Source organism: Cynocephalus volans, chromosome 12 (assembly GCF_027409185.1).
Source record: "Cynocephalus volans isolate mCynVol1 chromosome 12, mCynVol1.pri, whole genome shotgun sequence".
Lineage (NCBI taxonomy): Eukaryota > Metazoa > Chordata > Mammalia > Dermoptera > Cynocephalidae > Cynocephalus > Cynocephalus volans.
In genome coordinates, this window is record NC_084471.1 from 64848942 (window position 1) to 64921030 (window position 72089).

A 72089-nucleotide genomic window follows, 5' to 3' on the forward strand; every position below is an offset into this window, starting at 1 on the left:
TTAGAGATAAAGAAAAATAACTAAATTTTTATGAAAACATAGACATAATACGGAAAGTAGTTACAGAGAATTGGCACATACCACCCCTCCTCCTGAATTAGAAAGTTGTACCTAAATAAATGACAAATGTGGTTTGCCTTTTATAAAACCATGAATAAACAGAATATCTTAGAAAAAAATGTTAAAACTTTTACTTTAATCTTACATAGAGGAATTTAATTAAGTGCAAGCATCTGGTTAAATGAAGACAGAAATGTCATGAAAATTAAAAAATAACTAGAGAACTCCTTTTCTATTCTAATTATCTAATTATCTATTTATTTGGTGTACTTTACCTCATCTATCTATCTGTTGAAAAAGAAGTAAAGATTTCCAAAATTGTCTGATTGTGTGATTTTTACTTAGATTTTATGGTCAATACAATCTTAATGATTATAACTTTTCCTTTACCAATTACCACCTGTTATTATAGTCCCAATGGATTCAGTGGTCTTGAATGATTTGTTCTCTGTTAAGAACATTTTAAAAAATACCTACAACTTGAGGAATATTCTATAGGAATATGAATTAATGCTGTTCCAATTTACACTAATATTCAGAAATTTTCACTCAGTGATCATTTAATTTTGTTTGCTGAAATCAACTTCAATGATGATTATTCACCAATGAAAATGAATATCTTTATGTTTTTATCACCCCAAAACAAGTATATGACAGCAATGGTCATATGGTTAAAAAAGGGTATGAAACAGAAATATTTTGCATGAGCATCACCTAATGCAATTTTCTCTATCATTAAAAGAAAAGTCGTTTTTGAAAAAGAACAGTAAGGAAATTAAATATGAGTATGCATAGTTTATTGAAAGTAGAAACATGACCTTCAACATATATCTGATACATTTCTTACCAAACTTCACATTTGCAATCAAAGCTTTATTGTTCTACAATACTTTAAAATAATACTTCACCTTATAGTATAATAATATTACTTTTGGAAAGATTCATAATAATTTTCATATATTTACATTTATTAACTCTTAGAGTCAACTTCTTCAGATAACTTTTTGGTTATCAAGAGGATCTCGCTTTCCTTACTGTCTTATTTTCCAGTCTCTTTCTCTCATTCTCTCTCAATTACCTATCATATCGATCATATATACAGTTTACATTCATCTAGTTAACATTTGCATGCTGTTTTTCCACATGCCTGATTTTCACTTTTGCATTTCTCCTAACTCGTTATAATCTTACAAAAGCAAACATACATTGTTTCATATCTTACAAATTGTTGCAATAACGAATACAATTATTATTTCATTTTTGTTTGGCGGTAATATTATATTAGAATCTTCTTGAAAATAAAAAGTAAGCCTTAATATGAAAGAAAAATGATAATAAACAGTGAGTGCTTAGGGACAGTCATCTATAAGAAAAAGTATTTTGGTCATGAACTTAGAAAATATTTAGAGCTCTTTATATTAACCTACATCTCAGACAAAACTGAAAATCAAGAAACCAATATCAAATCCACTTGCCCCTGTATCTGGTCAGACTCATAACTACCATCCTAAGACAATCAATTTGTTTAATGACAAATTGGAGTTGAGGGACTCATTAACTGTAGGAACTGGGCTTGAACACATTTTTTAAAGTTCTCAAATGCCTCCAAAAGTCATTCTCTTGGATATGGGCAAGGGGAATGGAATCTTCTGTGAAAGAGACAACAGAAAGATAAAAACAGTATTGTAGGTTTACTAACAAAATAAAACTATGAAAATAATTCATATATAATAATTTTCAGGAATTAATAAAGAATCCATATCACATCATTCTGGACAGTTTTGTCATCTTCCTCATTATATAAGTAGGAAGAACAATTTTGTATCAATTGAAAGACTCTGAAAATAAATATAAATTTTATCAGGTTAACAATTTGCCTTTACAGTCTTAGATTTCCTTTTGAAAATATGATTGACAGAAACAAGGAAATTCTCAATCAAATAATCAATTTTCTAGGAAATATTACCAAGAAAACATATAATGTGTACATCAGCTCTTCCGTTGTACTTTGCTATTTTTTCCTAGGAAAACTAGTGCAAAAATCAATGCAGCCCCAAGTCAAACAAAAGAGAAAATTTCTGACTGCACATTTTATCTTCAATTTCTATTTAATGTTTCCATACAATTTAATTCCATTTTATTGATGAAGTAAATGAGACATTTTAATAATGCTTTAAATTTCATAGCATGTTTTAACTTGTGACTCTAAAGAAGAAATTTTAGATTTTAATTAGGTTACATATTTTGTGTATTTTATAGTTGAATGTGATTTTTAGTAAGCTTCTCAATTTATAGTAACCTCTATTTAATAGATGAATTCATAACCTATCTTGTCCTCATATTAGAAACAATCGTGACTATTGATTTCCCAAATATTTAGTTACACAGATGAGAGAACAAACACTTTCTATGTAACTTAAAATAGTTAAGACTTGGTTTTTAGGCTAATTAGAAAAAGAGGTGTTGATGATATATAAATATGTCTGACTGAAGGAGTGAAATGATGTGTTTAGAAAGAATTAATGTTGAAAAGGATAGAAAGTCTTTCATTCAGTTTTGCGTTTGGGGTACATTTTTTTACATTATAGCATTCATTTATTTAAAGAAAAGATTATCCTACCAACCATGGTTTTGAAGGCTTGTTTCACTTGCTGATTCCTTAGTGTGTATATGAAAGGGTTCAAGAGAGGAGCCACTGAAGTAATGAGCACAGCTACTCCTTTGTTTAAAGTCACCCTTTCCCTTGCAGAAGGCTTAATGTACATGAAGATGCAGCTACCGTAAGAGAGGGAGACAACTATCATATGGGAGGAACAAGTGGAAAAGGCTTTTTTCCTTTGATTCACAGAAGGAATTCTCAGAATTGTCCGGATGATATTTGTGTAGGAGAGAATAACTAATGTCAAGGTGACCATGAGTGTCACCACAGCTAAATAGAATGCCAGGAGTTCTAGAAAGCGAGTATTTGTGCAAACAAGCTGCAGAATTGGAGAAGAGTCACAGATAAAGTGATCAATTATATTGGAGGCACAGAAATCCAACTGCAGCAGAAGGATTACTGGTGGAAAGACAATCAGAAATCCTGCAAGCCAAGAGCAAAAGACAAGAAAGATACAGAGTCTGCTGCTCATGATGGTTGTGTAATGAAGAGGTTTGCAGATGGCCACATAGCGGTCATAGGACATGGCAGCCAGAAGGTAAAATTCTGTCACCCCAAAAAAGATGTAAAAAAACAGCTGAGCCACACAGTCATTATAGGAAATTGTTCTGTCTCCAGTCACGATGGTGACAAGGAATCTGGGGATGCAGGCAGATGTGAATGATATCTCTAGAAATGAGAAGTTCCGAAGGAAGAAGTACATGGGAGTCTGTAGATGGGCATCTGAAAGGGTGAGGGTGATAACAATCAGGTTCCCAGTGACACTTAGGATGTAGGTTACAAGAAGAAATATGAAAAGTACAACCTGCCACTGTGGGTCACTTGTCAATCCAAGAAGGATAAACTCTGTTACTGCTGTGGAATTTCTCATTATTTTCTTTCTTGATGTAGATATTTTGCATTTTAGCTGTGAAATAGGTAAAGAAAGAGAAAAAGCTATGACATCAGTAAAAAAACTTTGTAAATTTTTTTGTGCATCTGGCTTATTTTACTTAGCATAAGTCACTCCAGGTTCAATCTTGATGTTATAGACTGCAGTATGGAAGCCTCTTTTTATTTTGCATGCCTGGATAATACTACATTGTAGGTAAAAAGCTCTCTATCTGTCTAGTGTACTTTAAATAGTTTGTGGGAACAATTCCTTGAAGTTGTTAAGACAAACGAACAGATACGATGTTAATGGGTGGGAGGGCAGATTCGGTAAAGGGACACAAAAATCAACCACATTACATATTGAGAAAGTAAAATAAAATAAAATATTTTTTAAAAAGTTTGTGGGAAAAAAGAATTAAAAGACAATACAAATCTTTCCATGAACTTTTTGAAGTACCCTATTGTCTATCTATCTTCTATTTCTCTATTTACCTACCTATGTAATACATATGCATTCCAATGTCTTCAAATAGTAGTGTAAAATGAATAAATCCGGAGATCTAGTGTACAGCCCAAGTACTGCAGTTAATAATAATACATTGTACACTGAAATTTTTCAGTGAGAGTAGATTTTAGGTGCTCTTATCACAAAAGAAAGAAAGATATGGGAGATGAATAGAATAGTTGGCTTGATCGTAGGAATCATTTCACTATGTATATGTATATCAAAACATTATGTGTACACCTTAAATATATACAATTAAAAATATATATACATACAATGAAAAAAACAGTAAAAAAGAAACACTGCTTAAAAATCTTTTTGCCTTTTGCTTTTAGAGAAAAACAATTTTGTAGTATAGAGACAAAATAATTTAAAAAACTATTTATACCTCATATATTAATTATTCCTGTGTTTCCTTCATTATATTCTCATATTTCAGTATAAGTCTCTGTCTTCTGAACGTTTCAATAGATTCCCTGAAAACAAGAAAAAAGAGATTAAAACCTCTCAGATTAAAACATGTTCAATAAAATTCTTGAGAACTCACACCCAGAATACCCCAGTACTTTTTGGAGACTTTTTTTTTGTCGCTTTCCTCTTCATAATTTTTTTTCTTTTTGAATAAGCACTTTTTTTTTCTCCTCGCCCCATTCAAACTTTTATAGTCTTTGAAGACAACTAAGTTGTTTAGAGTAATGTGTCCCCAATAACAACACAGAGAGATGTTTAATGGATGGGAGGGTAGTCTCAGTTTACTTTCAGTATTTGTACTGCAAGACATTCTAGTTTATATTACTAATCTGTTATATTAGTCTCTTCTAAAATTGTAAATGTACTATTCTTGAGTATATTTTTATTTACCACCTACTTTTTATGGGTCTACTCTGTGAAATATAAAGCAGTACTTAAAAACTGCTAATTTCATTTTTGTAAATGGCAAGTGCTCTTACTTGTTTACTTTCGAAATGATATAGCACTTGACAACATTGCTTATTCTTCTCTTGGGGAATGAAGAATGAAAACAGTTCAACATTCAAAGTGAGCTTCGAGTAGTCAGAGATTATTTTCTTTTCATTTCCTGTTTTTTATACAGAAATTGCTTATTTATTTGTTCATGCTTAAATTTAATATTTGCAACAAAGCTTTTAGATATCCTGTCGTCTAAGATCATTTAAAATACTTATATAAGCACTCAGGCTGCCAAAGTTTGCAATGTCTCATTTGTTTTCCATATTCATCATAGGTGTCAGAGATATCAAACTGAATGACATTTTCTCAAGATTAGTCAACTAATTTAGCATGTGAATGAATTTGCCCAAATTTTTACTTGTAAAATTTCTGGTAAATATGTATTTTTACTTTCCATTATCTGCTCTGTTTGTGGTTATAAGATATGCAGCTTTGTGTCTTTTTGCCTTTGTAGCATGGGGGCTAATTTTTTCAATATATACAATTCACATTGTGTAAAACTAAAACATAAAGTATATCTGTTCAATATTAAAGCACATTAAATAAAGTGATTTGAATCTTGTACAAAATTATTCCATGGTTTTTGGTATTTCTTATGTTAGAAATAATTGCTACCAGATATCTAGAAAAGAACACCAAATTATATAGTCTTATCAATCACTAACAATTTATGCTATAATGAATAAAACCGTTGCATGAAAACATTGGCCTATAGTATTTAAACATTTTTATTTTATTTATATATTTCATATAAATTGTGTGGCTTAATTTTCTTCATATATAATGCATATAATTGAAATTGCTTGTATAAAACATAAATCTAAACTATCAGCAAAAAGTAATTTCTGAATTAACATACTTTTATAGTAAATATGACTGGTTTAGTCAATGTCACTTCCAATGGCTTATGAATTTGCTTAAACATAAATACTTTGAGATTTTTTAAGAGCCTTTGCAATCTGTTTTTTCTCTGTCATCTTATATTTGTAACCAAATATTCAAGATAGTGATAATAAAGGGCAATTCCAAGAGCAAATCTACAGTAATTACAAGAAGAGCATATATCAACTGATTTCAATAAATCCACCCAAATTTCTTTAAGGATAAGAGGTCCCAAGATATCCTACCTATTGCCACTTAAAGAAGTATTATCTTGGTTTTTGAAATGAAACAAGTTATAGTTGAAATGAAAGCTGATGTAATGTCTTTCCAAGTTTGGTGGTCAAGATAATATGACTTTCTGTGCAGAAGCAATGTTATTCAGGCTAGCCATAATTTTATCTGTTCCATTTATAATGGACTCAGGGGGATTAGCTGAATGAATCTACAATAGGCACCATGGAGATTGGTGTTCTCAAGAAACCGAGTGCAAAACAGTTGTCCAAATTAGTATACAATTTAGAATAAAATATTTAGATGATAGTGGCCTGAAATCAGAGCAGATGATAGAAAAAATTACATTTTCATAATAATCTATAACTTCAGTAGTAGATAACCAAGTCAGGCTTACTTTATAAACCAATTATTATTATTATTGAATAATAATTACCTCAGTTGCTGTGCATTTATTTATTTCCTATGTTTTTATTATTAACTTACTATAACAATGGTAAATCTCTGTGACATTATTTTTATGGCTACTCAATATGCTTCTGGAAGTTGTAGAATAACTGTGCTCCTGGATATTATACTATGAATTGTTTTTATTATTCTGAGACAAAATATTTTAATAGTGGCATTTTCTACTGCAATCATCAAAGCCACTTCCTCTTTTCCTCAGGTTAAAAAAAAGAAAAAGGTACTTCAAAGATGCCTGTATTTAACTTTGGGCATCTTAAAAAACATAATTTGATGATTAATAAACAGCTTATACATAATGAATGAATTCCATCATATCTATGTCATGAATGTATTGATTCAAAACTCAACTTTTTATTAAGACATTTATGGTATTTCAGCTTCTTTTGTTACATGTTACCCTCAATTCATCAGTTTATTAACCACATGCAATTCCAGTGGAATTGCTCCAACACAATAAAGGTGGCATAGGAAAGTCAGAATTACTGATAAATGCACTAATCTCAGTAAACTCAGCTTCAATATAAAATTATATTTCTTCTTGCCTGGACTTTTGCAATGAGAATTCATGCCAATATTATTTTCCATATTTATGTAAAAATAAACTACAAGAATTTGTAAAAAATAAGATGGATTTTACCTTCTGAGTTTGTACATGCTTACAAACTCCCAGGTAATGCCCAACTGTGATAGAAGTATTAGGTCTGGAGACAATCTAGGAATGGTGAGTGCACACATAAGGAGAAATTGAAAACTAACTCCTGCAGGTAAGTTAGTTATAGATATTCTAAATACTCATGGCTAGCTTCATGAGACAGAGGAAGGATCCTTTTGTTGGCAAGGGAGGCTGGTAGTGCTTTCAAATGCACGTACTCAAAATCATTTGAATTCACAGAGGTGTTTTCATTGTAATTCTCAATCCTACTCTTTTCTAGTCACCACCCTAACATTCACATAAAGCATGTGGAGAGGCTGTGAATTAAATCAACTTAATAAATAAGGAAACTGTAGTATCTAATATTGGATATGTCATCTCTGCAGTTATGAGGTAATTGAAACACTAAAGTTACATTATCTTTCTTTAAGCTTTCTAATGCATTTGGAAGCAGGCAGCTCAATACAAAAAATTGAGCCTCCATGATTGCTGCTCCTTAGGAATCTAGTGCTCTTGCTATAAACTTTAGGGTCATCTGAACCTACTATGAGCTACACCTGCAATATAGATGCCTCACTGTAACTGATTTAGAAGTTTACATTAAATTAAAACTGACATTGTTTAAGATAATAGTAATATTTATATTTCATTATGCACTTGGAAGGTAGCAGGCATGTTTGTAAGCACTTTTTAAGCTAAGTCATAATAAATATTCACAACTAATTTCTGAGAAAATTACTATTGCTCTCTCTAATTTTCATATAGGGAAACTGACTCATTAAGAATTTAGCCAGTACCATGCTGTTTTGGTTATTACAGCTTTATAGTATAGTTTGAAGCCAGGGAGTGTTATGCCTCTTGCTTTATTTTTTCTGCTCAGGATTACTTTGGCTATTCAGGGTCTTTTGTTGTTCCATAAGAATGTCAGGATTGCTTTTTCTATTACTGTGAAGAATGTCATTGGTATTTTGGTGGGGATTGCATTGAATCTGTAGACTGCTTTGGGTAGCAGGATATTTTCACAATGTTAATTCTCCCCATTCATGGAATGTCTTACCCACAATATATATAATCAATTATCTTTCAACATCAGCAGAAAAGAGTTTAGCTAATTTGGCCAAGGTCTTGTCAATGAACTCTGCTTCCTGAGATTATACAGAGTGAAAGAGGGAGTAGATAAATTACTATGCAGATGTGAAGAATCCCACCTCAAAAAACCACTGATATCTGATATGAGGAGTGAGGCAGAACTTCCCTAAGTTAATAATATTGCTGAGTATCACCGTGAAATTTCACTGTTGTCTATATGAAAACATTTCAAGGTAAGAAAACATCAAAAGTGTGATCCCTATGGGAATCTGATCATAGTGGTTCATCTGGTAGCTCAGTGGATAAAAGATAGGGTTTTGCCTTAGATATGTCCCACGTGGAGATGCTGCAAGGTACATTGAAAAAAACAGAGGTTCAGTTTGTTGAATAAGAAGTCAAAGAGGTGGTTATCATTGTGGTATAATATTTACGGCAATTTTCATTCATGATTCTGAAAAAGGAGTCCTAAAAAACCCAGACATAAACATTTGTTCAAACAAAACATGAGAGATGAATATTTAAAGGCAAATGTACTGATGATATAAATTTAAGCATAAGGCATTTTGAGAATTCTATTCATTTGTTGATTAACAAATATTTTGCTGAATGATTACTCTGCAATAAGTCCTTTGTTAGGATATAGTGAGGAAAAGGTTCCCTTTGCTTAAAAAGTACTCATAGTCCATTACTAAGGATAATCCAATACACTGTGAAAATTATTATTATACTGATAGGCACACTGCATTATTTCAAGATGCTAATGTGTCTTATGTGGCTGATGCTACAATGAAGTTTCCATTATGTAGACAGAGCAAAAAAAGTGGACTTGGGCTTGGGAACTTTAGCACAGGAGACCTGACATCAGAAGAAGATGCAGGACATTGGTTATTCAAGGAGACTAAGGTTTACTGTGACTTAAATCAGACTGAGAGAATGACGAAGTAATATCTATAAGTGAGATAATGAATTATCAACCATGTATTTTACAGTTATGGCTAAGGTTGATGGTGTGGGTTAAGTCAGTGTTCAATTCCAAGATGAAGAAGTCATGCCTATAAGATACTAACAAAAATGGAGCACACTGAATGTGTACCAAAGTTATCACACAGGTTTATTATATTACATCTGACATTAGCAATAGAAGAGTTAGGGGATTCCGAGTTTCTTTGGCTAAAGTGACTTTCTATGTTGTCCGAGAGATTTAAGTTTAATTGCAAGGGAATAATTGTCTCCTGAATGTTTAATTTTCTGGAGTATGTTAACATGGAGAGAAATCTTCATAAGCCAAGCTTGGCATTTTGAATGTGCTCATTTAGTACTTTCCTGAAGAAATAAATGATCTAAATAGCACTTAATTCTAAAATTCTAAGATTCCTTGTATATTTTTATTTTGCAAAGTTTCTCCTCTCCTGTAGGAGTTGGTACAATGCCTTACTTGCTGTAGCACAGCTCTGATTTGAAGCACTGTTCTGACATGTATTTGCCATATGTAATTATTTATTTGTATGACTCTCTGTGCCTCATTCTTTAACAGAAGGAGAAAACTGTACCCACTTAAAGGGGCTGTTAAAATCTTAGACACATAGAAATAACATTTAACATAGTTTATTTTTTTAAGTTTACTTACTTAATTTTTTTTTTTTTTTTACATTCTATGATGTTTTTGTGGAGCAGCTGGAGGGAAGGCAGAGGGAAAAGGGGAAGGAAATAGGGTGGGAGAAGGAGGAAGGAGAAGAGGCAGGGTTGAGGACTGTGGCACCCCTCTCATTCCTGCAGGGGAGACCAGGGGGCTTCCAGTGGTGGCTTGGTCATTGCTGGGCTGAGTGCAGGTGTCAGGGGGATGTGACTGAAAGCCTTGCCCCCAACTACCCCTACTAGGATGAGCCCGGGGTACTTCCTATGGTGGCTTGGTGTTGTTGCTGGGCTGGATGGGGATATCGAGGGGCATGACTGAGGCCCCCAGCCCTATCTGCTCCCTGGCTTGGTAGTCCAGGGGACTTGCAGTCCTTCTAGGTTTTGTAGGTGTTCTTTGGTGATGAGAGAACTTTGCTAGTTAATATCAAACTTTGTCCCTGGTCTGTGGGTATTTTCTTTTTTCTTTAAGTTCCATGTTGGATTATTTGCTGTTTCTACCACTTAAATTCTGCACTGCAACTAATTGGTTGTCCTTTGCTTACTTTGAAAATGGCGGAACTTCCTGTGAGAACCTCTACTTGAGCTCTGTGGTTGAGCTAAACTGCTGCTTTGCTGCTGATTCCTTGAGGAAGGCTTTCTGTGCAGCTCAGGGTTTAATGGTTGACTGTATAGGTACTTCTGAGTCTTGTGAGATCCGGTACACCTGGGTTGTGTAGAAACTCTGGACTGGGCCTGAGTCTTTTCAGCAAACTGCACCCCCTTCAGTTCTATATTCCTGACCAGTCTCCACTGAGTGGTCCTGCACTGATTGGGGGGCAGATCAGCTGTCCTTGCTGTGGCCTAGTGTTCTCCCAGTGAGCCCATCTTCCCCATTGCTGGTGCTCCAAACACTTCCCATGGGACGGGCTGTACGCCAGTCCTTTGAGATGACTCACTGGCCTCTGAGAGGCTCCTTTATTTCAGTGGCTCCTTGCTCCTAGTGGGTCCATGGGAACCCACATTAGTAGTCTTGCTGGCCTGGGGGCGCCAAGACCCTATTCTCCACTGCAGCCTCCAAACAACTTCATCCGAAGGGCACATCTGCAACTTTTTTGCCAGCTCCAGCTCTGTGCACTCACCAGCTCCAGACTGGAAGTGGCTGGGACTTGAAATGGTTTGAACAGTTCCTTCTTTCTCTCACTGTGGCTTCTCCTTCCTTTCATGCACTCTGTAGGTCTCTCCTCCTCTTCCCCTCTAGTGACCCCAACTTGGCTGTCATTGCTTTTTAATAGTTGTAAATTGGTTGATTTGTGGGAGTTAGTGATGCTGGAGACTTTCTATTCTGCACTCTTGACTGGAAGCCCACATTTAACATAGTATAAAACATAATATTCATATGAAGAAAGTGAATATTGATTTTATAGCATTATTTTGTTTTGTATAATAAATCGAAACAATAAAATTATCTCTTTTATGCAAAGCATAAAAAGGAAGCAATTGTTATTTGTTTCTTTCTATTTATTTCCTCATGATCCACCACACACTTCTTCCCTCACTTTTACAACTCTGTGATATTTGCAATCACAATTCGCTTTGCCCAGAATATTCATTTAATTATATTTGTTTTATTTACCAGGAGTCCTTCTTAGACAATGTAGATGTTGTGAGCAACCCTATCTTTTACACTGATGTAGCATTTGGTATACGTTTCTACAAAAAATTATTCCATCTATAAATGTCTACCTATTTAACCACTTATTTAACTATTTAACCATTGCCTGAAATCCCACAGGGATGACTAGCACTTGCTTGCAATCTAGATGCTTTAAAAAATGTTTTAAAAATAATGTCTGACAGATTTTCGCAACTATATAAGAATCAGAAAGAACTTATGTCTGGAAGATTCTTATTCTTTGTAGGAAACTGTTAATATCTACGTATAGACATTGAGTTAGGAAAAAACTAGTGATTATGTATAATCACTTATTTTATTATTTACAAGATATTATTTTAGAATATTTGATATGTACTACTTGTTACGGCTTTCCTATTTTTTTGTGCGTAGACTTAAACTGAGAAATAAACCGCAGTGTTTCCTTGATGTAAAATGAGAAATACATGAAACAGTTTAGCATTTCCTAGAAATTGAGGTGTGGTTGTAGATATAACTTCTTTCAACCAGGCCTGGGAGAACTGAAGATATGGAGTGATACACATGTCAAACTAAGTATGAGTAATTCACGATTTATGACACAGTTTGCAGCCAGAGAAAGCTACTGAAAAGAGTTTTGTTACTGCTTGGAAACTGTCATAATCTTATTCCCACTAATCTTTTCAATCAGAAAATTATGTGATTCTTATAATGTAGAAGGTAATCATGAAAGACAATAATATTAAAAGCTAAGACGACAGCCAAAAGAGACAAAATTTATCATATGCTTGTGATTTTATGCTAAAATGAACCTGCCTGTAGCAATTATTGAGAAATTGATCATAATTCTGCTAGGAGAAAAGGCAGGAAAAACTGACATCCTATCTTTTTCATTGATAACTTTACCTGGTCTATAGACTGTTTAGATTCAAATTGTTGCATTTATCAAATTCAATTTTAATTATATGGGTATTTTAAAATTACCACTAGTATTTCAGAAAATTTGGGGCCAGAATCATCCTTTTTCATCACTATATCTCTAATGCCTGTCATAAAATAATTAAGTGTAAGGTGAATGAGTTAATTATACTTTAGAAAGTTATTTAATAATTCTAGCATTTAACTTGAACTTCTATTAATAAATTATTAAAAATGAAGTCTGGGATTGTAATTCTCAGTGTCTGTTGTTCTTTTAAGAAGTAGACTTAAGTCCCATATCTGAAAGCTATTATCTCTATAACACTGAACTCTCAACCTGAATTTCACTCTGATCAGTCACTTATATATTAGAAATAATAATAGTCACTTTCTAAATGTTTTGTAAAATAAATATTGCATATGACTTACCTAATACAAAGTATAATGTATAGAACGTTATTATAGCAGATGTTATTTCTCTTCCCTACTTGCAAAAACCCTAAATTCATTTTTTTAATTTAATTGATTATGCATATTTATGGGGCACACAGCTAGACCCTCAGATTAAACCTCAGATGCCCAGAGAGTTGACTTCTGACTGGTATAACCTAATTTGATGCACTTATCTTGATATTTTACATTTTCTACTCTCTGATTTTTCTTTTTTAAATTTGTAGTTATTTAATTATCTAAAGAAAAACACGTAACGAAAGATAATAATAATTGTAGGTACCTTATGAAGTTGTTGGCAGAATTACATGGCCGGCCATGTGGCGCTGGGAGCACCGAGGCCCTGGGTTCGGATCCTATGTGAGGATGGCCACTGACTGAGTGTGGTGTGGACCACACAGTGCCGAGGGTTGCGATCCCCTTACCAGTAAAAAAAAAAAAAAAAAAAAGATTTACATGATCCAATACATAGCAAAAAATTAGAATAGGTCTATAATATAATAATTGCTGAGAAAACTTTATTTCATCTCTGCTCTCTTCTTCTTACTACATTTTCTCATTATTATAATTATTTTAATAGTATAAAGAATTTGAATATATGAGTTTCTAATATCTGCAAATATTTGATAGAATATTTATATTTGATTCCCAATCCCCTGGTGAATATGGTTATTTCACAGAAATAATAACTAGAATCGAATTTTCTAATATTCATCTCTATTACCTGGTAAAAATGAAAACTTCCAAAGTCCAAATCTCTTGACACTCTTCATCAAACCAAAAGCCCTCTGTCTCTTCCTAAGTAAACATCTGCTATTCAAAATGATAATCATTAACTTACATTTTTTTACTTAATCCAAATACACTTAGAAAATATTTGAATTTTCAGAAAATTCTAAAGAAATACTCAGTTTTATCAAATTTAATGAGTGCAATGTTGGGGGAATTAGGTGGAAATGGATTTTATAAATATATATGTTTGTATATATAATTGTATCTAAGAAAAGAGATACTGAGTGGGTATGCATAATAGAAAGCATCTAAAAGAACTTCATCATTTAAAAATCATTAATACTTTTATTTACCAAAGAAATACATAACAAAGGCTTGCTTCACTTGCTGGTTCCTCAGGGTGTATATAAATGGATTCATCATGGGAGCAACAGAAGTATTGAGAATAGCTACTGCTTTGCTCAATGATGCTCTTTCTTTTGCAGAGGGATTAGCATACACGAATATGCAGCTTCCATAAGAGATGGAAATGACGATCATATGAGAGGAGCATGTAGAAAATGCCTTTTTTCTCTGACTGGCAGATGGGAGTTTCAAAATGGTCCTAATGATGAACAGGTAGGACAGAACGATTAATGCCAAAGCGAAAAGCAAAATCACTACAGCAGAGTAAAAACCAATCACTTCTAGGAGCCACGTGTCTGAGCAGGATAATTGCAATAAGGGGAAATAGTCACAAGCAAAGTGATCGATGACATTGGAGGCACAGTAATATAACTGGAGAAATAGAAACACTGGTGGGAAGATATTTAAGAATCCTCCCAGCCAAGCACACAGGACAAGCAATATGCAGACTCTCTTGCTCATGATGGTTGTATAATGCTGGGGTTTGTAGATGGCAACACAGTGGTCATAGGACATGGCAGTGAGGAGGTAAAAGTTATACCCATGAAGATGAAGAAAAACAACTTAGCTGCACAATTGTTGTATGAAATAGTTTTTTCTCTGGTGATAACTCTGCTCAGAAATCTAGGGATACAGACACTCGTAAAGGTTATTTCTAATGCAGAGAAGTTCCTGAGGAAGAAATACATAGGGGTCTGTAGATGGGAGTCCACCAAGGTGAGAATGATGATGGTCAAATTTCCAGTGACACTTAATATATATGTGATAATTAAGAGAAAAATAACAGTTTGGAGCTCTGGCTCATCTGACAGCCCCAGAAGAATGAATTCTGTGGATACTGTGTGATTTTTCATTGCAGATCCTTTTCCCCTTTCTTTAGATCAGAAACTGTATATTTCCTCTGCAGAACCTAAAATTATTAAAACATAATTGAGGATGGGGTATAACACTTAAAATTTTTCCATAACACGAATAATCTGTGAAATTAAGAAACATATGTTCCCCTTTAATAAGCCTTTCCAACTTACATTCTGTCTTTCATCGAGTAACAAATATCTGAAGTTAAATAAGAACCTCTCATCATTGGAAATACGCTATTGCAGATCATGGATAAACAATTCTGGTACTAACATTTAAACATATTATAAAGAATATGAAAACATTTTAATTGTGTTTTTTTTTTCTTTTCTTGAATATATTTAAAATCAATCTGGACCGTAGCGTAATGTAAATACAGTCTGAAAACTTACAGAGGTTATTTAGTCCTACCTTCAGGTGTCATGTTTTAAAAAGGCAGTCTCACATAGTTTAAGACACTTCCCCAAGGTTAAACAACTACTCACTACAGTAATCATCTCACTTTAGAAAATTATGCTTATGTATGTGAATGTCGTACGGACATTCTTTCCTAAATGATTTAAGTGTTTGGTTGATACTATTACCATTGCTGCCTCATTTCCCCCCTCCTTTTTTAGCATAAAGTTCTGAAGACCAAGAAAGGGAAACTTCAGTTGCCACAACATATCCTCACCTGAAACATTTTGATTAGGACAACGCAAAATTCAGGTTTTGGTTTTTTTCCCCACAGTATTGCTATAGCAAATCAGCAAGTAGGTAGTCAAAATAACATTTACTTAGAAGCAGATATTCTTTCAGATAGGGAATGCCTTTTTAAATACTATTTCTATCACAAAATAACATTTAAACTTAGGAAAAAATAAACAACCCATGACTTATTGCTGTTTCACTGCTTTGAGATTACATTAATAGTCTTCTCAGAAGGAAACAAGTATTTAATTTTCAATATTTCCAAACCCACAATCACATGTATAAATAATATTTTAAATGTTTAAATAAAATGGAATAACTTATATTATATTAAAGAGTAACAATTTTTTTACTTCCTGGCTTTTCTTGATAATTTACGCTGAAATTCTACTGTCTGGCTTTTTAAAATAGTCATACAATTTCAGAGCTGGAAAATTGACTTAGCAATTTATTTGATTTCCTTTGTACCCTCAAAACAAGTGTGGTACTATTTTATGTCTCTCAGAAAGTGTAGTTTTCCTTGGTTTTAGACCAGTAATATTAGTTCCACAATATCCTTAATTATTGATACTGTAAAATTATTGAGATGTTCTATTATATTGTAATCAATTTCTGCTTTTCCTCTCTCACACAAGATACATGTACAAATACAGTTAGATCTGGGTTGATTAATAAAGTACTCTTCCATAAATGCTGGTGAGGTTGTGGAGAAAAAGGAGCTCTCATACATTGTTGGTGGGACTGCAAAATGCTGCAGCCTCTATGGAAAATGGTATGGAGGTTCCTCAAACAATTGCAGATAGATCTACCATACGACCCAGCTATCCCACTGTTGGGAATATACCCAGAGGAATGGAAATCATCAAGTTGAAGGTATACCTGTTCTCCAATGTTCATCGCGGCACTCTTTACAATAGCCAAGAGCTGGAACCAGCCCAAATGTCCATCATTGGATGAGTGGATATGGAAAATGTAGTATATCTACACAATGGAATACTACTCTGCTATAAAAAAGAATGAAATCCTGCCATTTGCAACAACATGGATGGACCTAGAGGGAATTATATTAAGTGAAACGAGTCAGGCACAGAAAGAGAAATATCACATTTTCTCAATTATTTGTGGGAGCTAAAAATAAATAAATAAATACACAAATAACCTGGGGGTGGGGGGGAGGGAAGAAGACACAGCAATCACAATTTCTTGAAGTTGTTATGACAAGTGAACAGATATGAGGTCTCAGTAATGGGCCACAATAACCAACCACATTGTATATTGATAAAATCAAATAAAATTTAAAATTAAAAAATAAAATAAAATAAAATAATAAACTTAAAAATAAAAAAGTACTCTTCCATTTTCCTTTTGCCTTATGATAAGAAAACAATTTTTAGAACATTTTTCTTTTCATATACACAGATTTTTGAAAGAGTATTTTGCAACCCTATGATTATACAGTCATAAAATCTAAGAAATACTTTTCTTAGTCTTCACTTAGTTGTATTTTCCTGCAAATGCTGGTGTGAACAATAGAGTATGAGGAATGTCCATTATAGGTAGGGAACTGGAGTTATTTTATCTGTGTCTTTCTTGTTGGCTCAGGGAAATTCATCAAGTAAACAAAGGGTGCCAAGGAGAGGCATTTTTAAAAGATACAGATTTATCATTGATGTTGGTCTTTCTGTAAATATTGATTGATGTTAGTGAGGCAAATATATAAACATGTTTAATATTGGGTGTGTAAAACTTTGATTTAGAATCTGAAACTTCTGTGATTTTATAAGGAGTCCATATTTTTTTCTCCCAGAAATTCTGGACCTATCTTCAGGAGAGTTAACATATATATATCCCTTGAGTTTTGGCAACCCGGCACAGAGATCTTCTTTACTCTACCACAATAAGATGGTAGAAAACAATGCTTTCAATATGTAGCATGATTCAATTGTCTTCTGAAATGGACAAGATTAAGTGTTTTATCCTTGTACTGATTCTTTAAATTTAGGGAAATCCATCCATGGTAATATTTGCTAATAGTGGCATTTATTGCCTTTTGACTGCTTCCCTCCACTGTATCACCAACTTTCATTAAATCTTTGTTGATAGTTGTATATATGACATCTTCTCACTGACAGAATATTTATAAATCCCCAAAATAAATATTTGGAAATCTGGGATTGGATATTTTTGACTTCTTTATTTCTAAATTTAATGCATTGAGAGATGCAAATTTTATGACTAGAAAAATATAATATTCATATACTATATATACATATATATGTGATATAAATTTTATACTTAATTTCTTTTTTGTTGCAGTTATAAATATGGATAAAGCATGTGAGTATTTAATTCTAGAAGTGCTGGTGACTGATAGGATTGAAAGATGCATGTATTTGAAAGTGGAACAAAAGGAAGAGAATAGGAAAAGATGAGGAAACCATTAGTTAACCCACAGGACAATATGCACACATTGAGATGTGTTGAATTTTTAATGGATAATACATGCAAGACCTAAAATATTGATTTTTGCAGAATATTTACAAGGGGACTTCAAGAAGTTCATGGAACAATAAAATTAAAAGATAATACAAATCTTCCCATGAACTTTTTGAAGACCACTCATACTTCTATTATTCATAATTATTTAATACTTTATGCTTACTTAATATATCTTGAGTAATAAAATAGTTATGAAATCTACTGTTTTACAAAAATAGAACACCCTAAATCTAATTGTTATTCAACCATCTTTTAGAAATATAAGAAATTTCTACACATTCTTTTCTTTATTGAAATATAATAGATAATACATATTTGTGGGGTACAGAGCTGATCATCAATCAATATGTGTGTACAATAGCCTGAAGAAAGTTATGTTAAGTGAAATAAGCTGAGCACAGAAGGAGAAGTACTGTGTGTCCTCACTCAAGTGGGAGCTAAGAAAGAAAGAAAGAAAAAGAAAGACAGAAAGAAGGAAAAAAGAACGAAAGTTGAACTTTCAGAAGGTGAGAAAAATATGCTTTTTTGCTGTTTTTCTCAGGTTTTGTAAGGTGTTGGGGCATAAAGAAGGAAAAGTTATTCCATAATTTAAAGTTAAGTAATAAATATTATAATGAACATATTGTTCTCATAATTTAAAAAATGATATTAGATAGGTTAACTAATTTAACCCTCATTTAAAAAACAAATAATTGCAGTCAATTTTTTAGATTTTATTCTTCATCTTGACCCTTACATTTATTTATCATCTCTTCAACATTGTAATAAGAAATATCACAAAGTAATAAGCTTTTATTTATGTGAAATTCCAGTTAGTGGATTATATCTAATCATTTTCTTTAATATTGTGTTTTTATGTTTCCTGAATATTTTGATAATAAAAAATTCAGAAAATAATGAGCCACATAATTATACAAACTAATAATATATATTATATCAGTTGTTTAATATAAAATAAATGTTATTTATTTTCATAAAATAACTAAACATGTATTTAATATATAAAAACAATAATACATTAATATAATCAATGTTTTATTTTATTTTATCCAGCTTTATTGAGATATATTGACAAATAAAAATTATATATATTTAAGGTGTACAGTGTGATGTTTTCATATTATTATTTATGGATCAAATAATAATACTGTCACCAACACAGAACTATATCCTAGCTGGGATGCAAGATTGCTTGAAAATCAGTTTTCTGCAGTAAAGGAGCCCTCAGTAAGGGAGCATTCTCCCAGATGTGGTCCTACATCATAGGGAGCGATACCCGTATTCACTTAACTCTTATAGATAGGTTTTGTGGAAACAGTAAATACGATGTTATATTTATACCACAAAAGCCTAATTAATAAGCAGCAAGAAATCCTATCATTATTCAGGGACGGCAAATGTGCAGTAGTGTGTCACTTGATTGCCTTTTTGTCCTATTGATTTCCTGTAGCTGCTATTTAGATTTAGAGGTTTAATTCAGGTTTAGGTTTAGGCATTTTTTTCTTTCTTTTGCAAGACTATTCCAGAATGGGAATTTTATACTTTCAACAGATAGCTGTTTAATTGATTATAAAAAATTCTTAGCAGCCATTGGTGATCAATGGCTAAATCCATTAGCTCATATTGCACTACAAAATGGTTGCATTCTGTATTTATCATTTACCATTTGCTTATTCATTGTTACAGTTTGTCCAGAAAAGCCCAGATAAATGCTGACTTCTTTCCCTTTTCAATATTCTGAGTTGGTTCTCTAGTATGTACTTGTTGGTATTGTTTTTGAACGCATGGATTTATAATTTCTTACTTGTTTTAGGCCACATCAGTGTTTGACATCATATTTTAAGGAAAATTTAAATTGACATTCCTACCCGTTCAGAATATTTTAGCCAGGGAGAAAGCCTTCAGGTTGGCTCTGATTCTTTTGGACGTTATTACACATTTACTCTTGGCTTCATTTTTTACCTAGTAGAAGTTTTCCAGGCTCATGCTACACTTTCCTTCATTAGACCTGGAAACAAAAATACTGCAATGATTCGTTAAGGGATATATGTTATAAAAAGATGAAAATTGTGCCATCAAAAATTCAAAATGTGGGGAGGACAGTGAAGCAAAAGTGTATAGTTTTTGTTTTTGTTTTCAATAAAAATTAAGTTGCAGATAGCTTAAAATAAGCATAAGATGCTTTTTGTAAACCTCATGGTAACCATAAAGTATAGTAAATACACAAAAAATAAAGAGCAAGAAATCGAAACAGTACTAGAGACAATTACTTAACAAAAGAAAAAAGCAAGAGAGGAAGAAAGGGCCAAAGGATGTACAAAACAACTAGAAAGCAACTACCAACATGGCAGTAGGAAGTTCTCACCTATAAATAATTAACCTAAATGTATGTGATTTAAATTCTCCAAACAAAAGACATAGATGACCAAATGGATTTGCAAAAAATAAAAAAATTAAAAATAAATAAATAAATAAATAGATAGATAGATAGATAGATACCCCTAACTATATGCTGCCTGTGCTAAACTTACTTCACCCGTAAGGAAATACAAAAATTCATAGAAAGAGACAAATAAAGTCATTATATAATTAGGAAGCAGACAATATAGCAAGAGTAGATAACAACTGTAGGTACATATGCCCATGGTATGAAGCACCTAAATATATAAAGCAAATATTAATACATTTGAAATGAGAAATACACTGAAATACAATAATAGTAGGGAGCTTCACAATCCCACCTTAAGCGATGGTCAGATCATTCAGACAGAAAATCAGTAAGGAAATAACAAACTTAAACTACACTCTAGACCAAATAAACCTAAAAGATATGCACAGAACATTCCATCCAATAGCTGTAGAGTACCCACTCTCAACTACACATGGAGTACTCTCCAGGATAAATTATACGTTAAGTCACAAAACAAGCCCAAACAAGTTTAAGAACAAGAAAAACATTGAACAAGAAAATCATACTTAGTATCTTTACTGATCACAGCTAGAAATCAGTAACAGGAGGATCTTTGGAAAATATACAAATACATGAAAAGTAAACAACCATTGCTTCTGAACAACCAATGGGTCAATGAAAATGTTAAATGCAAAATTAAAAAATTTCTTGAGGAAAACAAAAATGGAAACACAACATAGAATAACCTGTGGGATATACCAAAAGCAGTCCTTCGAGGGAATTTTGTAGCAATCAGCATGCAGTTGTATCAAAAAAGAAGAAAGAACTCAAAGAAACAACTTAACATTGAGCATCAAGGAACTAGAAAAAAAAGAACAAACTAAGCCCAAAGTTGTCACAAGAAGAAAATAATGAGGATCAGAGCAGAGAGAAATGAGACTAGAAAAACAATAGAAAAGAAAAACAAAATGAAGAGTTTGTTAAAAATGTAAAATAGATAACTTTTAGCTAGACTAGGAAAAAACAGAATACTAAAATAAATTAAATCAGAAATTAAAAGGAGACATTACAACCAATACAACAGAGATACAAAGATCATAAGAGAATATTATGAAAAATTATATGTCAACAAATTGGATAACCTAAAATAAATGCATAAATTACTTGTTACATACAACCCATCAAGATGGAATTATAAATAAATAGAAATATTTGAATATACCAATAATGAGGAAGGAAAATAAATCAGTAATAAAAAGTCTTCAAAGAAAAGCCCAGGATCTGAAAGGGTCTCATGGCTGAATTCTATCAAGAATTTAAAGAAAAACATTGTATCAATTTTTCTGAAACTTTTCCAAAAAACTGCAGACGAAAGAATACTTCCAAACTCATCTTATTTGGCCAGAATACCAAAGTCAGGCAAGGACAACTGAAGAAAAGAAAAGCTTCAGGCCAGTATCCCTAATGAACATAGTTGAAAAATCCTCCACAAAATACTAGCAAACCAAATTCAGCAGCACATTAACAATATCATTCATCATGATCAAGTGGGGTTTATCCTAATGATGTAAGGATGATTCAACGTACATAAGTCAATAAATGCAATACATCAAATTAACAGTATGAAGGAAAAAACCTATATGATCATTTTAATATATGCAGAAAAATAATTTGATGAAATTCAACATCCTTTTATACTAAAAACTCTCAACAAATTATGTACAGTGGAATGTATCTCAACACAATAAAGGCTATAGATGACAAACCCACAGTTAACACCACACTCAATGTGTAAAGGTTGAAATCTAATCCTCTAAGTTCAGGAACATGATAAGTATGCACATTCTCACCACTTCTTTCAACATAGCACTGGAAGTCTCAGTGAGAATATTTAGGCAATAAAAATAAATAAGAAGAATCTGAATTGTAAAGAAAGAAGTTAAATTGTCCCTGTTTGAGGATGACAAGGTTTTATATATATTTAAAATATATATATATATAAAATGTAAAATATATTTATATATAAAAAACTCTAAAGAGTACACCAAAAATCTGAGAGAACTTATAAACAATTTTGATAAATTTGCAGGATTCAAAATCAATATACAAAAATTTGTAGTATATTTTGCACTAACAAGAAACATTCTGAAAAAAATCATAAAACATTCCACTCACAATAAATTAAAAGAAAAATACTTAGAAATAAATTTAACAAAGGAGGTGAAAGATCTCTACATTGAAAACTAAACATTGATGAAAGAAATTGAAACACTGACAAAAGAAAGTATACAGAGAAGACACAAACATGTAGAAAAATATCCTGTGTTCATGCATTGGAAGAATTAGTATTGTTAAAATGTGTATACTATACAAAGCAATCTACAGATTAAATAAAATCCTTATCAAAATACCAGTGACATTCTTCACAGAAATAGAAAAAAAAAAAAAAAAACCTAAAAATGGTATGGAAATACAGAAGACCTTAAATTACCAAAATAATCTTGAGCAAAAAGTATAAAGCTGGACATCTCACACTACCTGACTTCTAAATATACTACAAAGATATAGTAACCAAACAGCATGGTACTGGCATAAAACAGACACATAGACCTGTGGAACAGAAAAGAGACCTCACAAAAGAAACCACCCATTTGCAGAAAACTGATTTTGAACAAAATTGCCAAGAACACACAGTGTGGAAAGGACAGTTTCTTTAATAAATGGTGTTGAGAAAACTGTATATTCATATGTAGAAAAATCAATTTAGATCCTTTTCTCAAACAATACACAAGAATCTACTCAAAACTGATAAAAGACTAAAATAAAGACCTAAAACTATGAAATTACTGGAAGAAAAAAGATTCATGGTTAATGACATTTTTTCTGGCCAATGATTATTAAAAAATATGACAACAAAAATACAGGCAATAAGAGTAAAAATAGACAAATGATATTTCATCAAACTAAAAAGCATGTGTAGAACAAAAGAAATGATCAACATAGTGAACAGACAACCTATGGAATGGGAGAAAATATTTATAAACTATACATTTGATAATGTGTTAATCTACAAAATATATAAGGAATTCAAACAATTTTAGCAAGAAAACAAATAACCTAATTAAAAATTGGAAATTGACCTGAATAGGCACTTCTCAAAAGAAGACAAACAAATGGTCAACAGACATATGAAAAGTTGCTGAACATCACTAATCATCAGGCAAATGCCAATTAAAACCCATTAAGATATCACCTCACATCTGTGAGAATGGCTATTATCAAAAAGACAAAAGATAACGATGTATGGTGAGGTTATGGAGAAAAGGAACCCTTGCACACTGAGGGTGGAAATGTAAATTAGTATACCATTTGTGGAAAACATTAAGAAGACTCCTCAAAAATTAAAGATCAACTACCAAATGATCCAGCAATTCCACTACTGGTTATATATACAAATGAAATAAAAGCAATATGTTGAAAGGATATCTGCACTCCCATGTTTATTGCAGCATTAATCACAATAGCCAAGATATGAAATCAGCCTAAGTGTCCATCAGCAGATGAATGGGTAAAGAAAATGTGGTTTATTTACACAATGAAATGCTATTCATATATTTTAAAAAACCTTATTTGTATGAACACGGAGGACATGATGTTAAGTTAAATAAGCCAAGAATAGACAAATACCACACAATCTTATGTGTATATGGAATCTAAAAAAGTTGATCTCATAGAAGTATAGAGTAGAATGGTCATTACCAGGTTCTGGGGGTTGGAGTGGGTGTTGGGAGGTTGTGGAGATGGTCAAAAATAGGAAGTGGGGAAGATGATGAACTAGAAGGGCCTGGGGCATGTTCCTCCCCCAAGGAAAGACTGGAGCAACTAACAGTTAAATATGGACAGGAGCATCAGGGAGGAGAGGGTGGGAGCACAGCAGGGGACTGGTGAGATGATGATGGAGTACTAAATCCCAGGATGGTAGCATAGAGAGGAGAGAGAGGCCCATGGTCTCAGCCACCACGTCTCTGACATTGGGATTGGTGCGGAAAAAGTTTTCCGTCTTGGAGAAAAGGTATGTAGAGGACCGACAACAAACTCCACTTTCACCACAAAGGCCCACAGATCCTTTGGCAAGACAAACCCAGTGCCAAGTGTAGGCAGAGTTCTACAAAACTGGCACCCTATAACACTAGCACAAATGGTGCATTCTTCACGCCACACCCTGGGGACCCAAGACAATGCAGGACAGCTCCATCTTGAAGCCAGTAACCCATGCCCTGGGGCCAGAAACCACAGTAGTTCCCCAGTCTTAAGTGTCTGTTCTCCACCCAGCATACTCATAAGAGAGGCTGAAACACTCTGATTATGGTGGCTTGAAGCACTCACAGCAGATGTGACTCTGTTTTGCAGTCTGGAAAGTCAGTCCTAGTCCTGCTGAACTGGTACACTCCCACGTCCCTGCTGGAGATCAAACAGGCAGACCCTCCCCTGGCGGACCACACCCCATTCCTCCCCTTATCTCCATCCTACCAGCTGACTGAGGTGTATGCACCTGAGATCCCATGCTGGAGGGCCATTTCACAGTTCTCTGCTGTAAGAAACATACTCTGAAGTTGGTAGAAATAAAGTGAATCTACCCCTTCCAGATAGTGGCCGGGTAGTTCCATTCCTGCTTAGCGAACTGTCTGCAGCCCCACAAGGGCGGAGTGCACTGAGAAGCCCTAATCCCCACCCTACAATTTATTATTTCAAAGATTGTCTTTCTAAAATAACCCAGGTGGACAAAAGAAGAGAAAAAATATAATTTGAAAAAATGAAGGAAATCTAAGAGAGCTGTCAGACCACCTTTAGTGCACAAACATCGGAATTATGGGTATTCCAGAAGGGAGTATTGAAAACCTACTTAATGAAATAATAACAGAACACTTCCCAAGTATTGGGACAGATACAGACTTCCTGATCTAAGAGGCTCAAAGATCCTCAAACAAATTCAATCCAAAAATGTCCTCTCCATGGCACATTGTAGTCAAACTGCCAAAAGTTAAACACAAAGAGAGAATTCTAAAAGCAACAAGACAAAAATATCAAGTCACCTATAAGGAAGCCTCCATCAGACTAAAAGCAGATTTCTCAGTAAAAACATTGCAGGCCAGAAAATCATGGGATGATATATTCAAATACTGAAAGGAAAAAAACAAAACAAAACAACAACAACAAAAAAACCCTGCCAGCCAAGAATACTGTACCCAGCAAAGCTATCCTTCAGAAATAAAGGAGAAGTAGTGTATTTCTCAAACAGAAGGTACAGGAGCTCACCACCACACAACTGCCCTAAAAGAGATCCTCTAGGAGTCCTGATCTGGAATCCAAAAAATGATAATCGCCACCATGAATGCATGAGATAGAACAAAAGTCACAGGTAGAACAGATATGCAATTGAGAAAGATAAGAAAACTATATCTTACCACTTCAAAAAACCTACAAACACTGAAGAAAAGCAATAAAAGTGAAAGAAACAAAAGACATTTTAAACAACCATACAAAAATTAGTAAAATGCCAGGAGTTAGATAATACCTTCCAATAACAACCCTAATATAAGTGTATTGAATTCTCCACTCAAAAGACATAGACTTGTTGAATGGATTAAAAAACAAAATTCAACTATACGCTGTCTTCAAGAAATTCACCTCAAATGTGAAGACTCACAAAGACTAATCCTGAAGGGATGGAAAATGATATTCCACACAAATTCAAACCAAAGACAAGCAGCAGTAGCTATTCTTATATCAGATAAAATAGACTTTAAATCAAAATCAATCAAAATGTTAACAGGGGCAGTGCCCAGCAGGCCAGTGGTGGGGCCAGTGGTCCTCAGTTCTTGCTTTGCATTAATGAAGAATCAGAAAGCAGAGCAGGGTTAAAGTTTAAGCTTTAATGCCAAGAATGAAAGAGGAACTTAAGGAAAGGGGGAAGGAAAGTGCAATGCACTGTGTGGGAATGGGTCAGATCCTTGGTGGAATATGACCCGGGCCAAACTCTGAGTGGAGAGTGTCTGCATGGGTGTTTGCCTCCAACCTTTTATGTACTCATTTTGCATAAACATAATCTTTCTTGACTGGCATTTTGATTGACATTTGAGGGTTACCTTCCTTTTTTTTGCCACACATGTCCTTACCCACAATGCATGCTGAAAGCCCACAAGGGTGGTTAAAACTGCAATGCTAATTATATTATGATGAAATTATAATGTAGCCAAAGTGACTGCTAAGTTAAGCTACTACCATTTGTGCATGCTCCACCTGGTGGAAAGTCCCTACTAGCTGCCTATGGTCAAAATGCAGCCAGAGTCCATCCTGTTCTTCAACCACATTTTAACCACAACCTGTCAAGTGGGTGTTTCTTGAGGTGGGTCGGGGAGGTCTGATGCCAGGTGGTTGCCAGCTGCTAGTCTTGTGATTTTCCATCTCCCTGTCTCCTCTTACTCACTCCCATCTGATTTTCTACTTAACAAAAAGAGACACAGAAGGTCATTATACAGTGATAAAGGGTTCTATCCAGCAAGAGGATATAACAATTGTAAATATATATGCACCCAGTATTGGAGCACCCAGACACATAAAGCAAACACTATTAGACCTATATAGAGAGACAAACCACCAAATTATAATAGTTGGGGACCTGAACACCTCTCTCTCAACACTGGACAGATCATCTAGGCAACAAATCAACAGAGAAACATAATATTTATACTATACTTTAGACCAATTGGACCTGGAAGACTGCTATAGAACATTTCACCCAGCAATTATAGAGTATAAATTCTTTGCATCAGCACGTGGAATATTCTCCAGGATAGACCACATGTTAGGTCACAAATCAAGCCTCAACAACTTGAAAAAATTGAAATAATTTCAGGTATCTTTTTAGATCACTGCAAAATAAAACTAGATATCAATAAGAAGTGAAACTTGGAAAGTTATACAAATACATGGAAACTCAACAATATGCTACTGAATGACATATGGGTCAAAAAAGATATTAAACAGGAATTCAAAAAATTTCTTGAAACTAATGAAAATAAAGAAACATCATACTGAAACCTATGGGATACTGCAAAAGCAAAACCAAGAGGAAAGTTTATTGCAATAAAAGCATACATCTAAAGAACAGAAAGACTTCAAATAAACAACTTAGTATTACACCTCAAATAACTACAAAAACAAAAATAATACAGCCCAAAATTAGTATATGGAAAGAAATAATTAATATAGAGCTAAATGAAATAGAGAATAAAAAAAGATGCAAAAGATCAATGAATCAAAAAGTTGGTTTTTTGAGAAAATAAACAAAATATGGAAACCATTAGCTTGTCTAACTAAAAAAAGAGAGAGAAAACCCAAATAAGGAAATTTAGAAATGAAAAAGGAGATTTTACAACTGATACCACAAAATACAAAGACTCATTAGAAACTTTTATGTACAACTTTACACCAACAAATTCGAAAATGTGGGGAAATTCGTGGATACATACAACCTACCAAGACTGAACCAAGAAGAAACAGGAAACCTAAATAGACCAATAATATGCAATAAGATCGAAGCAGTAAGCAGCAATGATGGAGTTTGTATGTGTTGTCCCCTCCAAAACTCATGTGGAAGTTTGATCACCAATGTGGCAGTGTTGGAAACTGATTGAGTCATGGGGGCAGATCCCTCATGAATGGATTAATGCTCTCCCTGGGGGAGTAGGGGTAGTGAGTGAGTTCTCATTCTATTAGTTTCCATAAGACCTGATTGTTGAAAGGACCCTGGCACCTCCTTTCTCTCTTTCTCTTGCTTCCTCTCCCACCATGTGATCTGCTTGTACCTGCCACTTTTCTGCCATGAGTAGAAGCAGCCTGAGGCCCGTACCAGATGCAGCTGTCCCAGAATCATAAGCCAAATAAACCTCTTTCCTTTATAAATTACCCAGTCTCAGGTATTTCTATTATAGCAACACAAAACAGACTAATACAAGCAGTCTCCCAACAAAGAAAAGATCAGGACTAGATGGCTTCACTGCTGAATTCTGCCAAACCTTTAAAGAAGAATTAAAACCAATTCTCTTTAAACTATTCAAAAAAATTGAAACAGAGGCCATTCTCCCAAACTCATCTGAGGCCAGCATCACCCTGACACCAAAACCAGACAAAGATACAACATAAAAAGAAAACACCAGGCCAATATCCTTGATTAACATAGTTGCAAAAATCTCAATAAAATATTTGCAAAGAGAAAACAGCCACACATCAAAAAGATTATACATCATGATAAAGTGGAATTCATCCTTGGGATGCAAGGATGGTTGAACATATGCAAATCAGTAAATGTGATACACCACATCAAAAAAATCATGGACAAAAACCATATGATCATCTCAATAGATTCAGAAAAAGCACTTGACAGAATTCAACATTTCTTCGTGATAAAAACTCTCAACAAAGGATGCATCGAAGAAAAGTATCTCAACACTATAAAAACCATATATGACAAATCCACCACCAATATCATCCTGAACGGGGAAAAGATGAAAGAAACAGAGCAAGACAAGGATGCCCACTCTCACCACTCCTATTTAGCACAGTATTGGATTATTAGCCAGAGCAACTAGGCAAGAGGAAAAAAAATAAAGGGAATCCATACTGTAAAAGATGAAGTCAAACTGTCCCTGTTTGCAGATGACATGATCCTATAAACAGAAAAACCTAAAGACTCTACCAAAAAACTCTTAGAGCTGATATATGAATTTATTAAAGTTGCAGGATACAAAATCAATACACAAAACTCAGTTTCATTTTTATCCTCCAACCATGAACTAGGAGAAAAAGGAATCGAGAAAGCTAGCCCATTTACAAAGCTACCAAAAAAATAAAATACAAAGAAATAAATTTGACCAAGGAGTTGAAAGATATCTACAATGAAAACTACAAGTCTCTGCTGAAAGAAATTAAAGAGGACACTAAAAGATGGAAAGACATTCCATGTTCATGGATTGGAAGAATTAATGTTGTTGAAATTTCCATACTATTGAATGTGATTTACAAATTCAATGCCAATTACATTCTTCACAAAAATAGAAAAAACAATCCTAACATTCATATGGAACAACAAAAGACTACACATAGCCAAAGCAATACTGAGCATAATAAATAAAACTAGAGGCATTGCACTACCTGACTTCAAATTATATTACAAAGCTATAGCAACTAAAACAGCATGGTACTGTCATAAAAACAGATGAAGAAATAAATGGAATAAAACAGAGAATCCAGAAATCAATTCATGTACTTATAGTCAACTGATCTTTGACAAAGGCATCAAACACATACATTTGGGAAAGGACAACCTCTTCAATAAATGGTGCTGAGAAAACTGTATATCCATAAGTAGAAGAATGAAACTAGACTTGTACATCTTGCCATGTACCAAAATCAACTCAAAAGGGATTAAAGACTTAAATATAAGTCTTGAAATTATACCACTCCTAGTATAAAATACTCTAGAAATACTTCAGAATGTACGACTGGGAAAAGACTTTGTGTATAAAACTCCCAAAGAACAGGGAACAAAAGAAAAAATAAACAAAAGGGATTATATAGAACTAAAAAATTTCTGCATAGCAAAGGAAACAATTAACAGTGAAAAGATAACCTACAGAATGGGAGAAAATGTTTGCAAACTATGCATCTGATAAAGGATTAATATCCAGAATATACAATGAATTCAAACAACTTAACAATAAATAAAACCCAAATAATCCAATTCCACAATGAATAAAGGAGATGAATAGATATTTCTCAAAGGAAGACATACAAATAGCCAATTGGTACATGAAAAAATGTTAAACATCACTAATCATCAGGGAAATGAAATTAAAACCACATTGAGATGTCATCTCACTATAGTTAGACTGGTATTACCAAAAAGACAGAGAATGACATATGACGGTGAGGATGCGTAAAAAGGGGAACACTTCTGCACTGTTGTGGGATTGTTAATTAGTACAGTTTTTACGGAAAACAGTATGTAGTTTTCTCAAACAACTAGAGCTAGAACTACCATAAAATCCAGCAATCCCAGTACTGGGTATACATCCAAAGGAACGGAAATCATTGTGTTGAATGGAAAACTGCACTTGCATGTTTGTTGCGGCTCTAGGTACAATAGCCAAGATATGGAATCAACCTAAATTTCCATCAATGGATGACTGGATAAATAAAATGTGTTATATATTCACAATAGAATACTACTCAGCCATGTAAAAGAATGAAATCCTGCCATTTGCAGCAACATGGATGAGCTTGAACAAAATTATGTTAAGTGAAATAAGCCAAGCACAGAAAGAAAAATACTGAATGTCTTTACTCATAAGTGGGAGTCAAAAAATAAATGAAGAGAGAAATAAAGAAAGAAAAAAAAGATAGACAAAAAACCCAAACTACAATTGAACTTTCAGAAGGAGAAAAGAGAACTGTGGTTACTAGGGAGGGGAAATGGGGAGAGGGATGGGGTTAGTGCAAATTGGTTAATGTACACAAAGCATAAGTGTATTTTGTAATGATGAATACGCTAACTATCCTGATTTGATCATCACATATTGTACACAAATACTGATAGTCAACTTTGTACTCCAGAAATATGTATAATCTATTATGTTTCAATAAAAAAAAAAGAAAAAAAAAGATAGGCCGAATAAGTTCAAGCAGTCTACTGTACAACCTGGTGACTACAGATAATAACAATATATTGTGTTCTTGAAAAATGCTAAGAGACTGGATGTAAAGTCTACTCACCATAAAAGTAAGTACTATGTGAGGTAATGCATATGTTAATTAGTGTGATTTAGTCATTCCGCAATGTATGCATACAAACCATTACATTGTACATGATAAATATATACAATTTATCTGTCAATTGAAAAAATAAAAAACCAAAAAATTAACGCTTTTTTATAATCTCTCTAGTAAAAGTAACAGAAAGAAAATTTTAGCAATTGATTATGCTGTAGTATCTGTTCGTATGTTTACTAATACCTATTTTCTAGAAGTAATCTTGTTGTATGTTGAGCTTTGCCTATTAATATCTTTGGTCACATAAAACAGACCATGTTTTGTCCAATATTTTCTAAACAATATTTCAAATGGTAAATAATGAAATTTGTGTATCAAACCAAGAACTTTATTCATAGCAAAATATATGTCTCTCAGGCACCCCCCACCCCAATTCCTTTCACCCTTTTCTACCTCCCTCCTCATACTGAACTGTGTTAATGATTTCAATTTTAGGAAGGATTGAAGATAGAATTATTAAATGACTGTATTTAAAGGTTTCCCTTAGCATGTTGGGAATTACAGATAAAGAAAAATAACAATGTCAGCATAGAGATAATATAGAACGTGCTTACAGAGAACTGGAAAATACCACCACCGCTCCTGAGTTATAATGTTGCTCTTTATATTAACCTATATCTCAGACAAAAGTGAAAATCAAAAAACCAGTATCAAATACACTTACCCTGTATTTAGCCAGACTCATAGTTACTGTCCCAAGGCAGCAATTTTCTTAATGACATATTGGAGTTGAGGATCTCATTAACTAAAGGAACTGGGCTTGAAACATTTTTTACAGTTCTCAAATACCTCTCAAAGTCATTTTCTTGGATGTGAGTGAGAGCGGTGGAAAGTTCTGTGAAAGAGACAATAAAAAGATAGAGATGGTATTACAGGTTCACTAATAAAGGACAACTAAGACAATAATTTATATATCATCATTTGCAAAACTAATTTATAAAGAATCAACATTACACCATTTTAGACTCTTTGTTATCTTTTTCATTATACTAAGAAGAAAAACAAGTTTGTATAAGTGAAAGAATCTGAACGCAAATTTAAATTTTATCAGTTTAACAATTTGCCTTTAAAGACCATGGCTTTTCTTTGAAAATATGATTGACAGAAACAGGAAAATTCTCTGCCAAATAATCAATTATCTAGGAAATAGTACCAAAGAAAAATTTTACGGTATATGTCATCTCTTCTATTGCACTTTGCTCTTCTTTCCCAGGACAACTAATGCAAAAATCAATACAGACCAAATTCAAACAGAGATAATATTTCTGACTGCACACTTTACCTTCAATTTCTATTTAGTGTTTATGTACATTTTAATTATATCTTATTGATAAATTAGATGAGGCATTTTAATAATGCTTTTACTTTCATAACATGGTTTAACTGGTGACATGAAAGAAGGATTTTAGATATATTAAGATACGCATTTTATGTATTTTATGTAAAATAAATTTTATAGTTGAATGTGAATTTTAGTAAGCTTCTTAGTTTATAGCAATGTATATTTTATGGATGAATTCACAACCTTTACATTAGAGATAATAGTGACTAATAATTTACCTAAAATTTAGTTACACAGGTGAGAGAATAAACACGTTCTATATAATTTACAATAGTTGAGACTTGGTTTTTAGGCTAATTAGAAAAAGAGATATTGATGAGATATAGCTATGTCTAACTGAAGGAATGAAATGAGGTGTTTAGAAAGAATTTATGTAAAGAAGGGTAGAGAGTTTTTCATTCAGCTTTGCCTTCAGGGTTGCAGGGGAGCGCCTGGGGTCCTCCGCAGACCCAGAAGGAGAAGGGGCAGACAGGATTCCCCCCGGTGTTGGGACCGAGAGATCTCGGGGAAAAGCGAGCCTGCTGCCCACCAACCCAGCCCCGTGAAAGAGACACTCAGACGCGGCAGGGGTTCTGTCAGGGCAGTTCCACTTTATTGCTGTTACACTGCAATTTATATAAGCAAGCAAGTAGGGGCTTTCCATGAACTAACCAATCAATTAAAGGATCACGCGGGCATGCATTTTGTACTAACATGTTGAGCATAGAGATCACGCAGGGTTCACGAGTGCGGAAATACTGGAGGACCAATAAAAACCTTTTGGAGCTATCTTGGGTTATGCCTCCCCTACTTCCCGTGGGCGCCATCTTCATCCTCCACCCATAGGCACCACGTGGCTCACAGATAATGTTTGCTCCTAAAAATGGGCCAACACAGAGTTACATATTTCACATAATCACATTTGTTTATTTGAAGAAAAGACAATCCTCTGAATCAGGCTCTTGAAGGCTTGCTTCACTTGCTGATTCCTTAGTGTGTATATGAAAGGGTTCAAGAGAGGAGCCACTGAAGTAATGAGCACAGCTACTCCTTTGTTTAAAGTCACTCTTTCCCTTGCAGAAGGCTTAATGTACATGAAGATGCAGCTACCGTAAGAGAGGGAGACAACTATCATATGGGAGGAACAAGTGGAAAAGGCTTTTTTCCTTTGATTCACAGAAGGAATTCTCAGAATTGTCCGGATGATATTTGTGTAGGAGAGAATAACTAATGTCAAGGTGACCATGAGTGTCACCACAGCTAAACAGAATGCCATGAGTTCTAGAAAGCGAGTATTTGTGCAAGAAAGCTGCAGAATCGGAGAAGAGTCACAGAAAAAGTGATCAATTATATTGGAGGCACAGAAATCCAACTGCAGCAGAAGGATTACTGGTGGAAAGACAATCAGGAATCCTGCAAGCCAAGAGCTAAAAACAAGAAGGATACAGAGTCTGCTGCTCATGATGGTTGTGTAATGAAGAGGTTTGCAGATGGCCACGTAGCGGTCATAGGACATGGCAGCCAGAAGGTAAAATTCTGTCACCCCCCAAAAGATGGAAAAAAACAGCTGAGCCACACAGTCATTATAGGTAATGGTTCTGTCTCCAGTCACGATGGTGACAAGGAATCTGGGGATGCAGGCAGATGTGAATGATATCTCTAGAAATGAGAAGTTCCGAAGGAAGAAGTACATGGGAATCTGTAGATGGGCATCTGAAAGGGTGAGGGTGATAACAATCAGGTTCCCAGTGACACTTAGGATGTAGGTTACAAGAAGAAATACGAAAAGTACAACCTGCCATTGTGGGTCACTTGTCAATCCAAGAAGGATAAACTCTGTTACTGCCGTGGAATTTCTCATTATTTTCTTTCTTTATACATGTTATTTGTATTTTAGCTGTAAAATAGGTGAAGAAATAAGAAAGCTAAGCAACCTGTAAAAAACGTAGTAAATTTTTTTCATTGTCTGGCTTACTTCACTTAGCATGATGCCCTCCAGGTTCTTACTTGTTGTTACAAATTGCAGTATGGCTGAATATTTTTCTAAGGCTGGATAATATTCCACTGTATGTATGTATGTATGTATGTGTGTATGTGTGTATGTGTGTGTGTGTGTATGTGTGTGTGTGTGTGTGTATGTATGTATGTATGTATGTGTGTGTGTATGTATGTATGTGTGTGTGTGTGTGTGTATGTGTGTATGTATGTATGTGTGTGTGTATGTATGTATGTATGTATGTGTGTGTGTGTGTGTGTATGTGTGTATGTATGTATGTATGTATGTATGTATGTATGTGTGTGTGTGTGTGTGTATGTGTGTATGTATGTATGTGTGTGTGTATGTATGTATGTATCTATTTATCTGTCTGTCTGTCTATCTATCTAGGGTACTTCAAAAAGTTCATGAAAAATAGAAATCAAAGATCATACAAATCTTTCCATAACCCTTTTGAAGTACCTCATATCTATCTCTCTGTCTACCTCCCTATCTAATATATATGTATCCCCATCTCTTCTAATGGTACAAACTTGCAGTTATGTAGGATGAATAAGTCCAGAGGTCTAGTGTACAGCCTGAGGACTATAGTTAATAATAATATATTGGTATACTGAAAATTTTCACTGAGAATACATTTTAGGTGTTCTTATCACAAAAGAGAAAAAAAATAACTATGGAAGGTGATGAATAGAATAGTTGGCCTGATTGTAAGAATCACTTCACTATGTGTATATAAAACAAAACTTTATGTTGTATACCTTAAATATATACAATAAAAAACTTAGTAAAAAAACTGCACTATTTAAAAAAATAATTTTTGCCTTTTTTTCTTTTAGAGAAAAATAATTTTGTAGTACATAAACAAAATAATTTTAAAAAATTATTACCTCATATATTAATTTTTCCTGTAATTCCTTCATTGTATTTTCATATATTTCAGTATGTCTCTGTCTTCTGAATGTTTTAATATATTCCCTCCCTGAAAACAAAAAAAAAGAGATTAAAACATTTTCAAATAAAATTCTTGAGAACCCACTCCCAGAATACCACAGCACTCTTTGGAGATGTTCTTTTTGTTGCTTTACTCTTCATATTTTTTTTTCTCTTTTTAAATAAGCATTTATTTTCTTTTCTCTCCATCCAAAATGCTTCTGATATCACTCTTGATGTTATATGGAATTTGCTTACTTGTTTATGTTTGATTTAATGTTTGCCATAAAGGCTTTAGTTATGCTGTCACCTAAGATTATTTTTTCAATACTTTATTATCCAGAGAGCCGAACAAAGTCTGTAATGTCTCATTTATTGTCTATATCCATGATAGGTGTCAGAGCTATCACACTGAACAACATTTTCTCAGGGTTAGCCAACTAATTTAATATTTGAATGAATTTACCCAAAATTTTATCTGTAAAATTTCTGGTAGACATAATCTCACCTTCTGTTATGTGCTTTCTTTGTAGTCATATGGTATGTAGCTTTGTGCCTTTTGCCTTAATATTATAGGGGCTAATTTATGTGCTGTATAAAATTCACATTGTGTAAAGCTAAAACATAAAGTATATCTGCTCAGTATTAAAGCACATCAAATAAATTGGTTTGAATATTGTATAAATATAATTGCATGGTTTCCTGACATTGATTATATTACAAATAATTATTTCCAGATATCTAGATAAGAACACAGAAAATTATGTAATCCTATCAATCATTTAATATTTATGCTATAGTGGACCTAATTGTTGCATGAAAATATTGATTTATAATATTTAAACATTTTTTCATTTATATATTTCATATAAATCATATGGTTTAATTTTATTTATACATAATAAAGTAATTATAATCAAAATTACTTGTATAAAGCATAAATATTAACTATTAAGAAAAACTATATTTCTCAATGAACATACTTTTATAGCAAATATGACTTGTGTAGTCAACATCATTTCTAATGGCTTATTAATTTGTTTAAACATAAGTTCTCTGGGATTTTTTAGGAGCCTCTGCAATCTGTTTTTCCTCTGTAGTCTTATATTTGTAACCAAATATTCAAAATATTGATAATAAAGGGCAATTCTTAGAGGTCATCTACAATGTTTACAGGAAGAGCATATTAACCCATTTTAATACATCAACCCAAATTTCTTTAGGGATTATGTGTCCCAATATATCCTACCTATTGTCCCTTAAAGAAGTATTATCTTGGTTCTTGAAATGAAATGTTATAGTTAAAATGAAGGCTGATGTAATGTCTTTCCAAGCTTGGTCAAGATGATATGACCTACTGTGCAGAAGCAATGTTATTCAGGCCAGCCTTAATTTATCTCCTCCATTTACAATGGACTCAGGGGAATTAGTTGAATGAATCAACAAAAGGCACCATGGAGATTGGTGTTTTCAAGACACCAAGTGCAAAGCAGTTGTCCAAATTAGTATACAATTTAGAACAGAATATTTAGGTGATAGTGGCCTGAAATCAGAGCAGAAGAATAGATGGAAGAAATTGCATTTTCATAGTAATCTATAACTTCAGTAGTAGAAGTAACGAAATAACAAAGTAATAGAGATTGGAAGTCTCTAAATATCAACAGACTAAACTGTGAGAGCGAGTTTTTCTGTTTTAGAGAAATATTAAGAATTCATTGTGATGTTTTAGAATGAACCTGAGGTCTTCATTATTCTACATCATAAAAGATGTCAGACTTGTCTTTAATATTTTACATTTGCACACTGACTTGATAACATAGAAAGGTGGATCATGATTATAATCATGGCCCTTTATTCATTCGATAATTACTTTTTGGACACAAGTGGTGGGTTCAGACTTGGGTTCTGAGAATGCAGAGAAGATTTAACAAAAAACTATTTTCATAATTTTTACTTCCTACAGAATAGCGTGAGAGCTCTACATTATTTTTAAAATACCAAGAGTCTCTTCCCCAAGTCTAAGTCAAGCAATATTCCCTTGCACATGTCATCTTATTCACTATTTTGATCTGAAAATACATCTATATAAACCCTTTACATTACTATTTTGAAACTTACATTTATTTGATATGTAATCCAGGAACTCTATAAGCCATATAAATAGCTCAAAATAAATAGAAATTGGGGTTATTTAATAATTTTAAGGAGCTAGACATTTTCTGAACAAATATTTAAAGATTGTTTTTACTGTTTCTCTGGAAGACCTAAAGTTCTGCAAGGTGTAAGATTACTACAATACAAAAAGGGTTAAACAATACAGAGTGCATACTGAAGAAAGAAACTATTAAGGCATAATGGCTATGCTAAACTAAAAGAATAGCATATTAATTTATCAATGATCAAAGTCAAGAACTGGAATAATATGTCATAAACATGCTCACATTTAATTACAAATGTTGCAATAGTATTTATATGATGCTTACGTGTAGGCCAAAATATTATTTAAAATTACATGCTATGGAGAACCCATCATAAATAAAGACAAATGGGAATGACCATGTCATTGGCCATTGCATATGAACTCATCTAGATTGATTAATCTGTAAAGATCCTATTTCCAAATAAGATTGTATCCACAGGTTCTAGGTAGACATAAATTTTTGAAGGGCACTATGAACCCAGTACAGTACCCAAAACAAATACAATATAAAACAAAGAACAGAACAAATAACAATTTTAAATAATAACATATAGCTCTAGTGAGCGTAACAATTTATGTGCTTTAGAAATTTTAAAAGAATCTCCTTTTAGTTTTGCAATTTTTATTTATTTATTTATTTTTATTGGAACATAATTGATTGTAAATATCTATGGGGTAGAGTGTTAAATATTCATACCTGTGTGCATCATGTGATGTTCAAATCAGGATAATTAGTGTGTTCAAAATTACACAATATAATCATTTTTTGTGGTCCTTTACCAATTTCTTGTGAGTACCCCTCGCTCCTGCCCCATTCCCACTTCTGGTGGACTCAGTCATGTTTTCTTCTTTTGAAAGTTCAACAAATTATTTTGATTGTTGTATATTTCTTTCTTTTTTCATTTATTTGTTTACTATTATTTCTTTTACTTTTTTATTGAAAGATAATTGATTATATATATTTCTGGGGTACAGAATTGAATATCGATATAAGTGTACAATATGTGGTGATCAAATCAGGATAATTAGTATACTCATGCTTACCAAACGTAATTAATCTTTGTGACCCTTACCTAATTTCTCACTAATCCCCTTCCCCTCCCGCTTTCCTACCTCTAATAACCAAAATTGTGTTCTCTTTTTTTTTGAAAGTTCAATGTATTATTTTTTCCCTCCTTCCCTCCCTCCCTCCCTCCCTCCCTCCCTCCCTCCCTCCCTCCCTCCCTTCCTTCCTTCCTCCCTTCCTTCCTTCCTTCCTTCCTTCTTTCCTATCTTAGTTCCTACTCATGAGTGAGGACACACAGTATTTCTCTTTCTGTGCCTGGCTTATTTCACGTAACATAATTTTATCTAAGTTCATCCCTGTTGCTGTGAATGGCAGAATTTCATTCTTTCTTGTGGCAAAATAGTATTCCATTGAGTATATACAACACATTTTCCTTATTGAAAGCATATAGGACATATAGGTTGATTCCAACTTTCAGCTATTATAAATAAAATCACAATAAACATGGGAGTGCAGGTATCCCTTCAACATGATGATTTCCACTCCTTTGGGTATATGCCTGGCAGTGGGAATGTTGGATTGTATGGCAGTTCTATCTGTAGTTGTTTGAGGAATCTCCATACTGTCTTCTCTAATGGCTGCCCTAATTTACAGCCCACCAACAGTGTTAGAGGGTCCCCTTTCTACACATCCTCATCAGCATCTGATAATAGACAGTCTAACTGGGGTAATTATTTTTAAACTCCCACTTACCAGTAAGGAAATGAGATTTTTCTATTTCTGTGCCTGGTTTATTTCACTTAACATAATTTTCTTTAAGTTCATCTATGTTTCTGCAAATAGCAGAACTTCATTATTTTCTATGGCTTCAAGAAGTAGGACTGGGCAAAGACTTTATGAGTAAGAACCCCAAAGCACAGACACGTACCAAAAGAAAAAATAAACAAATGGGATTATGTCAAACTAAAAAGTTTCTGCACAGCAAAAGAAACAATGAACAGAGAGGAAAGACAACCTACAGAATGGGAGAAAATATTTATAAACTATGCATCCAACAAGGGATTACTATCCAGAATATACAAGGAATTCAAACAACTTAATAGTAAGAAAAAAATAAACTGATTAAAAAAATGGGCAAAGGAGCTGAAAAGGTGTTTCTCAAGGAAGACATACAAATGGCCAAAAGACACATGAAAAAATGCATAACATCATCAAGCATCAAGGAAATGCAAATCAAAACCACATTGAGAATCTCCTTTTATATCAGTATTTTCAATAATGGATTGTGGGAATATTCATAAAGATTGACAGAATATACTTAATTAAAGCTGTTAAATTCAGATTAAATAATTTAAATTGAGAAACAACTAAATCCTTTAATACATCTTTTAAGAACTCACTCATCAAAGATTGAACATTGTCTTCTTATGGTGTGTCATAACAGTTTGCTAGTGATAAAACCCATATGTTAGTATTTTAGTTTTAGTTTACTTTGAAATTCACACCTATGATTATATTTTTTCTCCAGTGATTGAAGTGGTACTATTTATCAGTTGGTTACCTGATATGCAAGATAAAGGAAGTGAAATGTATGCATATTTAATATTGGTCTTTGTTTTACAAAACACAGAATAAACCTTAATACAGTGAATGTATGGAAAACTATAACCAAGGAACAAAAGAGAGATAAAAAAAGGTCATGGAAAATATTTATCTATATTATATTAATAAGTTCCTTTCTGCTTTGTGATTCCAAACGATATGACTTTATCTTCTAGTGTAATCAAGACACAACTTCTTCACACATCATTACAGCTTCTCCACCAAACATATAATGTCTTCTATAAAATATTGGTCTTTAGCATGGTTCCATTTCTAACATAACTCTGCTTTGAAGGATGGAAATAAAATAATTATCTGAGTGGAAATAGAAAATTTCAAGAAATGTAACAGGAGATATTATCAATATATATGTTAATGCTGAAATATAGTGAATATTGAAATGCACTAAGTCCATATGAGAAAAATACTCAAAATTTACAGAAGGATTTTCATGTTCAATATTTCATAAATAATATTTACAAGGAAATTCAAGAAACTACAACTAAATAAATGGAAAAGTTTAATGAAGAGTTTAGGGGGTATTTATAGATTTATTCTATAATCTGACTTCTCTATATTTGTACATATTTAAAATAATGTAATCAAAGAAAGCAAAATAGTTTAGTGGCTAAAAACATGTGGTTAAAAATCTTGGCTCAGCTTGACTTGTAAAATTGATTCTGCAATACATATTAATGAGGTAGTCTCACTGTGAACTACTATAGAAGTATTTCTAAGGAGCCCACTTCAATGTTTTTGTGAGTTAATTCCTTTTCCATAAATAAGGAGTCAAATGACATTTCTTTGCGTAAGAGGGAGTGTGTAGCTATCAATTATGCCATTTTATTAAGTCATTCAAAGGTACTAGGATGTTTTCTAGCCATTAGGCTGGAATTAGAATTAGGCTTCAGGTTTTAAAACCCTTTTTATTTTGCAATAATTGCAAACATAGGAAGGAGGTACAAAAGTAGTTTAGAGAGTTCCTATATATCTTTTACCGAACTTACACTAAATGCAAAATCTTATACAGCCACAGTACAATTATCATACTAGGAAATTAACTTTGATACAATACTATTAACTAAACTCTTGACTTTATTTGGATTTTACCAATTTTTCTATCACTGTTCTTAATCTGTTTGAGGATCAAATCCAAAATCTATATTGCATTTAGATGACATGTCTCTTGGTTTTTTCCAACCTGTAACAGTTCCTAAATTTTGGGGGTAAATGCTTTGATAGTATGCAAATATCCACTTTCTTCCTAAAATTTCCCCCTCTAATTTTAGTATTCTACAGTGAGCTTACCTGCAGTAATTATTACTGTGTTTTTCAGACGGTGGTTTTGTATTTCCCTCATTTCTTCTGCATTTATTAATTGCCATTCTTCTATGAGAAAGTTATCCCTTTTCCACTTTTATTTAATTATTCAATCATTTACTTATAGCAGTTTTCACTAATTAATATTAATTTTACTATTTGGCTTATAATATGATTTCTTATTTTCCAGTTTTGGCTGTTAGCTGCTATTTCTGGATGGTTCCTGAGTCTATTCCACCTGACTCCAATTCTTTTTTTTTTTTTTTTTTGAGGTTTCCCTAGGGCCAAGGGTTTCCCTAGTGGACAGGGATGGGAAACTTGTTTATGCACACTAATTCAGTATATACACACATATATGCATTTATGTATCAATATATTTGTGTTTATACATATATATATGTCCACATGTGGTTATTTCTAAAAGTTCTTAGGAAAATGGAATTAAAGACAATACAAATCTTTCCATGAACTTTTTTGAAGCCTCCTTCTATAGAGAGAGTTGATTCTCCTTATTCATGGTAATTATGTTTCATGAAGTCATCACAAACATTGAAATATCAGTACTAACCTCTTGCTTCTATGGGTTATAACCATTTATTGTTTCATAGATTATATAGATTTGTGTTATATAGGTTAGTTTGCCAATGTCCTTACAAAACAAGCAAGTTTCATCTGTGTTGAAAACTTGCTCTCTACATAGCCCTTTTCCTGTATGACACATAACAGGTATTTTAAAAATTCTATCAAAGCCTCCTGATCTGTAGAACCTGCCTCACCTGCAATTTGAACATTTTTCACATCTTATCACCTTTTGAAACGTGTAAGCGAGCAGGCACTAGCCATGAAGAGTTTAACATTTTCCTAACCATGGGACTATAAATTTCTTTGGATTTCAGCCTCACAACAATGTTATCACTATATTTTTTCTAAAAAAATCATTTTTCATCTCATGAATCCACAAATTTAGCTGCTTTTCATCTTTTCCATAGCTTTATCATGTGCTAATGATGTCACTTTAGCACTTTTCAGGAGAGGCCAGAATTTTCTCTTTCTTCTCCTGGATGTACTGCATTGTTGATTCATTAGCATCGAACTCATAGCCAACAGCCTGTAACTCATGCCTAAAGAAAGCTTATTTAACACATGTATTTTCTCAATAAATCATATAACAACCTACTTACTCTTAAGAAACTTAGACAAAGTACTTTGCTTGGAGCCATTTTAAGCAGTGAAATCACATAAAAACACAAAAATGTGAAAAATGTGGCACTGAATAAACCATGAAAAGGGCACTTATTTAAGGTGTGAGAGCTAAACAAGAAGGCAGAGCATTTCCTCTTTAACCTCGACTAGGAATGTGCACGATGATGAGCAACTCAGTTTTTTTTGCTGCTCTGAGCATGTCCCCTATGACTGTGAAAGTGACCCAAATATTGATTCGGAGGTTACAAATACACTTTAGCTGGTAGGCAAACTCGCAAAAGCAAAATCTGTGGATATGAGAACTGACATTTTATGAAATGAACGCAAGTTCATAATGATACTTCCTAATTCAGTCTTCAAGTACAGAGTTCAGAATAGCATTCCTCACTTACTCTTTACAGTAATTTCTTTCCTTGGTAGGGAAGAATCTTGTTTTGGGTATGAAAATATATTTACTTATTTGTTCGACTAGTAAACACACAGTAATTTCAGAACTGCGAACTCATATGTCTTTGAAAAACAAATACACCACTCAGAGTATAGTGTTTGTGATACTTTTTCCTTCAGTCTTATAATATCTAGTTAAAACATTGCTTTTCAGAAATTTCAGACCAATCTTTCTTACCTACCCCATTTAGTATTGGTGTTGCTATTAATCTGTAAAACAGTGAGACTCATTTCTCACAGTATGCATTCCTAATGAGTTCCACCAACATCCTGGGTGATTATTCTTAATTTGCATTCAGCAAAAATCACTGCGTTGTTTATTCTTCTACGGATGTTGAAAAGTGCATAGTCATGTATTCACCTACAGAAAGGATGGTTGCGCCATCTTGTAACGTCTCTCATGTTTCCCCTTGTGGACAACCCTTTCTCCCTTTCTCAGCCCTGGCAACTGATTTGTTTTCTATCCCTACAGTTTTAGTATTACAGAATGTCATACAAGTGGAATCGTATAATACTTAGCCTTTGAGTCTGCATTCTCTTCTTAGTATAATAAACCTACGTTTCACCCATGATGATTTGTGAATCCTTAACTGGATCCTTCCTAGTCCAAGCAGTATTCCATTACATGGAAGAACCACAGTTTGTTCTTCCATTCATTTATTAAAGAACATCTGGGTAGTCACTAGTTAATGGTCATTATGACTAAAGATACTCTAAGCATTAACATAGATATGTTTGTGTGAACATAAGTTTTCATTTCACTTGGGTAAAGTAACTAGAAGTGGGATTGCTGTTTTTTGTTTCTTGTTTTTGTTAAACTGATGTGAACATTATAAGAAACTGCTGAACTGCACTCCAAAGTGGCTGTACCATTTTGTATCCTGTCAGCAGTGTGTGAGAGTTTCTGTTGTTTCACCTTCTCTTCAGCATTTGATATTGCCAGTTTTTTTATTTTCTTGGATATTAGTTATTCTAATAGGTACGTGCTAAGATCCCATTGGGATTTCCCTGATGACCAATGATATTGATAATCTTTTACTATACTTATTTGACATTTGTATATCATCTTTGGTAAAGTTTGTGTTCGTATATTCAGCCACTTTTTAAATTTTATTTTTTTATTTTTATGTCTTGAGAGTTCTTTACATATTTTGATATACAGTCTATATTTATATCTATATCTGTCTCTCTATATTTTTTCCTTTTCAATAGCTAACTAGGCTGTTGGCAAGGTGACCTAAATCTCATTCCTAAGGAATCAGACGTATGAATGCTTGCTGTATTTCCCATGTATGTCCTATTTTAATTTACCACTATGTATGGTGGTACTAGGAAGATCCTTGTAGATCTGTGGCCCTTAGGTATTTCCTACAAACTTCAATTGTTTCATTAATAACCATATTTCTCATGAATAACCAAGTTTATTCATCATAGCCATTTTTGTGTCTTTTATTTCAAGGTGATAGGATAGTAAGACAAAGCAATACCAACATATTACATAGTAAGACCAATCAATATCATTGTCTCATTTATTTTACTGTAAGATGAGTACTATTTTTTTTTCCTAATCAATTTTATTTAGCTCATTTTGACAAGGATAAAGCAAACTGTAACCCACAGATGATATCACTGGCAAGAGCACTGTGGGAAACAAAAGCAAATGCATACTTACAATAAGTGCCTCTTCCAGTGAGTACACATAGCAGCCCCCTTACATGAAGACAATGGTGCAAAATTAGCAATTTGCTTCCAGGAAGCTGATTTCTTGTTTCTGCTGCTAGCACACAAGCTATATCAAAAGTTCAATATTGGTCTCTGCTATTGGCAGGGTTGATATCCAGGTAACTCACACATAAATCTAATCCTTGTCCTCATAGCCATGTTTTTCATGAATCCGTTAATCAAATATTTAGGTAAATGATTCAGGAGAACTGAACAGCTTTCACGAAATGGGTCATTTTATGCTCCTGATTATTATAAATCTCCTCTTCAGATGGATATTTTGTTGAAAAGTCACATGGACCAAAACACCTAAATATTCTGGTTCTATTAAAAGAGTACCATTTTCCTAAACCTCTGCTTTACGGATACTTTAATCTTTCTTTCTAAGCCCTTGGCTACCCAACATATTATTAGCTAATGTCCATGAATCAGTAAAAATCTTATATCTGGCTAGCCGCAAGCTTCTCAGCAAAAAGTACAGCTGGATATACCACTTGAATTTCTGTCACAGAAAAAAATATTCCATCCTAACTATGATTTAGGGCTACTCTTGGTTGCGATGTAATGACTCATTAGATAGTGTGTAGCTAGTTATATTATTTGATGCAGTATTATCTGTAAACCAGGCTCAATTTTTTTCATCCTTTGGTAAGTGGTCATGACAAACTGACCATGATTCACTGTATGCGTGTACTGAAGTCGCATGGTCTTTCCTAAATGGTAACAGGATACTTTTTGCTTCACAGAAAGTGCTCTTGTTCTGGAAACTGATTTAAATATGAATTGGATGAAAGTCTGTGACTCATTGTGATAACCAAGTCAGGTTCAACTTATAAACCTATTGTTATTTTTATTGTTGAATAAGAATTACCTCTGTTGCTGTGCACTTATATTTCCTTGATTTTGATGATTAACTTACTATAGCAATGGTAAATCTCTGTGGATCATCTCTTTTATTACCAGTCTGCACATGCTTCAGGAAGTTGTAGTATAACTTTACTCTTGGATATTATCTATACGTTGATTTTTATTACTCTGAGACTTAAGATATTTTAATAGCAGCATTTTCCACTTCAATGATCAACACCACTTTTTGTTTTCCTCAGCTTAAAAAAAAAGACATTTCAAAGATGCTTGTATTTATTTTAACTTTGGGGGTCTTAGGAGACATAATCTGGAAGATAATAAATAACTTACGTGTACACAATGAATGAATTCCAGCATATCCGTGTCATCAATCTATTAATTCAAAACTCAACATTTTTAAAAGAAATTTTTGGTATTCCAGGTAACCTGTCATAGGTTACCTTGGACTCATTAGTTTATTAAACACTTGCAAGTCCAGTGGGACCTCTCCAACATACTCAAGGTGGCATAGTGAATCCAGAATTTCCAACAGATGCACTAATTTCAATAAATTTGACTCAATATAAAATTATGTTTCTACTTCTCTGCACATGTGCCATCAGAATCCATTCCAATATAATTTTTCATATTTATATTAAAATAAACTAGCAAAAATTTATAAAACTTTTAATCTGTAACACTTCCTTCTAAGTTTGTATGTGCTTACCAGCTCCTAGATAATGTCTGACTTTGATACAAGTTATAAGCCTGGAAGCAGTGTAAGAGTGGAGAATGAAGACAAGAGGAGAAATTGAAAACTGACTCCTGCAGGTGAGGTAATTCCAGGGTTTCTAAATAATGCATGGCCAGCCTCATGAAGGAGAGGAAGATGGATCCTTCTGTTGGCAAGGGAGGCTGGTGGTACTTTCAAATTTCAGTTACTGAAAGTCATCTGAATCCATTAAAATGTCTTTATTCCAATTCTCAATTCCCACTCTTTTAAAATTACCATCCTAACATTCAAATAACACATGCAGAGAGATTGTGAATTAAATCAACTTTATAATTAACGAAACTGTAGAATCATGATTTAATATTGGATATGTCATCTCTGCAGCTATGAGATAGTTGAAACACTAAAGTTCCATTATCTTTCCGTAAGTTCTCTAACACATTTGGAAGCAACCAGCTCAATGCATGAGCTTTGATTCACCATGAGAACTGCTTCTCAGGAATCTAGTGCTATTCCTATAAGTTTAGAGTCATCTGCCCATACTGTGATGTACACCAGCAGAATAGATGTCTAAATGTAAATGAGTTAAAAGTTCACTTCTTTTATGAGTATATGTGATTGGCAGAACCAAATCACATTTGTAATTGAAATTGTAGTACTTACAGTCAGTCTCTGCATATAATAGGCATATTTGAAGGAATTTTGAAGATGCAAAATGAGTAAATACATAAAAGGTTTTCTGAGTACTGATATCCAAAAGAGAAATTTCAATAATTCACATTTATAAGTTAAGTAAAATTTAGTATAATCCCCAATTACAGACGAGAAAACTGATATGTTTTAGTTGTGATTAATGGAACAGCACATAATGTATTATGAAAGAACAGTTGTCCTATTCATGTTATTGCACTGCATAAGGCTGAATTATTTTCTGAGTAAATTATATGTAAATGGCTCTATGGTAGTAAATTAAAACTGTCGTTTTTTTTTTTTTTTTTTTTTTTTTTTTTTTTTTTTTTTTTTTTTTTTTTGTCTTTTTGTGACCGCCGTACCGCACTCAGCCAGTGAGCACACCGGCCATCCCTATATAGGATCCGAACCCGCGGCGGGAGCACTGCTGCACTCCCAGCGCCACACTCTCCCGAGTGCGCCATGGGGTCGGCCCTAAAACTGGCATTGTTGAAGATGCCACTAAGAGTTATACTTTATTAAGCATTTGGAAGGTACGAGGCATCTTTGTAAGCACTTTTATTCCTTGTCTTAATAAATAGTCACAACTATTTTCTGACAAAGTTACTGTAACGCTTTCCAATTTTCATATGGGAAAACTGACTCACTGAGAGTTTAGCTAATTTGCACAAGGTCATGCAAATGGTCTGTGCTTCCAGAGATTACATAGAGTGAATGAAGGAAGAGAGAAGCTGCTACTCAGCTGTGAAGAATCTCACCTCTTCAAAAAGCCACTGATATCTGAGGAGTGGGGTAGAACTTCCATAGCTTTAATAATATTGCTGAGTATCACTGTGACATTTCACTGTTGTCCATATGAAAATATTTCAAGGTAAGAAAATACCAGAAGTGTTTCCAGTGGGATCTCTGCTGGGAATCTGATCACAGGGGTCCATCTGGTAAACTTAATGAATAAAAGATAGACTTTAGCCCTAGATATGTCCCACGTGGAGATGCTGGGAGGTAGACTGAAAAAGAAAAGAAAGGTTCAGCAATTTGCATCCATGATTCTGAAAAACAGGAGTCCTAAAAAAACCAGGAATGAAAACTTGTTCCAACAAAATGTCAGACAAATGATTATTTAAAGGCAAATATATTGACAGCATAAATAAAGAGTAGACATTTTGAGAATTCCATTCATTTGTCGATTAATAAATATTTTACTGAGTGACTACACTACAAAAGCCCTTTGGTCAGATATAATGAAGAAAATGTTCCCTTTGCTTGAAAAGTGCTCATAGTCCATCAGTAAAGACAGTCCAGTACATTGTGAAAATTGCTATCATATTGATAAACACAGTGCGCTATTCCAAGATGCTTATGTGGTCTTACGTGAGTATAATATACAAGGATAAAGTTTCCGTCATGTGGATGGAACAAAGAAGCCGACTTGGGTTTGGTAACTTAAGTACAGGAGACTTAACATCAGAAGAAGATGCAGGACATGGGTTATTTAGGAGACTAATGTTTGCTGTGATTCAAATCAGACTGATGGAGAATGACTAAGTAACATTTATGAGTGAGATAATGAATTATCAACGAGGTATTCTATAGTTATGACTAAGATTGGTGCTGTGGGTTAAGTCAGTGTTCAATCCCAAAATGCAGGAGTCTCACCCATTAGATACTCACAAGAATGGAACACACTGAATGTATACCAAAGTTATCACACAGGTTTATATTACATTTGACTTTAACAATAGAAGAGTTGGGGGATTCTGAGTTTATTTGTCTAAAGTGACTTTCTAGGTTGTCCAAGAGATTAAAGATTAATTTCAAAGGAGTAATTGTCTCCTGAATGTTTAATTTTCTGGGTTATGTAACATGGAGTGAAATTTTCATAGAAATCTTCAAGCTTGGCATTTTGAATGTGCTCATTTTGTACTTTCCTGAAGAAATAAAGAGTAGCATAAATATTTATGGTAAAAAATACTATTTATAGCATTTATTTCTAAAATTCTAAGCTGCCTTTTATATTTTTATTTTGCTAAGTTTCTCCCCTCCCCCAGGAGTTGGTGCAATGGCTTACTTGCTGGGACACCACCCTCATTTGAACCACTGTTCTGACATGTATTGGCCACATGTAATTATTCGTTTGTATGACTCTCTGTGCCTCATTCTTTAACAGGAGGAGAAAAACATGCCCCCTTAAAGGGGCTGTTGAAATCTTAGAGATATAGAAAAAACATTTAACATAGTTAAGCAATATTTATATGAAGAAAGTAAATATTGACTTTATAGCATTATTTTGTTTTGTATAATAAGGTGAAACAATAAAATTATCTCTTTCATGGAAAGCATAAGAAGGAAGCAATTGTTATTTATTTATTTCTATTTATTTCCTCATGATTCACCACAAACTTCTTCTCTCACTTTTACAACTCTATGATATTTGCAATCACAATTCTCTTTGCCCAGAATATTCATTTAATTATATTTCTTATATTTGCCGGGAGTCTTTCTTAGATAATGTAGATGTTGTGAGCAACCCTATCTTTCACATTGTTGTAGCACTTGGTATATGTTTTTACAAAAAAATTGTTCTATCTGTAAATGTCTACCTATTTAACCACTTATTTAACTATTTAAACATTGCCTGAAATCCTGTAGGGATGGCTGGCACATGCTTGCAAACTAGATGCTTTAAAAAATATTTTTAGAATAATGTCTGAATGAATTTTCACAATTATGTAAGAATTAGAAAGAATTTATGTCTGGAAGATTCTTTTCTGTTTATAAGAAACTGTTAATATTCAAAAATAGACACTGAGTTAAGAAAAATAGTGTGTGTATAATCACTTATTTTAATATTTAGGAGATACTATTTTAGAATATTTGATATGTACTACTTGTTATGGTTTTCCTGTTTGTTTTGTGCATAGACTTAAATTGAGAAATAAACCCCAGTATTTCTTGGATGTAAAATGAGAAATACGTGAAACAGTTTGGCATCTCCTAGAAGTCTGGGGTGCGATTGTTGTTATAACTTCTTTCAAATAGACCTGGGATAATTGAAGATATGGAGTGGTACACATGTCAAACTAACTAGGAGATCAGTTCATGATTCATGACCCAGTTTGGAGCCAGAGAAAGCTACTGAAAAGCTGTTACTGCTTGGAAACTAGCATAATTTTATTCCCAGTAACTCTTTTCCATTAGAAAATTATGTGATTCTTATAATGTAGAAGGTAATCAAGAAAGATAGTAAGACATAAAGCTAAGACTACAGCCAAAGCAGACAAAATTTATCACATGCTTGTGATTTTAAGCTAAAATGGACCTACATGTAGCAATTATTGTGAAATTGATCATAACTCTGCTAGGAGAAAAGGCAGGAAAAACCGACATTCTATCTTTTTTCATTGATAGCATTACCTAGCCTATAGATTGTTTAGAACCAAATTGTAGCATTTATCAAATTCAATTTTAATTATGTGGTTTTTTTTGTCACCACTAATATTTTGGAAAATTTAGGGCTAGAATCATCCTTTTCGCCACTACATCCCTAATGCCTGTCATAAAATAAGTATAATGTGAATGAGTTAGTTATACATTAGAAAGTTCTTTTAAAATTCTAGTATCTAAAATAAACTTCTATTAATAAATTATTACAAATGAAATCTGGGATTGTAATTCAGTGTTGTTTTTTTAGGAAGTAGACTTAAGTCCCACATCTGAAATCTATAATCTCTGTAACATTGACCTCTCAATCTCAATTTCCTCTCTTCAGTCACCTATATATTAGCAATAATAGTAGTCACTTTCTAAATGTTTTGTAAAGTAAATATTGCATATGACTTACACAAAGTATAATGTGTAAAGTGTTACTATAGCAGCTGTCATTTCTCTTCCCTACTTGCAAAAATCCCAAATTCGTTTCTTTTTTTAATTTAATCAATTATGCATATTCATAGGGCATGCAGCTAGACCCTCAGATTAAAACTCAGGTGTCCAGAAAGTTGACCTCTGACCAGTTTATTGTAATTTGATACACTTTTCTCCATATTTTACATTTTCTATTCTCTGCTTTTTCCCCCAAATTTGTAGTTATTTAATCCACCTAAAGAAAAATACCTCTGAACAAAAGAGAGTAACAATAGAAGGTACCTCATAAAGTTATTGGGAGAATTACGTAAGCCAATACATAGAAAACAATTAGAGTAGGTCTATAATATAGTAATTGCTGAGAAAACTTTATTTCATCTCTGCTCTTCTCTTCTTACTACTTTTCTCACTATTACAATTATTTTAATAGTATAAAGAATTTGAATACACATGACTTTTTAATATTTGCAAATATTTGATTGAATATTTATATTTGATTCCCAGTCCCCTGGTGATTGATGTTATTTCACAAAAACACCAAATAGAATCAAATTTTCTAATAACATTCATCTCCATTACTTGGTAAAAATGAAAAGTCCACGTATCCTGACACTCTTTTCATCAAAAAAATGCCCTATGTCTCTTCCTAAGTAAACTACTGCTATCCAAAATCGTAATCATTGACTTACATTTTTTTACTTACTCCAAATACACATAAAGTGTTTGAATTTTCAGAAAATTCCAAAGCAATACTCAGTTTTATCAAATTTAATGGGTACAATGTTAGGGGAATTTTAAGGAGAGAATGGATTTTATAAATAAATTATTTATTTAAGAAAAGAGAGATTGAGTTGATGCACATAATAGAAAGCATTTCCAAGAACTTTGTTGTTTTAGCATTATTAATACTTTTATTTACCAGAGAAAAACATAACCTTTTGGATGGTGTCCTTAAAGGCTTGCTTCACTTGCTGGTTCCTCAGGGTGTATATAAATGGATTCATCATGGGAGCAACAGAAGTATTGAGAATAGCTACTCCTTTGCTCAATGATGCTCTTTCTTTTGCAGAGGGATTAGCATACATGAATATGCAGCTTCCATAAGAGATGGAAATGACGATCATATGAGAGGAGCATGTAGAAAATGCCTTTTTTCTCTGACTGGCAGACGGGAGTTTCAAAATGGTCCTAATGATGAACAGGTAGGACAGAACGATTAATGCCAAAGTGAAAAGCAAAATCACTATAGCAGAGTAAAAACCAATCACTTCTAGGAGCCACGTGTCTGAGCAGGATAATTGCAATAAGGGGAAATAGTCACAAGCAAAGTGATCAATGACATTGGAGGCACAGTAATCTAACTGGAGAAATAGAATCACTGGTGGGAAGATATTTAAGAATCCTCCCAGCCAAGCACACAGGACAAGCAATATGCAGACTCTCTTGCTCATGATGGTTGTATAATGCAGGGGTTTGCAGATGGCTACATAGCGGTCATAGGACATGGCAGTGAGGAGGTAAAATTCAGTTATACCCATGAAGATGAAGAAAAACAACTGAGCTGTACAATTGTTGTAAGAAATAGTTTTGTCTCTGGTGATGATTGTGCTCAGAAATCTAGGGATACAGACACTTGTAAAGGTTATTTCTAATGCAGAGAAGTTCCTGAGGAAGAAATACATAGGGGTCTGTAGATGGGAGTCCACCAAGGTGAGAATGATGATGGTCAAATTTCCAGTGACACTTAATATATATGTGATAATTAAGAAGAGAAAAATCACAGTCTGGAGCTCTGGGTCATCTGATAGTCCCAGAAGAATGAATTCTGTGGGTACTGTGTGATTTTTCATTGCAGATCCTTTTTCCCCTTCTTTAGATCAGAAACTGTATGTTTCCTCTGCAGAATCTAAAATTATTAAAACATAATTGAGGATGGGGTATAACATTTAAAATTTTTCTGTAATGATGAATAATCTATGACATTAAAAAAGAAACATGTTTACTTTCAATAACTCTCTCCAACTTCCATTCTATCTGAAGTAACAAATATTATCTGAAGTTAAATAAGAATCTCTTTTCATGAAAATACTTTATTGCAGATCATGGATAAACAATTCTGGCACTAACATTTAAGCAGACGCTCTTCTATTGTTTCTTTAAAACGATTCTTTCAAATATTTAGAAAAAATATTTAACCCTTTTATAAAGCATATAAAATATTTTAGTTGTTTTTTTCTTTTCTTGAATATTGTTAAAGCCAATCTGGACTGTAGCATAATGTAAATACAGTTTGAAAACTTATAGAGGTTATTTAGTCCTACCTTCAGATGTTGTATTTTGAGAAAGTCAGTCCCACATAGTTTAGTAAACTTTCCCATAGTTAAAATACTAGTCACCATAGTAATCATCTCACTTAGAAAATCATGCTTATGTATGTGAATGTTGTATGGGCATTGTTTCCTAAATGATTTACTTAAGGGTTTGGTTGATGCTTTTACCATGCTGCCTAATTTTTTTTTCTGCTCTTTTTTTTTTTTTTTTTTTTTTTTGCTTAAAGGCTAGAAGAACAAGGAAAGGAAACTTCTAAGTGAATCATTTCCTAGAAACATTTTAATTAGGACAATGCACAATTCAGTGTTTTTCCCCCCACAATATTGTTATTGCAAATGAGTAAGTAGATGGTCAAAGTAACATTTACTGAAAAGCTGATATTCTTTCAAATAGAGAATGACTTTTAAAAATACTATTTCAATCATAGCTTAACATTTAGACTTAGGAAAAAAAAATAACTTTTTGACTGCATACCTGCTTTGGGACTCCATTAATATATTCTTGGTAATGAGCAATTACTTAATTTTCAGTATTAAGAGACCTGTAAATCCATCATGATATGTGTAAATAGCATTTTAAAACACTTAAATAAAATGGAATGATATGTATTATATTAAAGAGTAACAGGTTTACTTACTTACTTCCCAGTGCTTGATAATTTACTCTGAAATTCTACCATCTGGTTTTCTTAAATAGTCGTATAATTCCAGAGTTAGCAAATTGATTGAGCAATTTATTTGGTTTCCTTTGTACTCTCAAAAAAAAAAACCTGTGGTGATTTAACTTTTGGGGGCTCTCAGAAATTATAGTTGTCTTTGTTTCTAGGCTAGTATTATTTGACCCACAATATCCTTAAATACTGATATTGTAAAATGGTTTGAATGTTTTATGTATTGCAATTAATTCCTGCCTTTCCTCCCTCACACAAGATCCATGTACAAACACAGTTATACCTGGGTTGACTAGTAAAGCACTCTTCCATTTGCCTCTTCCTTTCACTATACGAACACTTAATAAAACATTTTTCTTTTCATTACACACAAAGATTTTGGATGTATATTTTGCAACCCTATATTATATATCTGTAAAATCTAAGTCATACTCCCCTTAAGCTTCATAGAATGTTAGTTTCCTGCAAATACTGATTTGAACAGGAAAAAATAAGAAATGTTTCTCTCTATGTATGTCATAAATGGAACTGGACTTATTTTATCTGCGTTTTTCTTGTTGGCTCAGGGGAATTCATTAAGTAGATGAAGAGTGCCAAGGAGAGGCATCATTAAAAGACAAATGAAACATTGATTTTGATATTTCTACAAATATTGATAAGAATGCATAAAATAACATGAGTTGATGTAAATGAGGCAGTATATATAAATAATGTGTGATACTGGATGCATGAAAGTTTGATTTAGAATTTGATTCTTCTATGATTGCCCAAGGAGTCTACATTTTTCTCCCAGAAATTCTGGACCTACCTTCAGGAGAGTCAGCATACTTATAGCCCTTATTTTTAGTAACCCAGAAAACGATCTTCTTTACTATACTACAATAAGATGGAAGAAAACACTACTTTGGATTTCAAGTATGACTTAATTGTCATTTGAAATGAACAGCATTAAATACCTATGAGAAGTTTTATTCTTTTGAATTTAGGGAAACCTTTCCCATGCCCCATGATTAATGTCAATGCAGTATTTGCTAAAAGTTGAGTTTATTGCTTTTTGATTACTTCCCTTCACTGTATCATTAACTTTATTAATTTTTTTAAAAAATTGATAAGTTGTATATGTGACATCCTCTCACTGAGAGAATATTTATAACCCCCCCAAATGTAAATCTGCTATTGGATGTTTTTGACCTATTTATTTCTAAATTTTATGCATTGAGAGATGCAAATTTTATGATTAAGAAATATAATATTCATATGCTATATATACACGTATATATAATACCAATTTAATATTTAACAATTTCTTGTTATTTTCTTTACAAGCATAAATGCAAACAAAAATCATGTGTGCGTTTAATTCCAGATATGCTGATGATTGATAGGATTGACAGATGCATGTATTTGAAATTGGGACAAAATAGAGAAAACAGGAAGAGATGAGTAAACCACTCGTTAACACAGGGGTAATACAGAAACGTTGAGATGTGTTGAATTTATAATTGATGCACATTGAGATACGCATTGAAATTGTTTATTCAACGTATTTATGTAGAAACGTGAAAATGATTGTGTTCTTATGAAAATTTTATTTCTTTGCCTTTGTTTTTCTATCCATATAGTGAGTGACTAGTTTCCTATTTTTTCATAAACTAATAATAATACATATAACAATAATTTTTGAGATTTATTGATTATCAGGCATAGACTAAACTTCTAACTTTTTTTCAAATAGACAGACAGCAATAACTTTATGAGGCAACTTATATAAAGAGCTTAAGTAAGAAAGCAACTTATATAAAGAGCTTAAGAAAGAAAGAAGTTAATTACCTTGTCTCCATCATATGTGCATTTGTGAGCAATGTAGTCTTTATTTATTCTTTCAGGAGAAATAAGGGATGAATTTCTTTTTCTTTTTTTCTTTTTTTTTTTTGTGACTGGTAAGTGGATTGTGACCCTTGGCTTGGTGTCACCCGCACAACACTCAGCCAGTGAGTGCACCGGCCATGGCCATCCCTATATAGGATCCGAACCCGCGGTTTCGGCGCTCCCGGTGCCGCACTCTCCCGAGTGAGCCACAGGGTCGGCCTGGACATTTGCTTTTATATAATAAATTCAGTTATCTCCAAAGTATTCTGAGGATGATAAGTGATTACATTTTAGCCCAATGAAACATAGTTAAACTACCAGGTTTACTCTCCTTAGAAAGTGGAGGGAGAATTTCAATTACAAATAATATTTTTCTATAACATACTCAAAGTCCAAAAATAAAATTTATTAAATCAAAGTGGTTAAAAGTTCCAAACATTTTAAGAATTTTGTCTGGAAACTTGAGTTGACATTTTGTTACTCAATTACTCCAGTACTCATTAATTAATTCCAGTGATTTTTCATAATTCTTCCTTTTTAGTTAAGACCCCCTAGGAATATGTCTGGTTGGCCTACCATTAACTGAATACAATCATATAATTGAGTTATTTTTCTGTAAATTAAATATAATATCTAAAACGTCTATTTGTTGAACATCTACTACATAACAGACACATGCTCTAAATACTCAGGATTAGCGGTGTGCTGGTAAATGTTTAACAACTGCCTTTCAGGCGGTGGAAGTAAGGGGCTGATTTATAATGTTTGTCGATTTCCATGATGTGGATACTCCTGTGGTAACAGATTTCAAGCTGCCCAAGTGACCTCTCTGAGCATGGACTTGAGAAGAGACATGCACAGTTGGCTCTCGGGTGGTGTTATAAGCAAGCTCCAGCACACCCTGCTGGAGGCAGGCCATTCTGTCTACAAAGTAGCCATTTTTTAAGATTGTTCTTATTCAATTTTATAATAAAAAGTTAAAGTTCGAGTTAAATTTTAAAACCTTAAATCTATTAATGAATTTTCACATTTTAGTCAAATTATCTTATCTGCAATGTAAAATAATATGTGGGTCAATTTTTATGGAAAAATTTAAGACAGGAGTGGGCAAACTATGGCCCATAAGCCAAATTTGGCCATCAACTTATTTCTGTAAATGTTTCCTTGGAACACACTCAAGCCTATTTGTTTACATATTGTTATGTCTGCTTTCATGCTATAGCAGGAGATTTCATGCTACATCAGAGACTGTGTGGCCTGCAAAGTCTAAATTATTCATATAGGGTCATTTACAGAAAAAGTTTGTTGACCTCTAGGATTGACAATGAAAATTCTTATACAGGTTTCAAACATTTGTAATAGCCAGGAAAAAGTTGGCATAGATTTACATAGAGAGCTGAATCATCCAATAATATCAGCATAAACAGCTTCATTTTTTTGGTGAAAACTTTATAATTATTTTTCTTCCCTGATCTATAGCCATCTGTATCTAGTAATACACTTGTTGAGTGATTAAGAACCAAGCAATTATTAATTATGACTAAACTTCAGTATTATCAGATGCTTCTAAATTAAGCTTCAAAATTATAGTTTCAGTATGAAAGAAAATATAGTTGCTCCATGACCACCCTTCAACAACTAGAAATCTCAGTATTTAACTATGACTACGTTTTTTGTTTTTCTCAGCAAATCACAGAATTGAATTTCTTAATTAAATATAGTATATAAGTATCACGAAGAATATGGCTCAACTGATTATGATTATAATCTTTATTCTCTTGTAAAAATGTAATAAAAATTTAGAATATTTTTAAATATCATTCATTCTTATTTTAGCTTTTGACCTTATGGAAAACAAGAAAAAAAGTTTGAAACGTAATTGTATGATCTCAGATGATTGTGGTATAAATCTAACTGGTAAATTTTCCAATGCAGTGTCATACTCTAATGCTTACATTAGAGTGAACATAAAATCCTTTCTTAACAACAACAACAACAGAATCAATTTCAGATATAGTAAAACTTTGCCATTGTCAGCTATTTTATTGCTATCTATGTTTGTCAATTAAGCAATGAAATCGATTTTATATGTATCCTATTATATTAAAGTAGCCAAAAGTATGAGAAAGCTATTAAACTATTGGCTACTGATTATCAGAAAAAACAGCTTAAACCAAGCATTTATTTAAATATACCAGTAAGCCACAACAAATGTAGTCATATAAGGTACCTAGTAACATTTATTTCTTCAGGCTTTGATTGAGAATTGTTAGGTGTATATGGTAATCATAAAGTTCCAAAAAATAGGGAGTATCTGAAAGTTTTTCTTAAGCAAGCGTGCATTGGTAATAGTTTTGTTAAACTGATAAATTTTATGACACAGAAAATTTTAAACTAGTAAAATGAAATGCTTTTTTATTTCTCAAGAAAATATAATTACCTTATTCTTTTAGTTGTGCTGTTTTTCACATAATTACTAAATGGATTGTACTATGAAGAAGAAAGTATCTGTAATATTCTAATAAGACTGGAAAATTATGTTTATTGTCTTTGTATAGTAAATTAGAAATAATGCTAAGTATGACTTAATATTTCCTGAATTTCTTGGGATAGAAACACAGTTCCTCTCTTTCGCTCTTGCTTTTGTCACTTTCTCTCTTTTTCTAACAATTCCTGTGAAAAAATTAGAATTAAGTAAATGTTTCAAAGAAGGAAAGAAGGTCAGTCTCATAGTTATGGAGTGGAAAAACACACCCAAGAGAAGTACATGAGAGAAAGACTGGATTTTGAATGGAAAAAAGAAATATGTATGTATTCAAATATCTCGGTAAACTAGCGGCAATAGTAGTATAAGCAATGAAAAATAGCTCTAGGTAGGTGACATAAACATTAATAAACTTTTGGGAAGATTAGTTTTATATACAGTTGCTTTTCATTATGCCTCTAATTCATGACACCACATCATTTCATGTACTTTTGAAAAACACAGTCTTCCTTGCCATGTCCCTGAGGCTCGCTTGATTTGCTGGTTCCTCAGGTTGTAAATAAAGGGGTTCAACACGCGTGCTACTGAACTGTTCAGTACAGCAACTCTCTTGCTTAAGGACGCACTGTCTTTGCTGAGAGTTTAATGCATGAAACTGCAGCTGCCATAAGAGATGGAGATGATAGTCGTGTGGGAATAACACAGGGAAAAAGCCTTTGTCCTTTGCCTAGTAGAAGGAATTCTCGAAATTGTCCTGATGATGGATATATAGGACAAAAATATCAAAGCCAAAGTGAGCATTAGATAAATACAGTGCAGAAAAACCCCATTTTCTCTAGGAATTTGTGTCTGGACAAGAAATGTGTAATAAGGGGAAATAATCACAAGTGAAATGGTACATAACATTAGCCAAGAAGCAAAGGCAAGCAATGTGCAGACTCTACGATTCGCGATGGTCACGTAATGCAGAGGCTTGCAGATGGCAGTACAACAGTCATAAGACATGACATCCAGGAGGTAAAATTCAATGACTCCCAAGAGAATGAAGAAAAACAAAAAATAACTGAACTATGCAATTATTAAAAGAAATGGTTTTATCTCCTGTCATAATGGTATCCAGAAACTTAAGTATACTGACAAATGGAATGAAACTTCTAACAAGGAGAAATTTCTGAGGACGAAGTAGATGGGGGTCTGGAGGTGGGAGTCCAGCAGCACAAGGGTGACAATGGTCAGGCTCCCAGTGATGCTGAGCATGGAGGTAATGAGCAAAAAGAAAAAAATCACAACTTGAAGGCTTGGGTCATCCATCAGTAGGAGGAGGATAAACTGTGCTATTTCTCTGTATTCTATCTTTTTTCTTCTCTTGTGAAACCTGGAGGAGAAAAATCAAAGGGAAGACTTGAAAAAAAGGAATTATTCATGTACAGCACTGGAATTTGTCTCCAATGGCAATCATATTATGCCATACTAATGTAATTTAGGGGATACGATATCAACCTATTAAAAATAAGTACCATCACTAAGATAAGTTTTTACCAAATGCCAGGATCTGTGTTTTACGTAAAGTGTTTCTGCATACAATCCTTATTTTACATGGTGGAAACTGAAGCTAAAAATATTTTTAAAAATTTTATCCACATCACATAGTCTAAACAGAAAGAATAGGTTTTTTGACATAGGTCTTCTGAATGTTTGAAACATAGGAATTGAAACACCACCTGTTGACTTTTAAAGAGACTTCCCTGAAGATTTCCTTCCCATTGCAAAATTCCTTGTTATTTCTTCAGCCACAGTAAGAGTATTTCATTTTCTAATTTCTGCCACATCTATTATTATTTAAAGTACAGTTGACCCTTAACATGGGTTTGAACTGTGAGGTTCCACTTTTATGCAGATTTTCTTCAACATATATTGTACAGTACTATAAAGTGTATTTTCTCTTTCTTTAGATTTTCTTAATAACATTTTCTTTTCTCTAGCTTATTTTATTGTAAGAATACAGATATAATATATATAACATATAAAATATGTATTAATTGACTGTTTATGTTATCAGCAAGGCTTCTGGTATGCCTTTGGTCAAGTTTTTGGGGAGTCTAAAGTTATGCCTGGATTTTCAACTGTGCAGGAGATAGGTGCCCCTAATCCCCACACCCAACTTGTTGGTCAAGAGTCAGCTATACAATATAGGAAAGCCAAATGGATTAAAAACGCAATTTAGTTACATATAGTGTTATGACTTTAGACAAGTTACTTAATCTCCCTGAATTAAAAAAAAATTTTTTTAAATCATAAAATAATTGGGGACTAATTTTAATGCAAAGTAAACTTGAATTATACATAATTTTATAGCATATATTCCTGAATGACATATGGACCCAAGAAAAAATTAAACAAGAAATTTAAAAATTCCTTGAAACTAAAGAAAATAAAGACACATCATACCAAAACCCGAGGGATACTGCAATAGCAGTACTAAGAGGGAAGTTATGCAAGAGTACAAATCAAAAGTATGGGAAGATTTCAAATAAACAACCTGACACTACATCTCAAAGAACTAGAAAAACAAGAATGATCAAATCCAAAAAAGAGTAGATGGAAAGAAATAATTAAGATCAGAGCACAATTAAATGAAATAGAAACCTCCCAAAATGATACAAAAGATAAATAAAATGAAAAGTTGTTTTTTTGAGAAGATAAACAAAATAGATGAGCGATTAGCTAGGCTAACTAAAAAAAAAAAAAAAGAAGAGAGAAGATCCAAATAAAAAAATCTAGAAATGAAACAGGAGACATTACAACCAATACCGCAAAAATACAAAGAATCATTAGCAACTATTATAAACAAGTAAATGCCAACAAATTTGAAAACCTGTAGGAAATGAATAAATTTTTGGACACACAAACTACCAAGCCTGGACCAAAGAAGAAACAGAAAACCTGAACAAACCAATAACAAGCAATGAGATTGAAGCAGTAAGCAGCTATCTCCCAACAAAGAAAATCCCAGGACTGTATGGCTTTACTGATTAATTCTACCAAACCTTTATAAAGCAATTAATATCAATTCTCTTCACACTATTACAAAAAAATGAAACAGAGACCATCCTCCCAAATTCATTCTATGATGCCAGCATCACCATGTTACCAAAACCAGAAAAATATACAACAAAAAAGGAAAACTGCAGGCCAATATCTCTGATGAACATAAATGCAAAAATCCTCAAAAAAATATTAGCAAACAGAATATAGCAACAGATCAAAAAAATTTATACAGCATGATCAAGTTGAATTCATCCCAGGGATGCAAGGATGGTTCAACAGATGAAAGTCAATAAATGTGATACACAACACCAACAAAATCAAAGACAAAGCCCTATTTTTATCTCAATAGATGCAGAAAAAGCATTTGACAGAATTCGATACTCCTTCATGATAAAGACTCAGCAAATTTGGTACAGAAGGAAACTATCTCAACACAATAAATCCCATATATGACAAACCCACTGCCAATATTATCCTGAATGGCAGCTTTTCCCTTAAGAACAGGAACAAGACAAGGATGCCCACTCTCACCATTCCTATTTAACACAGTATTGAAAGTACTAGCCAGAAGAATCAGGCAAGAGAAAGAAATAAAGGGCATCCAGATTGGAAAAGATGAAGTAAAACTGTCCCAGTTTGCAGATGACATGATACTTCATATAGAAAAGCCTAAAGACTCTACCAAAAAAACTCTTAAAGCTGATAAACAATTTCAGTAAAGTTGCAGAATATAAAATCAACATGCAAAAATCAGTAACATTTTTATACTCTAATAACAAACTAGCAGAAGAAATCTAGAAAGCAAGCCCATTTTCAACAGTCTCTCTCTCAGTCTTTGGGAAAAAAATAACCATTTTAGTAGACCTTAAATTTCTTTGAAAGTTTTCAAATATAGATAAATTTTGTAAAATTTAAGGGTTAAAAGTTTCCAAAAATATTTTTAGTTTGATATATAAATACCTATAATATTACAAAATATCAATGGCAAGCAGTATACCATATGATTAAAAAATATATAGTCTCAAATCTGAGAGAAATAGGTTTAAATTAAAGCTTTACTATTTATTTACGTTGTAACCTTGGAAAAATTGTTAAAGCTCTTACTGTCTTCATTTCCAAAAAGTATTATAAAAATTAATTTGCAATTATTGTAGAAGAATTAAAAATAATATTTATAGCCTTGTGTTTTTCTGGGATGGAGTGGCTTGAGGCATGCCAATACTCATGCAAAGAATATATAGAAATGTCAGAATAAAGGCAAAAATAATCTGTTAAAAGACATCTGAGAGCTACTAAAGTGATGAAGAAAGGATAATGCATAAGTTTCAAAAATGGGAGAATCATAGAGAGGTAACCTGATTTTCTGTTGCTATTTTTGTAATAATTAATAATCTGGAAACAGGAAGCAATTGGTGGGAATTAAAGAAACAAATAGAGGCTCTGCCAACTTTGTAGTCCCTGCAAAAGAAAATTGAGAATTTAAGTGTCCTGGAAACTTTTACTGAAATATTCTTAAACAGCTTTCTTTTAGTGGCAGGCTAAATAGAAAACTTCTTAAAAGCAGAGCATGGTTTTTGGTATTCTCTAAGTGCTGAGGAAACAAAGATTAAATTTCAAGGGCCACCAAGAGAAACAACTGCAGTAAACAAAATAGGCTCTCAATAGAAACCCTGTGAGGGTTCATCCTGGGGGAAGAAAAACCAGAGGCAGGCTGCGCTTTCTCACAACTATAACACAGTCTAGATTCAGTCTAGGAACTAATTGGTTGAAAGTGACCATTTCTCACCTGATGCCTAGATGAGAGTAAGCCTCTTTAATACAAAAGAATATCATATTAATTGGCTTGACCTCCTGTATTTGTTTATGATTTACAGTGGTGAAACTCAAATAACATAAAATTATTCATTTTAAGGTATATTTGTACAATTTAGTGGTCTTAAGTATATTCGCAATGTTGTGTAACCACCTCTTCTATCTAGTTCCAAAACATTTCTGTTATTCCAAAGTAAACCTCCTTACCCATTAAGCAGTTTCTCCCCCATCTTCTGGCAAACACCAACTGATAATTTCTAAACAAATGTTTATTTATTAGTTAATATAAATGTATTTACTATATTTATACATTATACATATTTATATATTATGTAAATATATTTAATGCATCTAATACATTTGTTTAATAAATAGTTGATAAACCCAAATTGAGAAATGTGAGAAAAAGGGATGTGGAACTAATGGGTCAATTAGGAAAAAAAATTGTATGATTAATAAAAATTCAAATGCATCCATTAAAAAGCCTAAATTATCAGAATGAATAAAAATGAAAACAAAACTCTATGTTGCTTTCTCATGTCACATTTAAATATAAGACAGGAACTATAAATATAAATGGAAAGAAAAATATATGTAAAATATATATTATATATAATAAATAAGCAATATGTGAAGAAATATTTTGAGGCTGTAAAAATATCACATTTCGTAAGAAACTTTCACTTATTATAATCATTCATTAATGTTACTTCTGTAATCTAATTATTAATATTAATATGTAACAATATTAACACAATGGTTATTTTTTCAATCTCATTTTTCTTCATTTATTACTTGGAATTTTACTATAGAGAACAACATTATCTTCTGTAATCCTATTTATCTACCAATTTATTGTTAATTCATTATTTAGTGTCTTTTTATTCAATATGTTATATTTTGTTATCATTACTCAAGTTGGTGCTCAGATTGCCCTGTTATCTTCATTGAGAACTCCTTGTAAGTGAATCCTATATCATTTAAATGTTTCTACACTTTTTGAACACTTCTCTCTTTTTCTCAGGGGTCCTTTTTATTGAGAAATGGGAGATACAGCCTAAGATTTAAATGCTTTGTGGGCTTCTTGCTACTGGGTTATCTTTGGCTTGCAGTTATTGGCCCACTAAGAGCTAATTGTCAAAATGTTATCTTGAAAAATTGATTAAATCAGCTCTTTTTTCTTCTTCCTAGGGAAGGTTATTAATTTGTGTTAGAATTATGTTCACTTGCCTGTAGCAGTTTTAGGGTTTTCCCCATTCTTGTTAATTTAATTTTACCTTTGGAATATGTGAAACAATAAAAATATTCCAAAAGTTAAAATTAAGCAAATAGGTATACTCAGAGATATGTCACTTACAGTTATTCACTTCATTGATCATATCTGTTTGTGCTTGAGTACATGTTTTAATTACAGAGGCTTTATGGTATATTTTAACACGTGCATGGTTAGTCCTCTTATACTGCTTTTGTTTTTCAAGATTTCTATTACTATATGCTTTCCTTTCTATATAAACTTTAGTACTGTTTTTAATATTAGTGTTTTTCCTTGAGTCAAATGACTCAGAAACTTTGATGTTATCTTAACTGTCTATGGCAAATACGGATGTTATATGGCTCTTCTTATTAGTCACAAGTAGAGCAACCTATTGCAGATATAGATTCTCCTTTTAAACAGAACTTCCCAGCTTGCTACCAGGTCCTACTAGAGACCAAAGGCCGAACTATAGAATATGAACTCACCATTAGATTAGCTTCCCATAATGAACTGGATGTTACTGAACCCTGCAAGCTGTAACGTTGGGCATTCTCAGGAGAAATCTATCATCGACTGAAGACAGTACTTTGGAGGTCAGACTTGAACAGGCACAGAATGCACAGGGAAGGAACGTGAACAGATTACTCAGACTCCTTTAAGACCAATTTGTGCTGCATCACCTCCTCTCTCTCTATTCACACATATGGCTTACTGGGAGCATTTAATAATTAGCTGTTCATGGAATAAAGATATGTTCCTTCTCTGCCTCCTCCTTTTTCCGCACAATATGCTGGCATCTGATTAATTAATTAATTAATTAATTAGGGTGGAAAGAGGATGGGGAGAGGGGATACTGAAAAGCTGGTTAATAGACACAAGATTACCAGTAGATAAAAAATGTAAGCTGTATTGGTGTTAAGTCGACCCAGGAATTTATAATTAACAGTGATTTACTGCATGTTATCAAATGACTAGAAGAGAGGAGATCAACTGTTCACATCACAAGGAAATTGTTAAGTCATGCAATGATGAATACCTTAATTATTCTGATTATATTATCACATATTCTATACTTATATTGAAATATAACCCTGTACCCCATAAATATGTACAATTAGTTTCAATAAAATAATTAAAAATTAAAATTAAAAATGCAAAGAGCAAAAAAATGTGAATGATGATAGCTTTTCAGCTAAAGTTATATTAATTATAAAAGATTAAACTCTTCAGTTAGAAGAAAGTTTATAACACTAAGTTAAAAATACATAATACACCACTTTTATGAATTAAATAAAAGTGAAAAAAATGTTCATATTAAAATGATGAATAAAATGTGTGCCATGTAAATAATGTCTTGCAAAATGTTGGTATAGCTATATCAATATTAGTCAATGCACAATTTCAGGAAAAAGCATACTTCAGATGGAGAGGCATTGGTGTTTTTTCATAATTACATTCATCAAGATGATATAAGAGTTTCAAGTTTCCATGCACATAATAACATAGTGACACAATTTTTAAAAAATCAACATAATTGCAAAGAGGAATACACCACTCCATAGTTGTTTTGGGAGATTTACATAACTCAGTGATGGTACAAAAAGAAGACATAAAGTCAGTAAAGGTATAGAAGATTTAAATTATGTGATTAATGAACTCCACCTCATTGACTTAAATAGAACACTGCCTCCTACTACACAACACATAATTTTTAAATGTATAAGTGTTTGCAAAACTCTGACCATAAGCTAGGCCATAAAGCAAGATGAAACTAACTTCAAAGGATTTAGTTTAAGTGCATTTAATGATTTTATGAGTATATTTTGAAAACTTTATGCCAGTCGAGTTAAAAATATAAGTGAAATGGACAATTTTATTAATAACATTCAAATGATAACTAGAAATCTAAATACACAATGTATTTATAAATAACCCATGGGTTTAAAGTGAAATCACACTACAAATTATAAAATACTTTCAACTAAAAGGAAATGATAAAACCACATATCAAAACTTGAAGATGCAAATAAATCTATTAATATAATAAGTTCTATAGCCTTAAATAAACATATTGGAAAAGATGAATGGGCTGAACATCATCCATCTTTATAGATCTAAGCTTCTATCTCAAACATTAGAAAAAAGAAATTTGAGCAAAGATGTGTCAAAGTAAAAATTCCACTGGACCAAATTAAATAAGCAAGGAATATTTTATTTAATACTATTACAGCAGGAGACAGAGACAACTCTGCTGAAACAAAAGAAAGAAGAGTTCTTAAGAGCTATGGGAGCTACTGGAAGAGTGGGGAGGACACAAGGTGGGCTGCTTATCAGGGTCACTCAGCTGCTGTGCAAGTAGGGCACGCACAGACCAGATTTCATTCACTCTAGGCAGCTTTCTTGAGCATTGGGGGCTGACTCACCCTGAATCCTAGGCTTCCACTGTTACTTGCCGCCTATCTGTGAGTAGTAAATTTGCTTCATTTAACTTATTGTGTATGTTCTGTCTCACTGGACTCAATGCTGACCAGAAGTTAAGCTCCTTTGGGTTATACTGTGACATAGTTTTAAATCTGTTCAATTGCTTTGCACAGTCACTGATGCAAGGTGGATATTCAATAAATGTGTTATTAGTCAATGACTGAATTAATATCTACATCCTTTTATAAATGAGAAATAGGGTTCATTAGTCAAAATTTCCAGGAAAAGCTGATATATAAACTGAAATACTCAAAACAGTTATATTCTTCAATATCGATAGGACAAAAAAGAAAAAAAAATTATTCTAAGTCCCTTACTCTCTGGAATTTGAAGCACTTGTAAGGAGTTTTTTTGTTTTTTTTTTTTACTGCAATATGTGTATGCTTAACTTACAGAAAGTATCTAAACGTTTAACAAAAGTTGAAACAATTGAAGTTGTTTGATATCTTTTAGAAAACTCAGAAAGGATCTTTTAAATAAAAAAAAATCTATGAAAAATTTTATGAAATATGAATGAAGCAGTAAGCAAACCTCATTCACTGGAAGAACAGTTGTAAGATAGGGCATGAATCAGTCTGATGGAGAAGAAGAACATAGCATTTACTAAACTGAAGCAAGAAGATCACTGAAGAAATTTTAATGACTGAGAGAGTACCAATCTGTTTTCAAAGAGTACCATTCTATTAAAAAAAAATACCATTCTGTATTTCACTGTGAATAATGATGCTTTTGATATCTACAAAGAAATAGTAATGGATAACAGCTAATAAGCATTTGCCTGTAGCCATTTGCTGAGTGCTGTGTATGTATTAGCTCATCAAATGTTCATAAGTCAATGAGGAAAATGAGGCCCAAGAAAATAACTTCCTCAAGGACACAGAATTTTTCCTAACAGCCAAAATTCTTATTACAGGAGTAATTCACCATGTTGAGGTAAAAAATTCACACCATGAGAGTGAAACCAACATGATAATAATGAGTCCATTCAGTTTTGATTACTGGGTGAGCAGCAAATTACATTGATCTGCACCTAAATGGGGAAGAGGACACATTGCTTCAACATGCATTCAGTTAGCATTATTTCCCTTAATATTTATTTTATACAAAAAATTTCATGGGCAACTTGATTGGTGAATGCTTCAAGAAATACTCTCTCTGCCCGTTGGGGAGGCAGGTATCCCAGGCTCCTAAGAGCCAGATAAAGCAGTAGACATGCAAAAAGTGTGTCTTTTGTACCATAGGCATTTCAGGCACTAATGTTGCAGTTGAATGACATTATTTTTAACTTAAAAAATAATTTCCATGTATTTTATAATTAATCTCGCAGTAAAAAAAAGATACTAAAACTGAAGTATTAGCTTCGAAAAGCTAGCATGTATAACTTTTTTACTTTCTTACTGATGGTAAGTTGAAGGTCAAGTATCATAACTCAAAAATTTAAAAGATATTTCTTAACTCATTTAACCAAAGAGAAACATGTGTCTTATTGCTTGCAATTAGTTAGGTAATTATAGATAGAAAACCACCAAATTGAAATAGACAATATATATATATTTTCTTTTTGTTAGATTTACACAGACCAGATAATGTAACTAAGAAAGAGATTTTAATTCAGTAGTTTGATCAGATTTACATCTTTTGTTTGGGCATACCAAAACTATTTAAAAGCATTAAGTCTAGTCACATTATTTGTAACAATGTTGATCAAGTAATTTTGCAACTGGCAAAATTATTACTACATGCCATGAGAATGTGTAAAGAAATAATTCAGTTTAACCACTTAGTAATATGTCTGGTATTTTTAAGTATTAACTAAATGTTAATTATTAGTGTTATGTCTATTTATATGAGGCTTTACAATATATTTTTTTTATCTGTTATCTCTATCATGGTTGTTACCCTGATATAAGAAATAAAAGTAAGGAGTATTTTATCTTTCTAATTGGTATTTTTTCTAAATTATTGATGATGTGAGCAAGCCTATTATCATTTAGATCTCAATATATTTATGTATCTGAGCAATATATTCTTTATAGAGATATAAAACATAAAATTGTATTATGATCATATATTTACTCATTTTTTCTCTTTTACTAGATCTGCAGGAAGGTAAGAACAAATCTTTTCCATCATTGAATCATTTCTTTATTAAACAGTCACATTTATGAATAAATAAATAATTAAAAGAAAGATGTAAAAAAGTATTTCAGACTATGTAAATCACAAGCACATGTTAAATGTTAATCTCTAAGTTATCACAGAGCTTCTTAAACATTAGATTCCTCAGAGAGATATCACCATGTTAATTTCTTGTATTGAAATGCTTTGATTTCCAGCTCTTAGCAGCAAATAGTTGAAATGTAAAGAATAAAAATTTCTTTGAAATATATTAAAATCTGTGTAACAAGATATTATTTTACAAATAAAATTATTTTTCATATTTCAATTTGTAAGTTAACAGTAGTCTACAAATTTAGAAACAAAGTGTGTTTTACTTAAAATGTTCTAATCAACTTCTTTTTTGAAAAAAATGAAAGAAAAACTTACGTTTAAAGTTGAAATTCTTCCACGGTACAACCATTAATCAGTGACATAATTCAAGTCAAAAGATTAATTATTGAATTATGTCCATATGATTAAAATAATTACAGTGCATCCTAAATTTATTTTTGTATTTTATATGAAAAACTTAATTTACAGAGAAAATACAAGTGGCATGTAGTAAATTTCACAAAGTGTAAAGCTTGATATCTAAAGTTAAATGCAATAGAACACATTACCTCTAAGGACTGAACTTAATGAACAATGATACAGAACATGTAGATTCAAAAAACATTGTGACATTATCAATATTCATCTTGAAAATACAGAAAAAATTACACAAAGTTTGAAACTCTACATTTGAGGTACAACATGATAACCTATTGGCCTTCTAAGGACTGATATAACCAGAATTAAAACTATTTTGCCATATCGTATCATAGAGTATGTCATAAATAAATATATATTTCCAGAAAATTCTGTAGGAGAAGTAACTGTTACTATATATTAAAATATATCAGTAAAAAATTCACTGGAGAAACTTGGGTAAGGAAGTAGAAGAAATGGACTGGAAAATATCAATTTAACTGTAATGTGGCATATAAGGAAACAATAAGAGAGCAATGATACTTATAAGGTATTTAGGAATTTCAAGATTTTATTTAATTGCTTTTTATGGTGTCCTTTATTTTTGACAAATAGATTCACTTATTTGCAAAAAATACTACTTTATGGACCATGTCTTTGAAGGCTTGTTTTACCTGCTGATTCCTCAGGGAATAAATGAAGGGGTTCAGCATAGGGGCAATAGAAGTGTTAAGAATAGCTACTCCTTTTGTCAATGATGCCTTTTCTTTTGCAGAGGGATTAGCATACATGAATATGCAGCTTCCATAAGAAATAGAAATAACAATTATGTGAGAGGAACAGGTGGAGAAAGCCTTTTTTCTCTGACTAGCAGATGGAATTCTCAAAATAGTCCTGATAATGTACATATAAGATAAAATCACTAGTGCTAAAGTGAATAACAAAGTAACCAAAGCAAAGTAAAAGCCAATTACTTCTAGGAGCCATGTATCTGAGCAAGACAGTTGTAAGAGTGGAAAATAGTCGCATGCAAAATGATCAATGATATTGGAAGCACAGTAATCCAGCTGGAGGAGAAGCATTAGGGGTGGGAAAATGGTCAGAAACCCACCCAGCCAGGCACATAGCACAAGCAGGGTGCAGAGTTTCTTGTTCATGATGGTTGTGTAATGAAGAGGTTTACAGATGGCAACATAGCGGTCATAGGACATGGCAGTCAGAATGTAAAACTCAGTCACCCCCATGAAGATAAAAAAGAAGAGTTGAGCTGCACAGTTGTCATAGGAAATGGTCTTATCCCTGGTAATAATTGCCCCCAGAAACCTGGGAATACATACAGTTGTAAATGAGATTTCCAAGAAAGAGAAATTCCGGAGGAAAAAATACATAGGTGTCTGCAGATGGGAGTCCACCAAGGTGAGGATGATGATGGTCAGGTTTCCAGTGACACTTAAAACATATGTGACAAATAAAAAGAGGAAAATCATAATCTGAAGGTCAGGGTTATCAGAAAGACCTATGAGGATGAACTCTGTGATCACTGTGTGGTTCATCTCTCTCTGTCTCTCTCTCTCTCTTTGCCTCCTCATCCTCCTTTTCTCGACTTTTAAAGATGTTTAGGTGAAAATAAAATTAAAGGAAGAGGATAGATATGATTAATCACAATCTGTATCACCATCATTGATACAATTCTAAAATATCTTCCCACAATCTATGACAATTTTCTTTTTACTATCTTGTTTGAATTATGTTTTAATTCATATTTGTGAGTCCACCTTATTTATTAGTTCTCTTATTTTAAATCTAGCAGAAGTTGGGAAATTGTCATACAATGAGCCACATCACTGAGGGATGGTGAATAAAATCAAGAATACTTCCTTTGTGTCCAATTTATGCAAAATAATATTATCTTTTTGTTGAAACAAATCATATGAAAAATGCATTTTTCTGTCTTTTTTCATCATGTGTATATTAGAGGATACTATCACCTAAAAAGAAAAATGGATGATGTTAATTATGTCAAAAGGTAAAAGTGGAAATTAGAAGATTAAAGTAACAACCTATTACTCTTTTTATGATATAAGAAATCAATTGATAATTTTTTAGCAAATAAATATGTTTA

The 72089-nt window shown here is 32.8% G+C and overlaps 4 protein-coding genes and 1 pseudogene across 5 annotated transcripts in view; all 5 read right to left on the reverse strand.

Moving 5' to 3' along the window:
- Positions 1 to 2651: 2651 nt before the first annotated feature.
- On the reverse strand, positions 2652 to 3590 carry LOC134360517 (olfactory receptor 6C75-like). The gene has a single exon (XM_063075006.1). It carries the CDS (start codon positions 3588 to 3590, stop codon positions 2652 to 2654), a length of 939 nt encoding a protein of 312 aa, XP_062931076.1.
- A 10508-nt stretch (positions 3591 to 14098) lies between these two features.
- LOC134391689 (olfactory receptor 6C3-like) lies at positions 14099 to 15012 on the reverse strand (annotated as a pseudogene).
- Positions 15013 to 33742: 18730 nt separating this feature from the next.
- Positions 33743 to 34813, reverse strand: LOC134360500 (olfactory receptor 6C75-like). Its single transcript, XM_063074963.1, has 2 exons — positions 34802 to 34813; positions 33743 to 34693 (listed from the first exon to the last, which is right to left on the reverse strand). Exons 1-2 carry the CDS (start codon positions 34811 to 34813, stop codon positions 33743 to 33745), a joined length of 963 nt encoding a protein of 320 aa, XP_062931033.1.
- Positions 34814 to 52299: 17486 nt separating this feature from the next.
- On the reverse strand, positions 52300 to 53238 carry LOC134360535 (olfactory receptor 6C3-like). The gene has a single exon (XM_063075049.1). The coding sequence runs from the start codon at positions 53236 to 53238 to the stop codon at positions 52300 to 52302; it is 939 nt and encodes a 312-aa protein (XP_062931119.1).
- A 17346-nt stretch (positions 53239 to 70584) lies between these two features.
- The window catches only part of LOC134360537 (olfactory receptor 6C3), a 9379-nt gene continuing 7874 nt past the window's right edge, over positions 70585 to 72089 (reverse strand). The window contains exon 2 of one of the 2 annotated variants that reach the window (XM_063075056.1): positions 70585 to 71532. In XM_063075056.1, the coding sequence (XP_062931126.1) occupies positions 70585 to 71520 (936 nt within the window). In that variant the 5' untranslated portion in view covers positions 71521 to 71532. The remainder of the gene's footprint in view (positions 71533 to 72089) is intronic. The other variant, XM_063075055.1, reaches the window with a different exon arrangement.

What these genes read in the sequence shown, in the direction of transcription:
- LOC134360535 (XM_063075049.1), bottom strand. Translation starts at nt 53,238, where the DNA reads ATGAAAAATCACACAGTACCCACAGAATTCATTCTTCTGGGACTATCA.
- LOC134360517 (XM_063075006.1), bottom strand. Translation starts at nt 3,590, where the DNA reads ATGAGAAATTCCACAGCAGTAACAGAGTTTATCCTTCTTGGATTGACA.